This window comes from Enhydra lutris, unplaced genomic scaffold (genome assembly GCF_002288905.1).
Source record: "Enhydra lutris kenyoni isolate GAN:26980312 unplaced genomic scaffold, ASM228890v2 scaffoldscaffold4, whole genome shotgun sequence".
Classification (NCBI taxonomy): Eukaryota; Metazoa; Chordata; class Mammalia; order Carnivora; family Mustelidae; genus Enhydra; species Enhydra lutris.
The window spans coordinates 13,580,579-13,648,524 of record NW_019154088.1 but is presented as its reverse complement, the minus strand read 5'-3'; the positions used below and the strand labels follow the sequence as shown (position 1 = coordinate 13,648,524).

At 43.1% G+C, this 67,946-nt stretch overlaps 2 protein-coding genes and 1 pseudogene across 4 annotated transcripts; 1 reads left to right on the top strand and 2 right to left on the bottom strand.

The window, feature by feature from the left end:
• Positions 1-15,906: 15,906 nt before the first annotated feature.
• On the top strand, positions 15,907-18,601 carry LOC111159746 (annotated as a pseudogene).
• A 6,437-nt stretch (positions 18,602-25,038) lies between these two features.
• Positions 25,039-31,034, bottom strand: LOC111161584 (chromosome unknown C15orf48 homolog). 2 transcript variants are annotated; one of them, XM_022525337.1, is made up of 5 exons: positions 30,913-31,034; positions 28,687-28,748; positions 28,441-28,526; positions 27,237-27,297; positions 25,039-25,492 (listed from the first exon to the last, which is right to left on the bottom strand). In XM_022525337.1, exons 1-5 carry the CDS (start codon positions 30,980-30,982, stop codon positions 25,424-25,426), a joined length of 348 nt encoding a protein of 115 aa, XP_022381045.1. In that variant the 5' UTR covers positions 30,983-31,034; the 3' UTR covers positions 25,039-25,423. The 2 variants fall into 2 exon arrangements, with proteins under 2 accessions (XP_022381045.1, XP_022381052.1); XM_022525344.1 differs by lacking the exon at positions 30,913-31,034 and adding an exon at positions 28,878-29,329.
• Positions 31,035-31,590: 556 nt separating this feature from the next.
• LOC111161207 (spermatogenesis associated 5 like 1) lies at positions 31,591-57,511 on the bottom strand. 2 transcript variants are annotated; one of them, XM_022524790.1, is made up of 9 exons: positions 56,318-57,443; positions 54,205-54,390; positions 45,823-45,981; positions 42,614-42,823; positions 41,449-41,673; positions 38,942-38,945; positions 36,183-36,313; positions 34,338-34,463; positions 31,591-31,901 (listed from the first exon to the last, which is right to left on the bottom strand). In XM_022524790.1, the coding sequence occupies exons 1-9, from the start codon at positions 57,410-57,412 to the stop codon at positions 31,734-31,736; spliced, it is 2,304 nt and encodes a 767-aa protein (XP_022380498.1). In that variant the 5' UTR covers positions 57,413-57,443; the 3' UTR covers positions 31,591-31,733. The 2 variants fall into 2 exon arrangements, with proteins under 2 accessions (XP_022380498.1, XP_022380506.1); XM_022524798.1 differs by lacking the exon at positions 38,942-38,945 and having other exon boundaries at positions 41,481-41,673; positions 56,318-57,511.
• Positions 57,512-67,946: the final 10,435 nt, after the last annotated feature.

The window sequence follows — 67,946 nt, the reverse complement described above, 5'->3', positions numbered from 1 at the left end:
ACTAACATTTTTTACAAATAGAGACCCCAAGGGGGCTATGCTCTGCCTCTTCTCTGCTGTGCTTTGTTGGTGAGAAGTTGAGAGGTGGCATAGCGTGATGGCAAGGAGGAGGTGTGGATCCAGCCTGTGGGGATTCAAATTCAGCCCTGTGAACTTAATCACTGTGAACGGTTATGGTGTCCATAAAATGTCTAGCACTGTGCTTGCTGGTCAATAAATTGTCATCTCCTTCCCTGGCTCCCTACTCCGTGAGAAATCACGAATGTTCCTACTGGACATATCTACTTAGTATAACTCAGGTAGACTCTCACACTAGGGATTCATTGAAGGATGGAAAGCAACTAACTGTTATCTGAGATTTTATGTCAGGTCATTTCATACCCATCAGCTTTTTCTCAATGGGGCAGAAGTGACCCCAAGTTTACATTCAGGTTCCATCAGTATGAACTGAGGTTGATTACTTGACCTCTTTGGGATCTTTTTTTTTTTTTTTTTTTAATTAAAGGGGGGTCTTAATGTTAGCTGGTCTCAGGCACATGCTGGGGGCGCACTGAATGGTGGCTGCAGCTGCCATTCCTACATTGGTGTCCTGAGCTTCTCTGGCCTCACTAGAAGCTTTCCTGACACCCTAAAAACAACTCCAAATTCATAACTTCATGACACAATGGAGACGCAGGATCTACTTCCCAAGTGAGTCAGTCACAACCACCCCAGCACAGATCATGCCATCAGTTCAAGGAGGACATCTTACTGCGCCCCACTGCCTTCCACCGAAATCCTGGGCTCATGACTGCTTCTGGGCAAAGCCTCCACAGGCAGAAACTGTGAGTCATGAGCAGAATGACCTAAAAATTCTTAGGAAGATTCTTGGTGCAATACACCCACACCCACTAACTCAGGACCTAAAAATTGTTTTCCTCTAGCGGGAAACATCAGTAGAGATGTGTCTATATCGCGTCAAAGTGACAGTGAAGGCTCAGATTCTAGGGAGTTCCCATGAGCTGATCACTCTCTGTAGGGCCCCCAGCCTGTCCCTAGGACAGGCACAATTAGTCCTAGCACAGCGTGTGTCTCCCTCTCCCTCCCTGAAGCAGCTAATGCCCCCCATTAGCCAAAACACCAAATTCACCAACTACCTCCCTATTCTCCAAAAACATGATGATCCCTGTACTTGCTTCTGATTTCAGGCTCCATCCGTAGGAGAGGAGAGGCTTCATCCTTCACCTTAATCCCACACCCCTCCTGGGGTCATCCCAACAGCCTAAACAGACTTGAACTACTCTACTTTACAATCACACTGGATTCTTCCTCTTCCTCCTCAGTGGACTTCACACACCCAGAGCCCAATGAAACAGAATCCACTAGACTGTAAGCACCTCAATGATAGGGTCCACATCCACCTTGCCCCAGCCCATCCTTAGTGTCTAGCACAATGAGAGGCACAAAGTGGGTCTCAGTAGATCTTCACTGAGTGAATGGTGAATGACTAAATTCTGATACTAGAGAAGGAGTGAAAGTCTCTCCCTGGTACAGAAACACTGGAGTAATAAATACTTTCTAGAACTGGGCTGCCTAATGTGGGAGCTACTAGCTACCTTTGGTCATTTAAATTTCAATTATTCTTAATTAAATAACATGGTTAAGTTATACCTACCATATGCTCTAGCCATTCCACTCCTAGATATGTATGTAAGAAAAATGAAAGCATGTGTCCACACACAGACTTGTATAAAGATGTACATAGTAAATTGATTTGCATTGCCTTAAAACTGGAGAAAAGAAGCAAATGTTCATTGACAGATGAATGGATGAAAAAAATTGTAGTGTATCCATACAAAGGAATACTACTGAGTGATAAAAAGGAATGAACTATTGATATAACACAGATGAATCGCTGAATAATTATGCTGAACAAGTAGACAAAAAATAAATATTGTATAATTCCACTTATATAAAGTTCAAACTAATCTATACTGACTAAAAGCAGGTCAGCAGTTGCCTGGGGATGGATAAAACAGCACGGGTGGTGGGGCGGCGGGGGGCGGTTGAAGGAGCTGGCATGTCTGGGTGGCTCAGTGGGTTAAGTGTCTGCCTTCTGCCCAGGTCATGATCCCAGGGTCCTGGGGTCGAATCCCACATTGGGTTCCCTGCTCAGTGAGGAGCCTGCTTCTCCCTCTCCCTCTGCCGCTCCACCTCCTTATGCTCTCTCTCTCTCTGGCAAATAAATAAATGAAATATTTTTTTAAAAAAGAACTGCAAAGGGCGAGAGGAAAAGATTACAAAGGCACATAAGGAGACCCTGAGCTGAGAGAGATGCTCACTATCTCGACTGTGGTGATTGTCTCACAGGTATGGGTGTCATACACATACCAAATATTATTAAACTGTACCTTTTAAATATGTGCAGGATATTGTTTGTCAACTATATCTCAATTAAAATTGGATGTTAAAAAAATTCAATAAAACTAAAAATTCAGTTCCTAAGTCCCTTTAGCCACATTTCGAGCACTCACTAGCTTTATGTGGCTTGCACCTACCACACCAAACAGCAAAGATATAGAACATTCCCATCATTGCAGAAAGTAGCAGATTCACAATGGCCTTGGAAGCCATCAGCACAACCCGTGACCAGAGCATTAATCTGCTGTGAAATTCCTGGGCAGCCCCTGTGGCCTACCCTGTCCCCAGGGCTCACCACACCCCAGCGAGATTTAGGCCCTGGGCAGAGCTCCCCAGCTCTGGGTTCCCAGCCTCCTGGCCTTTCATCCTCCCTCCCCTGTGATTCCTTCCCTTTCACCCCTGTACCCTCAGTAGATCTCTCAAATCTCTCACCAGAGTAAACCTCCCTTGATCCTGGCCCTCTAGCTACTGCCTACTTCCCTCCCTCCATCGCAGGCAAAGTCAGACAAACAAGCCTGCAGTCTGTCTCTGCTTCTCCTCCTTCTCTCCCGACTTTATTGGAATGGGTTTCACGGCCTTCTCTTGACCAAATATCTCCCCCAAGGTCACCAGTGCTCTTTCAAGTGATACCGCCGGAGGTATTTCAGCCTTTGAAGTTACTAGGTTTCAAACTTTCTCTGATTTCAATACATAAACCATCATAAGGTTCCAAAATTAAAGCCATACAGAAGTGACATGGCAAACAGCTCACTCTTCTGGCTCTCACTGTTCTCACTGTCCATCCCCCACTAAGTAACCACCTATCTTAGCTGCTTAGGTGTCTTCTTCCAGAACTTACTCCCCACCTACCTCCACAAACGCCCCATCATCCCTCCTCTCCCCATCCCTCCACACTCAGTGCTCTGTTCAACCAGGAACTGCTCTCTCTGAGCTTTCCCGCCCATGAGAGTGCTTCCTCAGGCTTTTGTTTAGGTGACTTAACACTGGATCTGCAACTGTTTTTCTCAAGGCTTTATTCCCCCATGCCCCCAAGCAGTTTTAGGTTCACAGCAAAACTTAGTGGAAGGTACAGATTTCCCATGGACACCACCCCCCCAACACACACAACCAGTATCAACATCTCTAGTCACAGTGGTTATAATCTGTTGTAATTGATGAGCCCATATGGACGGACCATCATCATCCAAAGTCCACAGTTTACATGGGGCTTCACTCTTGGTGTTGTATCTTCTGTGTATTTGGACTAATTAATACTGACATGTATCATACAGAGAGGTGTCATCCCCACAAAAATCCTCAGTGCTCCACCTCTTCTTCCAGCCCTCCTCCTTCACCCTCCTCCAACACGGATCCTTTTACTGTCCCCCTAGTTTAGCCTTTTCCAGAATGTCACACAATTGGAGTCATATAGTATGTAGACTTTTCAGACCAGTATCTTTCATTGAGTAGCATGTACTTAAGGTTCCTCTATGTCTTTTCATAGCTTAAGACCTCATTTCTTTTGGGCACCGAAGACTTTCCATTGCCTTGTGGTACCAGTGGTTCTTTATCCATTCACCTACTGAAGGACCCTGTTTTAAAAATCTACTGTTGGAAGGCCTGAGGAAATATGTCCTTTGGGGTCATGCTGAGTTGCTCTAAGTTGTTTTGGAGGACAGTCTGGCAAAGTTCATGAAACAAGACATTAAAATAAAATAAAATAAAATAAAAATGTACCCTTTGACCAAATTATTACACTTGTGGACATTCTTCCTACAGAAAGAATTCAAAAGAAAAAAAAAAAGGTCAAAACAGAATCTTTGCCTACAGCCAGAATTCTCAGGGAGAAAGGACTGGAAGAGGGAGCAGACTTGCCCGCACAGAGGTTAGAACCCGAATTACCTGGGGATTGTTTTATGGCCAACAGCTACATCTGCCCTGTGCTGAGTTTCTTCTGGTGTCTCCTTTCTACACACTCTTGCCTCCACCGACAACTACTGGCTAAGCAACCCCCTACGCTTTCTTTTTTCTTTTTTTTTTTTACTTTCTAACTTTGTAACTGAAGTGTTAAATATATTTTTAAGTGCTCAAATCAAAGATACATTATCATAAAGTCAATACACTCCTATAAGCATGCAGGTAAAGAAACCTAACATTATGGGGCGCCTGGGTGGCTCAGTGGGTTAAGCCTCTGCCTTCTGCTCAGGTCATGATCCCAGGGTCCTGGGATCAAGCCCCGCATGGGGCTCTCTGCTTGGTGGGGAGCCTGCTTTCCCCTCTCTCTCTCTGCCTGCCTCTCTGCCTGCTTGTGATCTCTCCATCAAATAAATAAATAAAATCTTAAAAAATAAAAAAATAAAAAAAAAAGAAAGAAACCTAACATTACCAACCCCAGAAGGCCTTCTCAAGCTGGGTCCCAATCCTGGCTTCCACCCTCCACGCCAGAGGTCACCATTATCCTGACATCTACAGTATAAGCTGTTTTGTGCCTTTATACACTTATTATCATATAGTATGCATTATTTTATGCCTCGCTTCCTTTGAAGCCCAGTTTTTTGCTTGTTTTTGTTGTTTTGTTGTTAATTTTTTTTAAGATAATGTTGAACAATTTTTCAAAATTGTGTCAACTTGCATTTCCTCCAGCAGTAAGAGTACCTGTTGCCCCACATTTTTTGCCAAATTGGCATTGTTAGCCTTTCAGTTTTAACCATTCTGAAGGGTATACAGTGACAGTTCATTGTGCTTTTAATTTGCAGCTCCCTGATGCAAAGTGAGGTAAAATTTCTCCCCCTAGTGGGTAAAATCTGAATTATCTGGGAGGTTGTTTTTTTTTTCAAGTATTCAGTCTTCCACTATACCTTTCTTCTTCCCCCAAGAGTCTAAGAAGCTGACCATCTTTCATAAATTCATTGTCCATTGCATATCTTCTTTCATGAAACGTCTCCTTAAAAGTCTCTTGCTCAATTTTCTTTTTAAAATTTATTTATTTACTTGAGAGACAGAGTGAGATGGTGGGGGAGGAGCGGAGGGAGAGGAACAAGCAGACTCCGCGCTGAGCACAGAGCCTGATGACGCTGATCCCTGGACCCCGAGATCACTATCCAAGACAAACCAAGAGTTGCTTAAACAACTGAACCACCCAGGCGCCCCTCTTGCTCATTTTTCTACTGTATTTTTTATATTAATTTCTAAGAGTTCTTCATGGAATCTGACACAAATCCCTTGTTAGTTACACCTGTTGTCGCACACAGCTTTTCCGCCTTTTAACTTTCAAGTCAACTCAAAATTTTCAAATGTATGAACAGGAGGCTCAATGCAAGCTCAATTTGTCATACTCAGAAATGACCAGTAGATGGCAACATAGTCCCACATCTGAGCCTTCTGACAGCTATGCCTGAATTTTCGCCTAAATCTCCCAAGATATTATTTAAGTAAGCAGCATTAAAGGGTGAGAAATTAAACTTTAAACCATTATGCAGCTACATAGAATACAGACAGGACTGGGTTTCTTTTTCTTTTCTTTTTTTTTAAACTATTTTATTTATTTATTTATTTGACAGACAGAGATCACAAGTAGTCAGAAAGGTAGGCAGAGAGAGAGGGGGAAGCAGGCTCCCTGCTGAGCAGAGAGCCTGATGCGGGGCTCGATCCCAGGACCCTGAGACCATGACCTGAGCCGAAGGCAGAGGCTCTAACCCACTGAGCCACCCAGGCACCCCAGGACTGGGTTTCTTAAAGGGAACAACACATTAATCTTTTTTGCTCAGAATAAAGGAATAAAATGTACTTTACCAGAAGGCAGAAAAGCAGGGCTGAGGCAGTCCTCAGGCAGGGGTGCATGGAGCAGAATCCATGGAAATACCCTCTGAGAGTAACCTGTAGGCAGATTGAAAAAAAAGAGAATAAGTACCATGCATGGCATTGGGATACTGTTTCACTCTTTACAGAAGTCAGGTACCCTACTAGTGCAGGGTCTGAGAGGACAGCAGAACTAGGATTGTTGAAAGGGTAGAAAGATTTTCCCACCTCCTCTCCCTTATTACTTTTTTCATTAGATATATCTTAATGCTGCAGAAAACTGCTGTGGTGGGTCTCAGAAATTTAGTGGGAAACCAGCCCACTCACTGTGATGGTAATGGCGTTTGTAGAGTGAACATGTTTGAACCATGAGGCCTTGAAAGTGATGGGTGGTCTGCCCGCTCTGCCTCCACTCAGAGTGGATGCTTCCCTCTAGCTGCCTCATGCTCAGTCTTCGAGAAAACTTCCATCTTCCTTCTCCTCCAACCCCCTCCCCACTGAATAAGGAAATGAATGAATGAATGAATGAATGAGTGAGTGAATGACAAGGTCCTAGTCTTCCAGAGCTTAGAAAGCAGAGCATATAAACCCCACACTCAAAGGAAGACCCCAGGGACAATGCAGAAGCCCTACAAGTAAGAAAGGCAGCTCCTCTGAGAAGGAGCTAGGAGGGAGCCTGGTGTGATAGTTTGCCTTGTGATGGGCTGTGATTAGGGACAAGGGGAAGGCACATTTAGCTGAGTGAAAGACATCAACCAGCGACTGAGACATATTTGGGATGTGGTAGAAGGTGACCTCTTTCTTTCAGCTTCCACAATGGTCAGAGACAGGAACAAGGAACATCAAACCAGAGATCCAACTCATTTCCTGGGGTAGCCAAGACAAAGTTTTCATTGCTGTGTGTCATCACCTCTGATGTCACCAAAGACCTAGTGCAAAGAGTGACACATTTAGAATGTGTCCACTGAATTCCTCAGTGCTTTCCATTCTCCCTGTTGCAAAGTGAGCCCAGGTTGAGTTAGCAGCCCTGAAGCTCTCTTGGGTCCCACATCCAGTCAGACCTAGCAAGGACCTGCCTCACCCTGCAGCTCTTAATAAACAAACAAAAGGAAGTTCTATTCTCTTTTGTTTTCTTCATTGCCCAGAAAGCAGGCTTGCCCCATCATCCCCAGTGTGGAAGTTCCAACCCTCACCCTCAAAGACAAAGGGCACTGTGTCTCTCAAGCTTCCTGGCTCTGGGTTGCCAAGGGTAGTGATCCAGAGACTGGGGTCTGGGTAAGCACAGGGCTCAGGGGTCCAGTATCAGGAAAGCCCATGTCTGCAGGAGGGAGGGGTGCCCAGGCTCTGCTCCCCCTGGGTCTTACTATAAACAGGGATGCTGAGGCCTGCTGCCCATCACCTGCCGCCCAGACTGACGGTTCCCACAGACGGATAGGGAGAGGATACCAGCAGAGATCCATATCGGTGGAAATGTCACCCCTTAAAATTTGGGGTTTGGAGAGTCCCCCTTTTCTCCTGGCCCACGGACCACTCAGTGGTTTCCTGGGGCCATTCTGTGCTGCTTGTAAGACCTGTTAAATTTACAGGAATTTGGTAAACCAGTTGTTAAACAGCCATTGTTTTAAAAAATTAAATTATAAAAACTTCTGAGAAAATAAGTTATGCTTTTAAAAAGCAATAAATACTCAAAACTTATTTCCTGCTTAATTACAGGTCATAATTACACACGTTCTCGAGGCTGTCTCCACCTCTCGGGTCTGCATGGCAGGGCTATGACAGGAAAGCGTAATATTACGTACTGTACGCTGCCAGCCTCGTCCCGGTTCCACGTTCAGCGGCATCGCGTCGGTAGCCGAAATTGGTCACGGCAGGAAGTTACCCACAGAAATCAATAAATGGCATCCATCGGGGCTTTTTGCCCCCAGTGCCCGTTAGACACTTGCTGGCGCCGTGCCGCACCCCGCCTGCAGCTTGTGGAAGCTGGGTGTGTCATGGCGGGCAGCCGGGCCGGGCCACTGCCCCCCTGCTGCTAGCCTGGGACCCGGATGTCCTCCCAGCCGGACCAGAGCAGGCAGAGGAAAGGGGCAGAAGTGGAAGGGACCCTGCAAACGTCCTTGACTCTCCCCAGGGCACCGTACCCTGGGGGACGGCCAGGACTACCTCAGGAACTCAGGAGTGTGAAGACCGTCGCGGGTGGGTGGGGGTTATGAAGCAGAAATGATACGTGACTGAGCTGAGGAGAAAGAGTTGGGCATGCCGGAGTGAATCCTGGGGAGCTAGGGTTTCAGTGAAGGCTCTACAGAGCTGGTGGCTCTCCCTGCAGTAATGGTGAGGTGATAATAAAGAGGAGGATGGGAGAGGAAGTCACAAGATACCCCTCCCCCAACCCCAGTGCAGAGGTAGGAGCTGCTGGTGCCTTTCCAGCTCCCACTCATCCCTCAGCGTCCTCCTTTGGAGTTGTTTGTTTTAAATTGACAGAGAGAGAGGGAGAAAGCACAAGCAGGGGGAGCAGGAGGCAGAGAGAGAAGCTCCCAGCTGAGCAGAGAGCCGGATGCGGGGCTCAGTCCCGGGACCCTGGGATCATGAAGCTGACCTGAGCTGAAGGCAAATGCTCAACCCACTGAGCCACCCAGGTGCTCCCAGCCTCTTCTTTAAAAGTCCTTTTCTCTGGGGCATCTCAGCCCTCCTCTCGACATCTTGTCACACTTTTTCTTTCCAGAACCTGCAGTTGTTGGAGACACCCTAATTTCTAGCCTTTTTTTTTTTTTTTTTTTTTTTTAAGTAGGCTCCATGCCCAGCTTGGAGCTCAATGTGGGGCTTTGAGGACCCTGAGATCAAGAGGCGGATGCTTAACCTACTGAGTCACCCAGGCACTCTACCCCATGACCCCCGCCAGCCTGCACCAATTTCTGTCACAAACCAGAAGTCCCACAGACACCAAACTCATCATCTAGTCTTCCAAACCTGCTGCTCTGAACAGGCTCCCATCTCAGGGAGAGGCAGCACTGAGTACCCGCTGCCAAACCTAGAAGGCCTCCTTTGCTCAGCACTTCTCACTGACCAGGGAAGCCCCACTCCATTCTGCTCCCCCAAGTCCCTCTTCCTTCCCCAGCGTGCCTCCCAGGCCTCTGACCACTGCTCCCCAAATTTTAAATGTCTTTTTCTTGCATGTGCCCCATGTTTTAAAAGATGCCTATCACGTTGTATTTATTAAATAGTAATACCACCCACCCTTAAAGTTGTACATACAATTTTCAATCAGAATTTCATCCATTAAACACCCACTGAGGAGGACCACGTGCTGGGGGCACCATGCCAAGCATGTGGGATATGATGGTGAAGACAGCCTGGCCCCCCAGGACTCATGGCCTACTTAGGGGAGGGTCACATAAAGAGATCATAAATCGTAGCAATGCCTCGAGGTTAAGGACAGTGATGGTATGTGCACACAGTCCAATGGGATGTTAGTGGTAAACCTGTCTAAACTGGCAACCTGGGCACCCCCTGCTGGCCACCTCCATCTCCCACCCACCCACTCCTGATGTCCAGGTGCCCCTGGCCCCCAGAGCACATCTCCCTGAACTCTCAAGTCTGTGCAGTCGCCCTACCTCCACAGCCATGGCTGGATTTAGGTCACCAGCCTCTGCCGCTTGGGCTCTGTCTCCAGCCCTTCTCCAGGCAAAGCCAGAAAGGGATTCCTAGAACACAAAGCTGACGGAGTTGTTCCCCTATTTAAAACCTTCAGTGGCTCCTTATTGCCTCTAAGATAACATCCCAACTCATTAGCACAGCTTTCTGACTTGATCTCACATTAACATGAGAATTATTTCCCATTTACTTGTTCACTCAATACCAGCTTCGGTGAACACTTGTTCTATATGCTAGTCATTGTGCGGGGCACGGGAATTCTGTAGAGAATATAACGCATACCATCCCCTCTCCTGGAGCTTGTGGTCTAGAGGGGTGGGGGTGGGGGAGAAATGGTAAACAGAGGCAAATATGGATAACTGAATGCAGTTGTGAGGGCAGGAAAAGGAACATCTCCGTGTCAGCTGTCTGCTCCCACCACAATCAGCATCTCTGGTGCCTGCCTTCTGCCTAGGCTGTTCCTTTTTCTGAACTGCCACTCTCCCTCAGTTGGCCAAATCTCTCTAGCTGTTCAGGTCTCAGCTCAGGGTCTTCCCCTCGTGAGTCTTTCTTGAACCTTCCAGGTGGTTCCATGGGATCCCGCTCTCACTCCCGTGAGAAGGCAGAGCCCAGAGTGAGCACGGGACCCAGCCCTGTCAACTCTCAGGCTGTGTTTGCTTTGTGAACGCCTACCAGGTCTTTTCATCCACTCACATCTAAAAAGGTGTCTGCATTTTTAAAAAATAATTATAAAATTTATCTTAGTATCTATCATATATTCAGAAAAATGGTAGCATTTTGTGCCAATGAAGTTATAAGGAAATATTTCTCAAAACAAGGATAGGTGAGAACCTGAGGACTCCACGATGACTATGACTAAGCAGGAGGCAGGGCTGGTCTCAGGGAGGCCCAGTGAGGTGTCCCGCGGCCCAGCCTTGCTTTCCTCAGGCTCTCTAGCCCAGGGGCCCCGGCTGATGTTCTACCTCTCCGCCCCCTTGGAGCCTGGTATCTGCCCCTGGGCTTAACCCCCTGAGCTACACTTTGCTGGGGGACCAAGGGGCAGCTGGGAAAGGAGGGGAGCCCCCCATGGGGGCTGGAGCAGCTGGACCCCAGCTGCATTCTTGCACTTTACCCTAGGCAGTCTCACCAAGGCGTCTGGACTTCTGTCTGCTGGGCCTAGCCGTGAACTCCACTCCCTCACGTCCAGTCCAGGCCTTGGGGCCAAGCCCAGGTCTCCCAGCCACTCTCAAAAGCCTCCTGCCCCTCCAGGAGGCCTCGTTCTGTCTGAAAGCCCCCACCTACAGCTGCTTATCCTTCCAATCCCAAGCAGCTCTCCTGTGCTTCCTCTTTCCCTGGAATCAGAGTTGGGAGATCAACTGGTCCATGGCCTGTGTTTTACAGCTGATGAAACTGAAGGGCATCGAGGGTTCAAGGTCCCAGAGCTGGCAAGGGCAGAGTCATGCTTTAAAACAAACAGTAAAGGCAGCGTCCTGACAACCCAGCCACCCCAGGGCCCCTTCCACAAGGCCGCCCCAGCTTTTTCAGCAGGTCTGAACTCAAAAGTTTGCCTCCACCAAATAGAAACTCTCAGGAATCATCGCTGCCCCCCACCCTATACTGTCTTGCACACCCACTCTCCTTCATCTGACCTTCTGACCCAGAAGTGGGTGAAAGCTTGCCTCCACCTGGCAGGCCTCTCCCAGGCTGGGACCAGGAGGAGGGGCAGCGGGGACACCCAGCCTCAGGACTTACCGGAGGAAGGAGTGGCTGCTGAACGGGTTTATGGAAGGAAACAAGCACAGGTGTGCTCTGTTTAACTCCCTGGCTCACAAACATGACTGGGTCCTCTCTTCCTGATGGGGTAAAGCTCCGTGTCCTCTGAGCCCAGCCCTTAAGCCCTTGCCATTCGGGCCACAACCTGCTTGTCCAGCCTCATCTCCCACCACTCTCAACCCCAAGCTCTCTCCTCTCACAGCAAACCATCCTTAGACTGCACCACACCCTCCGGGCCTCTGGCTTTGTTGATGCTGTTCCCTCTGCCTGTAATGCTCTTCCCTGCATCTCCATAGAGCAAGCTCCTCCTTAGACCCAGCTCAAAGGTCCCCTCCCTGCCTCTATATGCTGGGAGTGCTTCTGTGTCACCTTCATAGCATAATAAAGAAAATACAAGGTCATGAATCTGTGTCCTCACTAGACTCTCAACTGCTCAGTGACAGCACTTGTGTCTTTATCTTCAAATTCTTAGAGGCTGGCATATAGTACACATGCAAAAAAAGGTGGAATAAGTGGCTAAACAAAATCTGTGTATGGACCCTGGATCTATTCCAGAGCTATATGAGGAAGCACGTCTCAATGCAAAACAAGAATCCCCTTCCAGCTCACTGATTCATATTTATTGAGGACCGTTATGTGCAAAGCACTGAACAAAGTACTAGAAACTCAAAAGCTGGAGTAGACTCAGGAATTTACAGTTTAGGGGTACAGAAAGGCAGAGCAGAGGACTAGTTGGAAGGAAATGACTGACCCGCTGGTGTAAGCTGGCGCGTGCATTTATTCCTATGCCAGCCTACGACGTAGGCACTTTTATTATTATGCCCACTTTACAGATGAGGAGATTGAGGCTTTCATGAGCAGGGAGACTTGCAACGGCATAACTGATAAGCCATGGGGGAAGGATCTGAACCCAAACACCACATGCCCAAGCAGAAAGCTCTGGTACAAGTGTTTTATTTCCTTAATTCATGACCCTCAACACCGTCTGCATCCCACAAAGCCTGGAGAGCTTTAAAGAGCACGGGTGCCCACCCTGGCTCCACCCAGAGATTGCGATGTAATTGCTGTGGGGTGCAGCCTGGGCACCGGGGGTTCTGGTGTGCAGCCAGGGCTGGGAATCCCTGCTGAGATGAGGGAGTGCAGTGTCCAACGTGTAAGGGGAGACCCACCTGCAGCAGAGATGCTCCCGGCTGGGGTCAGGGTCCTGTGCGTCCAAACACGGAGCTTTCTTGTCCCCTTGGGAGGGGCCCCAGATGGTGCAGGCAGAGCTAGCACTTCCTGCCTGGCATTCTCTGACCTTCCTGTAGCATCGGAGTTGCCAAAGACAATTTGCTGGGGAAATTCCATGGTTTCCATGCAAAGGCGGCGGGGCGGGGGGGCGGTGCGTGGGTTCTCCAGGCCACCGGTCACCTGGCTTTCAGGATGGAGGAGCCAAGATCTGGCTCAAAGCTAGCGAAGACAGCTGATGGGAGCACGCTGGATGAATGGTATGTGGGCTGCAGGCCAGAGGGATGGAAACATACCCCGACATGTCCCAGGAGAGTGAGGAGAGGGCTCCTGGGCCCACTGTCTAACGACTGTCAGACTCAGCAGCCGCTGGACGCCCTGCACTTGTAGGCTCCGAGGGGCCTTGAGGATCCCCATGGCCAGTGTTGCCAGGCCACATGGCTGCAAGCAGCAAGCCTGGGTTTTCCCTTCTCAAGCCCAGGCAGTGACTCAGGGAATAAATACAAAAAGCAGACAGTGACCTCGGCATCCTTGCCCAATGGGAGCGTGACCTTGCCCCAGAACCCTCTTAGGAGCCCAGGGCCCAGTGGGATGGAAATTGGCAGCATGGTGTAGGCGTATGGAGTCCCCAGGACACTGTCCTCATTTGCTGGGTGCCCTGAGCCCCTTGTTCATCACAGAGGTCCTGGGAGCACAATTTCATCGATCTGCCCCATAGCAATTGGGGCGTGGCTTTCAATGCAATGAGTTTGGGACTTCCTGGAACCACACAGTGCCTTGGCCATCAGTGCTGGGCTCCTACCTGGAGGCTCCTGGGAGAATAGACTTAGACCATCTCTCCCGATGCCGAACTTTCGGCCTCTCTGGTTCTAAGTCATGATTCACGACGGCCTGACCATGAAAAGCCATCTCTTAGTGTCTGTTCTTCCAATCTTGGGGGATAGAATGGGCCTCGTGGCTTCACCCCACTGTGACCACATGAGAAATAGCTTTCTGGACAGGAGAACAACAGAGGGAAGGCCCAGAGCCGCCACAGGATAAGGTAGGTCTCCCCACCCAGGCTGCAATTATTCTTAAGGGTAGAGATCCTGTTTTCTTCACCCTTGTGTAAGCGCCCTCCTCCTATTACCTAGCACAGGACACGGCACGTGGCAGATAAATACAAAAACCTCCTCAAAGGTTTTCCTAATGACGAAACCCAGTGATGAATCTTTTTGCAAAGACTCATGCCACAGTTGACCTCTGGCATACTTAACCTCAGGCATTTTAAAGTATTCATTTATTCAACGAGAATGTATTCAATGAGTTGCCTGCTGTGAGCCAGGCACACACCAGCTGCTAGCGATCCAATGGTAAGCCAAAAAAAAAAAAAAAAAAAAGCTCCTCATGGAGCTTTGTGTTTGTGGGGGAGGAAATTCGTTTCCCAAATCCACATAAAATGACACTGTGATAATGTCATTTAATGACACTACTTAAAGGAAAGGATCACAGGACTGTGGAAGTACAGGGAAGAGGGCCTGCAGAGGACTCAGAGAAGGTCTGAGGAAGAGGTCTGCACAATGATCCACCAACCATGATGGACCACGTTCCAGAGTTTGCTTAGCGAGATGCCCAGGCGTCCGGTGGCTGCTTGAGTGATTTCCCAGCCACGGTCCTGAAGAACAAGAGGAGAACCTGAGTCTTCTGACCACCCTGTCCTTACTCAATGCCACCTCAAGCTTTGCCGTTTTCTGGTCAAGAGGAAAGAGGATTTTTGTCTTTTTATGCAAAGCAGCTTAAACTGAAACTGACCTCACCTCGGGCGGGCGTCTGAGGTAGTTTTCGGTGACCGAGGAGGAAATGAGCCAACTTTCCAGGAACCTCAGGGCACACCCCGATTGCCCAATAGTGCAGGGCTGTGCAGCCCAGACACCTCCTAGGCCTCTTCTCCAGCCACAGGGCCCTGAGGGGACCCCTGCCTCAGTGCCAGCTCCTCTAGAGCCAAACGTTCACAGGGGGCGACCCCAGACCAAAACTTCCCCAGGAGCAGCACAGGGTGAGGGCAAGGGCAGGTCTGGAGAAGTGACCCTCTCGGACCAGCTAGCGGAAGCTCAGAGGCCAGACTGTCAACCATCAGGAGATGGCTGATGACTCTATTCCCTCTGATGCTTTGCCTCTGAGGCGCTCTCATGCCTAGTCAGGGCTCTTAGCTCATGCTTCTGATCCTACTGGCCCTGAAGGTGCTATCCCGTCAGCAGAGCTTCTTTCTGGCTTTCTGCTCTGCTCGCTTTCTCTCTCCTGACTGGCTTCTCTCCATGTCTACTCCCTCAGTAACATGGGGTGCCAGTGGCCCTACGATGGCAGCTCAGTCTCGACTTTTCTCCTCAGGTGTATGCCTCCTGTCTCTTTCTTTTAACCTCTGGAGAGGGTCTGACTGACCTCGTAAGCCTTTGCAATTCAGGCCCCCTGGGGTCTTTGAGAAGGGGGCTGGGAATACTTTGAGAACTGGGCCCTCGAAGATATAATCTCACCCCTTCTCATGCTCTCTCCTTTCCACTGATTGAATTGGTTTTCCTTTTGGATGTATAGATAGCTATTACATCTTCACAAATTCTTCCTGACTCCATGGCTTAGAGCACAAGCTCCAGGTTGTTTCTCAAGCTTTGTCCCTCCAAAGAAACCCCCTTTTGTCTCCCAGCATGCTGTGTACATTCGCACCCTGGCTTTCAGGCTGCCTTTCAGGCTGCCTTCTGAGCTATGGATTTTTTTTAAAAAAGTTTCATCCATTCATTCGTTTATTTATGGGGGGAGAAGGGGCAGAGAGAGAAGAAGAGAGAATCTCAAGCAGACTCCTCACTGAGCACAGATCCCAACACAGGGCTCGATCTCATGCCGCAGAATATCACGACCTGAGCCAAAACCAAGAGGTGGAGGCTTAGTCAGCCTCGCCATCCAGGCGCCCCTCAGCTATGGATTTCGAAGCCTCTTCCTTGAAACTTCTTTCTTCTAGACCAGAAATTCTCTAGCTTTAGCCATGTGTACTAACCTGAAGAGGTTATGTGTTAAAACACAGAATCCTGGGCCTCCCCGACCCCAGAGATTTAGAATGACTCGGCCTGGGGCATGGTCCCAAATGATGCCGTTCCTACCAGTGGAACCGACTGCACGGACAGCGGGAGGGGGGTGTCGCACCTGCAGCCCCCACCCCGAGGTGAGGAATGCTCCCTACTTACTACTGGAGGAAAGTAGGGCAATGAGGAAATAATGCAGGCATGTAATATCACAGCAAATACATTTCTAAATATTAACCCACCCCACAGGCTGCCTCCTGAGATGAATCCTCCTTTGCAAGACAAGGTTCTGAGAAGTTAGGAAACTTGCCCCAGTCATGCAGCTCTTGGCTGGCAGAGCCTGGAGTCAGGTGCTGACCAGTCTCCTTGCTCCTAGCCCACTGTGTCCGCTGGGAAGCTGCATTAACGTGTGGCCCGATGGTCCCTCACAGAACCACTATCATCTGTCCTGATAAAGGGTGGTCAGTTGTGTCACCTCTGCAGAGAGAGGAAGACGTTCTCAAGTGCACAAACATCTACCCACATGCCTGATAAATCCACTGCTTCCAGGTTAAGGGGCCCGACCAGGGTGACCGAGCAGGTGGCCCGACTGGGAGAGGCGTTCCTACCCAGGTCCTCAAGGCCTTGTCCAACCTGCTCTCCTGAGAACAAACGTTCCACGGATGGCTCAGCACCATGTGGAATTCCCCTCTAGTTACCGAATGTCACAAGGAGCAAAGAGCTTCAACACTATGCTCAGAGTGTGGCGCCCAGACCAGCATCATCAGCCTTGCCTGGGAACAGGTATGACACCCAGATACTTGGGTCCCACCCCGGATATACCAAAGCAGAAATGTTGGGTTTGGGGCCCGGCAATCCACATTTTAACATGCCTTCCAGAAGGTTCTGAGGTATAGCTGAGAACTACTGTTCTACTGAATTAAGCAGACTGCTAGTGGAGGACTTGACCTGGTGACATGGCGGGTTCTGGGCTCCCTGGGTGAGTTCTCGCATACACCAGTGGCAGAGCAGCTGGTAAAGCATATGTTAACCCAGCTGTGAATTCAACTGTAACTTCTCCTGCTTCACTTGGTGACAGCCTTGCCCTGGAGAGGATTTACTGCAGGCAGCGCCTCGTTGCTATGGTAACTCTTGAACCCGGCCTGGGCCTTACCTCTGTGGGGGGTAATATTTGTGTCGATTAGACACTAGGTAAACCCAGTGTCCAGACTCTGCTCCCAGGTCTCTGCACACAGGGAAGCCTCTTTGTTGTCACTGCAGCGACAGACTGAACTAGAAGCCCTGGTCCAAGGGACCTCGTTAGCGGGTTTCTTACAATCTTCAGCAACTTCCAATTTCCCGTTTCCAGAAAAAAAGCAAATCAAGTGTAATATATAAGGTAGGGGATTACTTCATAGAGTGGTTAAAAAAAAAAAGTCAACCTGTCTTATTTCTTGAGGAAAGATCACAGGTAAATGTGGAGCAGATATTTTTTTTTGAAGGGGGCAATAATTCACATATCAAATTCACCCCTTTTAAGTGTACAGTTTGGTGGAGGGTTTCAAAATATTTAAATTTTATATATATATATAATATTATATATATATATAAAATATTATATATATATATATATATATATAGCGATAGAGAGCGAGAGAGAGCGCAAGTGAGTGGAGGGGCAGAGGGAGAGGGAGAGAGAGAATCTCAAGCGAACTCCCTGCTGAACACGGAGCCTGATCCCATAACCTTGAGATCATGACCTAAGCCAAAATCAAGAGTCAGATGCTTTACTGACTGAACCACCCAGATGCCTCAGTTAGGTGGTTTTTAATTTAAAAAGTGCCACAAGGGCTCCTGGGTGGCTCAGTTGTTAAGCATCTGCCTTCGTCTCAGGTCATGATCCCAGGGTCCCTGGACTGAGCTCCACATTGGGCTCCCTGCTCGGCAGAGAGCCTGTTTCTCCCTTCCCCCCTGCTTGTGTTCCCTCTCTCACTGTATCTCTCTCTGTCAAATAAATAAATAAAATCTTTTAAAAAATAAAAATAAAAAAATAAAAAGTGCCACAAAAAAAAAATAAAAGTGCCACAAGAGAGTGGACTGGAAGGGTAACAAGATGGTGTGGAGATGGTGGAGCTCTGTCAGCTGAAGCTTATTGAACTTAAAGCAGGAATGTCGTGCTCATGGTTTGGAAACCAAGGGAATAAAACAAGATCTCATCAACAGGCTCCAGGCATATCTTGAAGAGGAGGCAAATGAAGATGTACTGGAGAGGAAAACAGAGGAAGAAGAACCTATCAAGGAGGAAGAACCCCCTGAGGAAACTGCGGATGAGGCAGCAGAGAAGAAAGTGGTAAAAATTACTTCTGAGATACCACAGGCAGAGAGAATGTAGAAGAGAGCTGAATGAGTCCATGTATCCATGAGTTTGGAGAGTAAGAAAGCTGCTCAGGCAGCGAGATTTGGCATTTCTTCAGTTCCATCCAAAGGCCTGTCATCTGATGCCAAGACTATGGTTAACCTGGATAAACTAAAGAAAAGAGCTCAAAGATTTGGTTTGAATAATCTCCAGAAAGTCTTGAAGATGATGAGAAGCTGTAGAGAGGAAGGAGTGATTTGGGATTGTCACAAGCTCAGCTGCAACGGGAGCCACAGAGGATACAGAGGCCAAGGGCAGAGCACTTTGCGATTGCCTGATGAAAAACTCTTCCTGCTTTCTGTTCTCCAGTGGTTTCCATCTCTCAGACTGTCTTGGTGATATATACACCTAAATGCACAGTCACGTGCCTGGGTCCTTGCCTTGCAATGAGAGAGCATGGACCCTGGTACATCCAGAAACTTCAGTAGCAATTTGACTCATTGCTGTTCTAACAACTTTAAGGTGGTTGTTCTTATGTTGGTTTAATTTTTATTTTGCTTGTTAATAAAAAAAAAAGAAAAGAAAATGATAAATAATACATACATGCATATATACATACAAATAAACAAAAAGTGCCACAAGAGAACTTTCTGGGGTGATAGAAATGTTCAATAGCTTGTTTTGCATGAAGACTTCATGGATATATATATATATACTTAACAAAACTCTTCTAACTGAACCATTAAGACCTATTCATTTTATTATATCTAAACTATACCTTAGTTTAAAAAATAATTCTAAAAGTATATGGTGCCAGGACACCTGGGTGGCTCAGTGGTTAAGCCTCTCCCATTAGCTCAGGTCCTGATCCCGGGGTCCTGGGATCGAGCCCTGCTTCCCTGCTTAGTGGGGAGCCTGCTTCTCCCTCTGCCTGCTGCTCCCCCTGGCTTGTGCTCTCTTTCTGACAAATAAAATCTTAAAAAAAAAAAAAAAAAAAAGTAAATGGTGCCACTTCAAAAAAATCTGAAACACTTAAAATCTGAGAAATGTTCAGCGGTGACTCAATGAACTTGTCTACAAACAAGAGGCAAACAACAGGTCACATTTCCCTTGTGGTACAGATCCATTTCTCATTTGTTGATAAGGAAAATTCAGATAAGCTAAGGCATTATAAAATAAGGCTAACTTGCCAGAGGAAATAATAGCCTTAACAGACACCAAGGACTAGTATCAACCTCACAATTACATGCAACTATGTAAAGGAAAAATCACATACATTTACTTAATGTAAATACAAAAAATCCAAGTTTAATTTTTTAAACAGCATGCCCACTCCCCAAATAAGCAGCACTTCATTATATATGTATTATAAGTCATGCCAAGGGAATGAGAAAGTAGGTTTTAGCATGTCTGCAAGAGTTTTAAAATTCGGAGTTTTCCTTAATTTTATTCTAATTTTTACTTTAAAGTGTAGTAGTATGCACATGGGCAAATGATGGAATAAAACATCCACAAAACGAAACACAAAAGCTTTAGTTTCTAGAGAAAAATGGCATAATCACCCAAGGCAACTTTCTAAGCATGGGGAAAAGACAATACAAGAGCCGATGACCAGAAAATCGAATTTGATTTTCATAGCTCTCCTGGGTACATGCACTCAGCTTCACCTGCCTTGTTATTCAAACCACATATCGTCACTTCTGAGTGGGAAAATATATGTAATGTACTTGTGTGAATATAGTGATTACTAAAATACACACATTTGTCTCTAAGGATGTGTCTTTATATAAATATTTTTGTTCTTGTGTTTTCTGGATGTGAGGTCATCTATGTGGGCATATATGTAGGGGTTTTTATCTCTAGCTAGGTGTTTGTGTAGGAGAGAGCCGGGGTGAGATGTATTTATCTATGGGTGTGTTTGTGCTCTCACAAAGGTTTAGAATTGGGGCGTTGTACACTCAAAGTGGACCAGTAACTAGAGGTAGGGATGTGTGAATTTCAAACAGGCAACGTTCCCACTAATGGAAGAATATAATTTTATTATTTATTTTTTTTTTAAAGATTTTTATTTATCTGACAGAGAGAGAGCACAAGCAGGGGGAGTGACAGAGGGAAAAGCAGGCTCCCTGCTTAGCAGGGAGCCCAATGTGGGGCTCTACCTGAGGACCCTGGGATCATGACCTGAGCTAAAGGCAGATGCTTAACCAACTGAGCCACCCAGGTGCCCCAAGGATATAATTTTAAATACATTAAGACCCTTCTACTTTACAGGGAAAATAATTTTTTTAAAAAAAGGAACACTTTGAACAACTAGTGCTGTCCACACCCAGCTGGGTACCTTACTGTCTCTTGTAATTTTCACAATCAACCTAAGCAGGTACAAATTGACCCAGCTTTATAGTTGAGGAATCTGAGCTTGTCCAAAGCAACAATAAGTGGCCAAGCAGTCTGATCTCAGAGCCTGTAATTTCTCTTTCTGCCAGAAAGTCTCAGCTAAACTACGAGACAATCTTCTCAAGGAGGAGAAAATGATGAATGAGTATTTCATTAGACCTCGCACCGGGTTTTAGTGATATGGAATGTGATTTCAACTTTATTCAGAAAAATTTCTTCACTTCTTATTTTCACATGAGAGAGAATTATAGATGTTTGCTTAAGGCGGAAGGTCATAAAGCTGAAAGGACTCTGGGCTTTAGTTTAATTGCAAACTATAAAGATCTGACCCAGAAGAGCACTCCTACCTCTCTCGACTCCAGGATGCATCTCCCGGGTCTCCTCCCCTAACTGTTTCTCTCAGTCCCCATCAGGGACCAGATCCTCCCCTTCTGCACCCCACAGCCCCCGCTTCCTGAGGATGTTCCTTTTTGCACGGTCTTCATCTCACCTCAATGCCCTCTACCCTCTGCCCTCTGCAGGCTGCCTCATCCATGCCCTTGGTCTCACCCGCCCCTGGGCTCACTCCAGCTCACACCCCCTTGCAGTTCTGCCGAAGTCATCTACCTAGATAGCTCACAGGATTTTCAAACCCAACAATTCCAAAGTCTATCTCATTTTCTTCCTTATCTACCCCTCCCTGGAACATTCCCCCCGCCTTTTTTTTTTTTAAAGATTTTATTTAATTATTTGTCAGAGAGAGAGAGAGAGAGAGAGCAAGCACAGGCAGACAGAATGGCAGGCAGAGGCAGAGGGAGAAGCAGGCTCCCTGATGAGCAAGGAGCCTGATGTGGGACTCGATTCCAGGACGCTGGGATCATGACCTGAGCCGAAGGCAGCTGCTTAACCAACTGAGCCACCCAGGCGTCCCACATTCCCCTTTTTTATCCTATATTTACCGTGGCACCACCACCCACCCACCTATCCAGGTGAGAAAGCGGAGAGTCATTTGGGACATCCTCCATCTACATTCAATAAGCCTTGAGGTCTTCCCATCGATGGCTCTCAAATACATCCTCCTTTTCTCTATTCCCTCTGCCGTTGCTTTGGTTAGTTATGACCCTCACTACCTGTTCCCTGGACCACCCCCACAGCAGCTGGGCTCTGGCCTCCAAAAAGTTCCTGCCAGTGTGCATGTCCTACCCTATTTGCTGTAGCCAACAGGAAACCAGATTCCCTTCTGCCATAACTTAAACCCTTTTTTGGTTCCTTTGTTCCTGCAAGCTAACAGCATAAGAGGCCCTACTGAATACTTGACATACGTGGTCAGATCTACATTTCAATATTCCAATCTACACTCCAACATTAAACTCCATGGTTTTTTTTTTTTTTTTTTAAGATTTTGAGGGAGGGAGGGAGGGAGCACATGCAGGGGGAGAGGGAGAAGTAGGCTCCCCGTCGAGCAGGGAGCCTGATGCAGACTCCAACCCAGGACCCCGGGATCATGACCTGAGTCAAAGGCAGGCGCCCAACTGAGCCACCCAGGTGCCCCTAAGTTCCATGTACTAAATGACTTAAAGTTTCCAGAAGATACGCTATTTTAGCCCTCTATGCCCTGGCAAGTATGTACTTCTACCTCAATTGAATTGATTTCCCATTATTGGTTTTTCAAGAATCCACCTTCTTTGGGAAGTTTTTATACCTTGTGCTTATCTCTCTTCTAGCTCTATCATCTCTGTATTGCTCTGATTTGTTCATCGGTGCATCTGCCTTTCCTACGTCAGATTCTTGAAGCCAGCACATTGCCTACCACACGGTGAGCGCTCTGTAATGGTACAATTTCTTAAATACTAATTTATGAGATCTCAAATTTTAAAAATTCAAAGGCCACACCCAAGAGACTCTTATCCAGCTCGAACTCCATTGGGATAGCAGTTCTACACAAGCTCCTTCCGAGTCATGCTGATGACCACATATTTGTCAAGTATTCAGTACAGCAACCTAGCAACCAAATACAAGGGAATCTTGGATTGGATTCTGGACATAGAAGTACAGCTATAAAGGACATTAATATTAGAGAGAATGGAAATGGGTTGTATGGCAGGTGATATTATTGAATTAATGTTAATCTTTTTAGGAATGATATTACAATAGGCTACAATGTCCTTTCCCTAGGCATAAAAAACTTTATGAGGTCTGTACTTATTTTTAAGGAGTTTATTTGTATTTATTTTTGAGAGAGAACAAACGAGTGAGCATGTGCACATTAGGGCTGATACAGGGGGCAGAGAGGGAGAGGGAGCCAAGAGAATCTCAACCAAGCTCCATGCCCAGCATGGAGACTGACTGACACAGGGCTCGATCTCATGATCCATGCCAGAGTTGTACACTTGAACCAACTGAGTCACCCAGGTGCCCCTCAAAGAGTTCATTTTAAAAGGAGCAAAATAATATATAGAGCAAATGCAGCAAAATTTTCAATAAAAAGTAGGAGTATTCTTTGTACTAATTTGCCAACTTCTCTGCGTATCTGAAAGTTCTCAAAACACATCTGGGGCAAATGCTAAGAACATAACCAAAAATAAAATCTGTCTTTTGAAATTTAAGTACTAATACTGCTCTTGGGGTTTCTCCTGCCCAAACCCACTGCCTGGTACCTTCCATTGCCATGTTCACCCCTTAAAACCACTGCATTTCCATAATTAAGTTTTGTGTTTTTAAGGTTGCAAGGTACAGCTACCCCTCACAAACACTCAAGTTCGTTCTCCTAGTTGGCCAACCTTCACAAGACTGTTTATTTCCCTAAACAGCAGCATATTGCACTTTATAAACCTAAGCAAATGAAACTGTGCTTTCTCACTGGTCCATGTACTATCTTGACATCAACTACTGGAGCTTTTCATACGGGAAGACTTGAGGTGATTAAGGAAATCACTAAGGTTGGAGTAGTCTGAGGGATTAAAGTCTGGCAAAAGCTAGTTATTTCCAGGAGGGGAGAGGATAGCCCTTCTCTTAAATTTCTACTACATTCAGACCAGTTTTTAAAAGGCATTTATCACCTTTCTCTAAGAGTTGAATTTAGATATATGCCCCAAAGAAATGAAAATGTAGGGTTCCACAAAACTTGGGACATGGCAGTCACAGTGCTATTATTCATGTAATAGCCGAAGTGGAAACAGTCCAAATGTCCATCAAATGATGGGTAAGCAAAATGTGGTATAACCATACAGTGGAAAACTAATCATAAAAAGGAATAAAATATGCTTACGTGGCACATGGATGAATCTTGAAATCCTTAATCGAAGGAGTTCACACAAAGGTTATGTAACATTTCATTTATATGGAATATCCAGAATGGAAAATTCGTAAGACTAAGTTTATTAGTGTCTGACTGGGGCAGAGCGCAGAGGGGTCAGGATGGGAGAATGACTGCCAAAGGGTACGGGGGTGGGGGGGGTGGATGGAAATATTCTGGAGTCAGATGGAGGAGATGGTTGTAAAACTGTTGTGTGAATATACTAAAAACCAATGAAATGTGCACTGCACATCAATGAATACTATGGTATCTATGTTGTATTTCAATTTTTTTTTTAAAGGTAATGGAGGGGCACCTGGGTGGCTCAGTGGGTTGAGCCATTGCTTTCGGCTCAGGTCATAATCTCAGGGTCCTGGGATCAAGTCTCACATCGGGCTCTCTGCTCTGCAGGGAGCCTGCTTCCCTCTCTGCCTACTTGTGATCTTTGTTAAATAAAAAAAATCTTAAAAAAATGTAATGGAAAGCAGTACCTACTCAGTCCCATTTTTAAGAACAGTCAAGGGGGGATCCCAAGGGCATGCTGGGTTTGGTTGCCCTTTCAGTCTTCAAGTCACCATTGGCCAGAGTAAAGTGTCCCCATCCTGCAAAGTGTGGCCAAAGTTCCCCATTACCACCCCCCCAACCCTTGCAGGGTACCTATGTTAGCTTTGGTACCTGAAGGGCCCATCTGGGCATGCCCCACATTCCTACTCACCATTGTAATCCCAGCGCTTCCTTCAAGACCAATTGTCATGGTGGTCTCATTCCCGTATCGTCTTCCTTTTCCTCATTGTGCTCACCATTTTTTATTCATCTTCTTCCTAAATTTGGTTTTGTTCATTGCTTTATCTCACCTGCACAAGAATGGTGTACAGCGAACAGCAGTGGCTCAATAGTATTTCTGGTGAATGAGTACACTTGTCAAAAGCATTTACACAAAAATTTGCACCGTGTATTTTTTAAATTTTATTTATTTGACAGAGAAATCACAAATAGGCAGAGAGGCAGGCAGACAGAGGGGGAAGCAGGCTCCCTACTGAGCAGAGTGCCCAATGCGGGCCTTGATCCCAAGATCTTGCGATCATGACCTGAGCTATGGCAGAGCCAAGGCAGAGGCTTAACCCACTGAGCTACCCAGGTGCCCTGCACGATGTTTTAATTTAAAAATGAAGCTCTATGCTGCAAAATGTTGTTTTTCTCCCATAAAAGGACATTCTCCTTCAATTGAATATGTATCTTTAAAAAATCTCGCACAAGTAGTATTTTATTATAGACAATTCAGGTTATAAATCTTTACACGCTTTTAGGAAAACATTCAGGCATCATAAACATAAAAATCTCAATATGCAAATTAAATTTACAACGAGAAAATAAACACAAACTTATTTTTGAACTATGTGGCTATTGCTACACTACCTTTATAAATCCTATCCAGAGTCCAAAAATGTAGTCAAGCCCTAAAAACGTAGAAGCATTTCCGCACACTGGTATCCATAATCTAGTTTGTGCAGCAATGTTTCCACTAGATTCATAGAGTATTTTTTGGAAGAAAGAAGCAAAAGCTGGTCATTTGGTGGCTTTTCTGACTTTCTGCAATTCTTCAACGGGTTTCCACTCTTGGTTGATGGTTAGAAGCTTGAAAAAAAAAAAAAAAAAAGAAAGAAAAAAGGAAATTTTTTTTTTTTTTAGGATCTGTCCTTCATCCTCATGTCCCTTTTTTGGGATTCTCCACACTCCCTTTGGAAAACCCATCACCATAATAGGTATAAAAAAGAACCATCTCTAAAGACATGCACAAAACAGTAATGTGGGCCCTAAAGAACTTGTGGGTTCCCAAGTATCATAGGATCAGAAAGAAACGTCGTATGTATTTTCCACTTTCACGTAACAGGTTCTAGGTTTTTAAGTTCCCCATGGCTTTATGTGAACTCTTTTAAGTTCAAAAAGTTTGTCTACCCCGGTGAGTGGCTGTAGAATGCTCCAGCACAGGGGCGTGGCACATAGCAGGCTCTTAACCAAACTTCCTCACTGTAACTACGCAACAAAGGTACAAATGATCTAAGTTAAGCAATAAGGGAAAAGCGGCAGAGCTGTGGACAGTCCTTGACTTCCAAAAAGCTCGAATTCAGAGGTTCTCATTTATCCTCACATGTTTTCTAATGCTACAGGATCCAGGAGATATAGGTACGGTTTTTTTTTGGTTGTTTTGTCTTTTTTTTTTTTTTTTAAATTGAATTCCAGTTATCATTAACATACAATGCTTGATTCAGGCATACAACAATTCTCTACATTACTCAAAGCTCATGATTCAATAACTCTATGCATTACTCAGCACTCATGGCAAGTTCTCTTCTTAATCCCCATCACCTACTTCCCCCATCCCCCACCCAGCTCCCTCTGGTAACCCCTAGTTTGTTCTCTACAGTTAAGGTCCGTTTCTTGGTTTGCCTCTTTTTTCCCCCTTTGCTCATTTGTTTCTTAAATTCCACATATGAGTGAAATCATACGGTATTTGTCTTGCTCTGACTTATTTTGCTTAGAGATGCTGGTAGTTTTGAAGATTCTAAATGTCCTTCATTAGGTCAAACTCTGCTATTTGTGGTTTAAAAAAAAAAAAAAAAAAAGATTTCCTGACTGACATTAAGTAGTGTTAGTTCCAACAGACTCAGTATTTCTTCCAAAATATTTAAAATGTTACAAAATTTTTGCTAGTCTTCAAAGAATGAGTGCCTGTTAGTTGATTTTGCTTGAAGAAAAGGCCACTCCTGTTTCCCAGAGCTCATTATTTTTCTCAACAGACCTTACACTAACTTTAGATAAATGATACCATGAGATAAAATATTACAATAATGATTAAAGTTAACATTTGAGTAGGTACTCTGGGCCAGCCACTATGCTAAAGGTTTTTATGTATTTTACATTCTTTAATCCTCTTAACTCTGAGGTACAGCCCTATTATTGAGCCCACTTTAGAGATTCTCAGAGCCTCAAAAAAGCCATGTTGTCCAAAATCACCGGTGAATAATGGAACAAGGGCTTGAACTAGATCTCTACAACTCCATAGCACTCCCCTTACCACTACACTAAACGGCACTCTAAATGTGAAAAGGTATTAAATCCATTTTGCAGACAAGGGTGTTAAAGCTCAGGCTAAATGTAAATCACCTTAAAAAAAAAAATTTATCTCAGAGCACAAGCTGGAGGAGGGGCAGAGGGACAGAACCTCCGTTTCTGTCGGAGCGGACTCCGTTTTGAGTGCAGAGCCCAACATGGGGGCTTGATCCCATGACCCTGAGATCATACCTGAGTGAAATCAAAAGTCAGACAGTTAACCGAGCCACCTAGGCATCCTGTAAACCACTTTATAATACAGCAATACCTTTCTAGGTACATTAGGGTCCACGGTTTCCCAAGGTTCTGGATTTCTTTTCCGATCAATGCTAAAAATAAAAGGAAGCTGATTAAACACTAAAGTGAATTTATACATTTTTATTTATTTTTTGTTTTTTAAAAGATTTTATTTGGCAGAGAAAAGAGGAGAGGAGAGGGAGAGCGAGCGAGCACACAAGCAGGGGCAGCAGGAGGCCGAGCAGGCAGAGGGAGAAGCAGGCTCCCTGCTGAGCAAGGAGCCAGATGCACTACTCGATCCCAAGACCTAAACTGAAGGCAGGCCCTTAACCAGCTGAGCCACCCAGGCATCCCTAAATGTAAGTGAATTTAAATCAACTCTGACACTGGGTCTGCAAACATGCTGGGACATCATAGAACAGATCCAGACTGATAAACAGGCATTGATCAGTTAGTTCACTGAAACTGATGGAAGGTTGAGTAAGGGAGCCTCAGGATTTGGCTCAAATGTTAAGGGCCAGTTCCTCTGAGGGTAGAAGCTCTGTGTTCCCTTTGTTGGGCGGGATGGGAGAATATTCCCATAAGCTGAAGAGCAGCAGTCAGGGTTTGGAAGTGTCAGGCTAAGAGCAATAAAAAAAAAAAACCATATTCTTGCTCTGGTTTCTGAGACAGGCAGAAGGGCTGGGGCTGAACTCCATAAGTGGTGAACTACACGGTGCAAGTCCCCTCTGCCAGGACCTGGCTTTATTTATCCCCCTTTCAGTCCTGCTCTAGGTCAAGATCAGTTTCAAATTTTTCTCTTCCTCATATTCCAGGTTCCGTGGTATCTGATCTTCTTACAGAGAGCTGAGATTAGATTCACTGTAGACAACTCAATCTATATACTCTACCACATTAGGAAAGATCTAATAAACTGATTTTAAAATTTCATTAAAATAACGATTTAAGTTTGATAAATAACCCAAAAGACCATTTAATAACTTTAAATTTCACAACTTAAAAAAAATCACACTTCACTGCACAAGTGGAAGAGGGCCAATGGATGAAAGGGTATACAAGGAACAAACTAATTTTATCAGCATCATAATTTAACAGTCTCCTGGTTATCAGAAAGCTTTCTAGTCCCATGTTTGGCATTCTTATCCTAGAGGTAAAGCTAGGAAACTGATAGCATGCATTTTATTACTAACGTCAACTTAACACTGCTAAAAACGTTTTTATAAATGCCTACTTACATCACATCAGTTTTTTGAAGGGAATATACAGCAAAAGACAAAGCTCCACCCGCTGCTGTGGTCATGATCAGCACCAAAGGAATAAGCTAACAGAGAACAGGTGGAGGATAAATATTCCGATGTTTCAATGTGAAACACGTGAAATTCAACACAACTAAATATCATTTAATACTTTCTTCAAAATCTGCACCTTTATCTTTAAAAAGTTGTTTTAGGTCAAGAATTTCAATGGTTTTAAAAACTTACTTCCTTCTTTTTCCTCAGGAGTTGGAAGAAGTTCATGATGACTTCAGTGTACAACGCCAAATCTAGAATTTAAAAAATAAGAAAAAATTCAAGATACTGATCAAAACTTCAGCCACTCCGACCCAACCTGGGGAAGGCCAACTGGCCAACGCCCTCCCCACAACGTCCTCCAGAAGTCACCGGAGGCTCACCTGGGAGGCCGGGCCACCACACCCGCGCGGACGACGCAACCGCCCCAGACAGAATTGGGTCCCAGCGTCCGCACTTATATACTGATCACCAAGGATGGGCCGGGCCAAGGCACTCTAATCACGCGGACCGGGCTGGGGGTGTGCGGGGCTGACTCTTTCCCCGCTGTGCGTCCGACTGCCGGGCGCCCCCTGTAGGACATCCTCCCCGCGGACGCGACGCAGCCGAAAGCGGGCACTGGCGCCCTCTGCTGCCAGGCGTGGTCCTTCCCCGTCGCCCGGCTAGCGCAGAGGCTCCGCGTTTTCGGCGCCTGGGACCCGGCCCAGCGCCTGCAAGGAAATGGACCCTGGGAACAAGCGGAGCTCGGATGGCCAAGGCCTGGGTGAAAACCGGGACCTCTAAAAGGCAACCCGGAAAAGGAACCGCGGAGCGGGGAGCGGGGGTACGGTGGGGCTCCCAGGTGCAGGCAGGTAAATTAAAATCAATCCAATCACATTAAAAGCTCCAGCATGTTGGGGTGCCTGGGTGGCTCAGTTGGTTAAGCAACTGCCTTCGGCTCAGGTCATGATCCTGGAGTCCTGGGATCGAGTCCCACATCGGACTCCCTGCTCGGCGGGGAGTCTGCTTCTCCCGGGGATCTCTCTCTCCTCTCATGCTCTCTCTCTCTCTCTCAAATAAATAAATAAAATCATTAAAAAAAAAAAAAAAAAAGCTCCAGCATGTGATGCAGCGCACATATGGAGATAATTAAATTGTAATATCCATTTCAGAAGAACTCCCATGGTGTTGATTTGTTCCATTAAAATTTTTAAATTTCCGGGGCACCTGGGTGGCTCAGTGGATTAAAGCCTCTGCCTTCGGCTCAGGTCATGATCCCAGGATTCTGGGATCGAGCCCCGCATCAGGCTCTCTGCTCGGCAGGGAGCCTGCTTCCTCCTCTCTCTCTCTCTGCCTGCCTCTCTTGCCTACTTGTGATCTCTATCTGTCAAATAAAATAAAAATCTAAAAAAAAAAATTTTTTTTTTAAAATTTCCACTTCCCTCCTTCCCCCATTTCTTTAAATGGAAAAAATCAGGAGGTGAGGGAGAAGAAACAGAACCAGCTTTGGAAACATTTCCATCTCGGAAACGACAGTCTTTGCTTTCGTCTTGAGGTCTCCTTTTAACTCGCCCCTAAACTACCAGCCTTGCCTTGCACAGAGCATGCAGGCGGTTGCAAAACACGGAAATGCTAACCCTTCCGTTAAACCAAGGCCTAGTGCCAGACTCTGGATCTGAATCTTTCTGGCGTTTTTGCAAGGCGATTATGTTATTTAGACTCAGAGAGACTCGAGTCACGTAGCCAGTTAGTGGCGGGCATGTAATCAGAACCCAGGTGAGTCTGGCACCCAACACTGGCTGTTCTTTCGGCACCACGCTCTCAGCTCCTGCAGTTAAGCCAAGAGCACTAGCTCAGTTATTTTAAAATAGTTATTTTAAAACAATTATTTTAAAGCTCTTTGAAGTTCAAGCTATGGGTTAACCTTAAAATGGAAACATCTGGGATGCCACTCAGGTTGTGGATCAAATCCTCCATCAGCCCCTTGCTCAGTGGGGAGGCTGCTTCTCTGTCTGCCTGCAGATTCCCCTGCCTTGTGCTGTTTCTCTGACAAATACATAGATTAAAAAATCTTAAAAAAGAACAAACCTCTTTATGTCCTCTGGAAAGGGCCAGGGCCAGATCTGTTTCATCCCATTTTAGTTCTAGGCATAGGCTTTGCAGTGAAACAGACATGAACTTGGAGCCCACCCTGCCACACTTTATCAGCTGAATGACTTCGAGGAAACTACTTAACCTTATGAGTCTCGACTTATAAATCTGTAAAATGGGGACAAACCTAGCATAAAAGAAGGTTGGAAAAACTGTTAGAATGTATGTTAAGTGCATGGCATTCTGCCTTGCTTGTAGTAGGCATTTAATAACTAGTAATTATTATTCGCAAGGATTTGTTTTGTTTTATACAGGGCAGGTGATAAACATAGCTTCACACCAACTTATTCTGATAAGGGTTTTTACTGTGTGACCTCAGCACTGTAACTGGAGACATTTTCTGGTCGGTTAGGTTCATAATTCAGTTCAAAGAAAACTCAACACTAATTCTCTGTGGTTTGTATTATATACAATCAAAGGAGCCTTTTAATACTCCTTCTGCAGGATTTCTAAAATTACTTTTGTCAGAAGTTTCTTAAAAAGCCCCATTTTTTAATAATTAAAGATAAGTGCTTCCAGGAAGGAAAGGAAGAAAAAATGAAGGGGGAAAGAAGGGGAAGGAGAAAGGGAGAAAGAAATTTTACAGGAAATCTATCATGTCCCCAGATTAAAATTATAGTGTGTAGCCCTTGACCACTGACAACTTTAAACTCAGAGCCCTGTTTTGCCAATGTCCTTTCTTTTAACAATGCAGTATAGTTTTGTGACAGTCTAGGCATTAACCTGGAGACAGGGGCACAGTAAACTTAGATTAATAAGATATGAGGGGTGCCTGGGTAATTCAGTCCTTAAGTGTCTGTCTTTGGCTCAGGTTGTGATCCCAGTGTCCTGGGATAGAGCCCCACATGGGGCTCCCTGCTCAGTGGAGAGAGCCTACTTCTCTCTCTGCCTGCCACTCCCCATGGTTGTGCTCTCTCTGACAAATAAAATCTTTTCTAAAAAAGGTCAACATACATATACTTTCTTCCCAAGTTATGGTATTTTAATATACTTTTTAGCTTATTAGGTATAAAGTCTTTTATTTACAGGAAGTTACACAAACTCTAAAAGTGCGAAGTTGCAAACTATAGGGCAAGTTTACAGTTAATCCTTGGTCAGGGATATAATGGTTATACACCCTCTAAGTTAGAAAATCCTTGTTTCTGAAATAAGTTTTCATATAAAGTCAAGTCCTCATGACTTAAGGATGGCTTTACAGTCCTCAGTGATTTTAGAAAGTGCTCTTGCTTCACTGTGGTTGCTTCTAATCCATTTTCTTGCAGAGCCAGCAAGGCAGCCTGTAAGAGACAAACAACAGGAAATAATTAATGTGCTTCTTTAAAAAAAATTTTTTTAAAGATTTTCAAAAATTTATTTTAGAGAGAGAACACAAAGGAGGGGCAGAGGGAGAGGGAAAAGCAGCCCACCCCCCACAACCTGCTGAGCAGGGAGCCCGAGGTGGGTCTCGATCCAGGACCCTGGGATCATGACCTGAGCCAAAGGCAGCTGCTTAACTGATGGAGCCACCCAGGTGCCCCACAATTTATGGTAATAATTCAAAATCTGAGGGTAAAAACCTCAGTCCCACTTCTTAGAATTCCCATATTCATGACACTATAAAATTAAAAAGTTAAATAAGGTAATTTTAATAAAATTAAAAGTTTTATTAAAAATAAAATTAAAAGTTGTCTTAACAGACCATAATTTCTTCTACATTAAATTCTACCCTTAAATGGGAAAAAAGAAATAGCAAGTTGCAGCAAAATATACACAGTATGAGCCCATTTATATATTTAAGGATGAGAGACTATACTCCTGGCCTTACAGTAGGAGTTTTTGAACAGGACACAGCACTGATCACAAAGCACAAGACCAAACACATGCTCTATAACTCTGCAATTCTCTTTGTAGGTTTATACATATATATATATATAACAGAGATAAGTACACATATGTACTAACAGACATGTACAAGATTGTTCATAGCTGAATTTGTAACAAAAAAAGTAGTTTGGGTTACTTTTTTGCTATAAATTCTGCTATGAACAATGTTCCAAAAAGATGGATGAATGCTGCAGTATATTCCTAAACTAGAATATTACAAAGTGATGGAAATGCGCGAACTACCCCATATGCAAAACCACAGATGAATTTCACAAACATGATCTTTTTTTTTTTTTTTTTAAGATTTTATGTATTTATTTGACACACAGAGAGATAGTGAAGGAATAAAAGCAGGGGGAATGGGAGAGGAAGAAGCAGGCTTCCTGCTGATTAGGGAGCCCGATGGGAGGCTCCATCCCAGGATCCCGGGATCATGACCTGAGCAGAAGGCAGACACTTAACCGAGTTACCTAGGCGCCCCTTCACAAACATAATCTTGAGTTAAAAAAGCAAATATAGAAGTATATATAGTCCTATTTATATAAAGTTCAAAAAGCAGACAAAACTAATCTCCAGTGCTGTAAGTCAGGAGTGTGGTTCCCTTTTGGAAGGAAGATTGGGAAAGCCCCAAGAGGAGCCTCCAGGGCACTGATAACGTTCTCTCTCTCTAGTTAAACAAGTGTGTTCATTTTATGTTAATTCAATTAACTATGCCCTGATGATCTGTGCTTTTTCTGAATAGCACATTTAATAAAAGTTTATGGAAAGGGAAACACCTATGATGGCTTCTTTTGGTTTCAAAACAAAGTGTAAATCTCTTAAAATGGCTTACAAGGACCTGTGTGATCTGGCCACTGTCCAGCTCCGAAGTGTCATGTTATCTCTCACTCGAGTCACCTGCACATTTTGTTCCCTCTGCCTCAATGCCACCCCCAGTTCCCTCCCTTAGCCTACCTCTCTCATCATCCTTCCAATTTCCCCTTACACATGCCTTCTCTCAGAAAGCCTTCTCTGATGCCCCCAAGTCTGGTTCCATGTCCTTCCCAGGTGCTCCCGCAACACCCTAAACTTCCTGATTCACTACATATTTTCAACTGCCAATGCAGTAAGACAATTTGCCTCTCTGCAACCTGCCACAAACCTGTAAGCTTGGGAAGGGAAAGAAAGGGTCCCTATCTGTCTGTTTCACCTTACACAGTGCTTGCCACATAGGAGGTCTTTGAGTAAATGCTGCCAAGTGAATGAATGCAATCGTCCCTCAGAATAATATGCTGCTCAAAATATAACTTTAATAACTAATGAGGAATTGTACTGGTCACGTAAGCTTAAGGATGACCTTGAGAAAAACATGTACTAGCAGCAGGCCTCTGGTGGAGGGGATGATACTCGCCCTTGAAGCCAAGCAGCTGGGGCGGGACACCCCTGCTTCCCTTTTTCCTTGTCTCCTGTACCTCAGAGAAAGCCTGCTGTTAAGGTAATCCCTTTAAGTGTGCTAGCACAACTACAAATCCAAGCTGCTGGATCAGACACGCCTTACTCTTCTTCTTGTTTACCTCGTTTACCTCTAAAACTTGTGACCAACATCTGACTCACATTCCTTCTTGTTTACGTATTAGACCTATGGCTATTGTATAACCTTTTCTTCTCCTTTGTTGCTACCTTGTATCTAATAAATACTGGACTGAGGAGTTGTCTGGGTGACAGTCCTTCCAGCTGTTGTCCCCTGCTCCCTCTCACAGCTGACTTGTTTGTGCCTCATTCTTCCGTGCGCAGTTAGGAAAGTGGCAAATGAAGATCTGAATAAATGAAGAAATGCTGTCAACCATACATTCCCTCACTAATTAACTTACTTCTTTGCAAAGATTTCCAAGATCAGCACCAGAGAAAAAACAGGTTTCTGCTGCTAGGTTTTCTAAGGAAACATCAGGCCCCACTGGCATGTTTTTTGTATAGACTTTCAAAATAGAAAGCCTACCCTGGAAAAAAAAAATTAAGAACAATATGTTTATAATCTTACAACATTTATGTTAGACACAAATCTATATTAAAACATTTTAAGTTAGTGTTTCCTGTCATACTGCACCGGAAGTATATATATTTATTTAATAAAATCACTTCTGAAGAGGTAAGAAAGAGTAACTTATCAATGGCTCATATGATAATGGCAAAAATTACATGATAAATTTTAATATTTTTAAAAAAATTTTTTTAAAGATTTTTATTTATTTATTTATTTGTCAGAGAGAGAGAGAGAGAGAGCGAGCGAGCGAGCGAGCACGAGCATAAGCAGGCAGAGTGGCAGGCAGAGGCAGAGAGAGAAGCAGGCTCCTCACTGAGCAAGGAGCCTGCTGTGGGACTCGATCCCACATGACCTGAGTCTAAGGCAGCGGCTTAACCAACTGAGCCACCCAGCCGTCCCAATATTTTAAAAAAAATTTTAGCGGCGCCTTGGTGGCTCAGTGGGTTAAAGTTTCTGCCTTTGGCTCGGGTCATGATACCGGGGTCTTGGGATCGAGCCCCTGTTGGGCTCTCTGCTCAGCAGGGAGCCTGCTTCCTCCTCTCTCTGCCTGCCTCTCTGCCTACCTGTGATCTCTGCCAAATAAATAAAATCTTTAAAAAAATTTTTTCTTTTAAATAGACAATTGTAGGTAAATTTCTTTTAGAAACATAAGTCCCTATTTTGGGTACAAATAGTGTTATCAGACATGACTTAAGAAGCAAAAACATGGGGCGCCTGGGTGGCTCAGTGGGTTAAGCCGCTGCCTTCGGCTCGGGTCATGATCTCAGGGTCCTGGGATCAAGCCCCGAATCGGGCTCCTTGCTCAGTGGGGAGCCTGCTTCTCTCTCTGCCTCTGCCTTCCTCTCTGCCTGCTTGTGCTCTCTCTCTGTCAAATAAATAAATAAAATCTTTAAAAAAAAAAAAAAGAAGCAAAAACATGAATTATCTAGACACGATTTAAAAATAAATAACATTGGGAGTCTGGGTGGCTCAGTGGGTTAAAGCCTCTGCCTTCGGCTCAGGTCATGATCTCAGGGTCCTGGAATCGAGCCTTGGATCAGGCTCTCTGCTCAGCAGGGAGCCTGCTTCCCTTCCTGTCTCTCCGCCTGCCTCTCTGCCTACTTGTGATCTCTGTCTGTCTGTCGGATAAATAGATAAAATCTTAAAAATAAATAGTATTTAATTTTTAAATTTTATTTATTTTTTTTTTTAAGGAAGGAAGGAAAAAGTTCATCTTTGTTTTTAACCATTCCCTGCCAGTGGCTGTGGATGTTAAGGGCAAAGATTTACTGATTTTTAGACTATGGATACATTGTATAATCTCTCTAATCTCAGACTTTCCCACTGTAAAATAAGGATACTGATGCAAATCATCTCCAAAATGCTTTTAACACTTTGGGATTCCTCCATTCTAGTTGTAACAAGCTTGGTATTTTGAGTCTGCCACACAATGAAATAAGGTAATACTTTACTTATAGGCATATGTTTCTCTGAAAATACGCCTAGAGTATCCAGCAAAAGCAGATCAAAATTATGATTTTATGAAGGACCACCAGGCAAGGGAAGACTGCAGAACCCAGTGTAAGATACATACATATATATTTAGCTTGGAATTCAATTCTGTTAGGCTCCTTAAAGCTCAGATATTGATCTGTTCAGAATCCACACACAAAGATTAAACATACACAGTGATTACCTTTTCATCTGGAGGTGGAATATAAATAATCTTATCTAATCTTCCAGGTCGTAACAAGGCATCATCTAACACATCAGGTCTATTTGTTGCAGCAACAATCATGACACTTCTGTTAAAAAATTCTTGAAACTCTGAGGAAAAACACCAACCCAAAGTAATGTCAGTAAGCTGGCCAAATTATAAATCAAATGGTCCATTTATTTTTAAATAAGCATATTCTTTTCTTGGGACTGAAGTGCTTTTACCTCCTATCCAGACCACCTTCTTGATATCAATATATGCTAAAACAAATTATTAATCAAAGAACTACTGTGTGTGTGGTGAAGGGACTGGCCATTCCTTAGGGACATCTGTCCACAGGAGAACCAATGGAAAATCTTATACCACCACAGCAGAGAACACCTACTGAATGCACCTGAGCCCCAAAGAATGATTACAACCTAAGTGGATGATTTGAAAAGACAAAGCATATGACTAACAGGTGGAGATGTATGGCTATGAATCACTCTGGCTCTTATGTCCTGCAAGAGAGAGATTTACTTTGCTTTTTATTTATTTTTCTCTTGAAAGGCAGAAATATGACAACATATGCTGCAGATGTATAAATCCTAGATAAAGGTAAGAAATATAGAAAAGCAGCCAGAGCAAAGCCATACACCCACTGAGCATTCAAAATTACTGAACTCCCAACAAATAAAAGTTCAGAACCAGATGGCGTCTAGGTGAATTCTACCAAACATTTAGAGAAGAGTTAAGACCTATTCTCAAACTATTGCAAAAAACAGAAGAGGAAGGAAAACTTCCAAAATCATTCTACGAGGCCAGCATTACCCTGATACCAAAAACAGATAAAGATACCACAAAAAAAGAGAACTAAAGGTCAGTATCTCTAATGAACATTAGATGCAAATATCCTCAACAAAATACTAGCAAACCAAATTCAACAATACATTAAAAAAAAAATGACTCATCATGATCAAATGGATTTATTCCTAGAATGAAAGGGGGGTTCAATATTTACAGATCAATCAACATGTTACATCAGTAAGAAAAAGGTTGACAACCATATGATCACTTCAAAAGATGCAGGAAAAGCACTTGACAAAGCACAACATCCATTCATGATAAAAACCCTTAACAAAGTGTAGGTTTAGAGGGAACAGACCTCAACATAATAGAGGCCATATAAAAAAACCCCACAGCTAACATCATAGTCAATGGTTAAAAACTGAGAGCTTTTTCCTAAGGTCAAGAATAAGACAAGGATGTCCACTCCACCACTTTTATTCAACACAGTGCTTGAGTCCTAGCCACAGCACTCAGACAACAAAAAGAAATAAAGACATCCAGAATGGCAAGAAGAAATCAAACTTCCACTATTTGCAGATGAGATGATACTATATACAGAAAACCCTAAAGACTCCACCAAAAAACCACCAGAACTAACAAATGAATTCTGTAATGTCACAGGATACAAAATCAATGTACAGAAATCTGTTGCATTTCTATACATTAGTAATGAGGCAGCAGAAAGAGAAATTAAGAAAAGAATCCCATTTACAATTATATCGAAAATAATAAAATACCTAGGACTGGGGCGCCTGGGTGGCTCAGTGGGTTAAAGCCTCTGCCTTCGGCTCAGGTCATGATCCCAGGGTCCTGGGATCGAGCCCCGCATTGGGCTCTCTGCTCAGCGGGGAGCCTGCTTCCTCCTCTCTCTCTGCCTGTCTCTCTGCCTACTTGTGATCTCTATCTGTCAAATGAATAAATAAAAAAATCTTAAAAAAAAAAAAAACCAAACCTAGGACTAAACTCAGAGGTAAAGGATCTGTATTGTGAAAACTATAAACAGCAATGAGAGAAATCAAAGATGACATAAACAAATGGAAAGACCGTCCATGCTCATGGATTTGAAGAACAAATATTGTTAACATGCCCATACTACCCAAAGCAATCTACAGATTTAACGCAATCCATATAAAAATATCAACAGCCTTTTCCACAGAACTAGAAAAAACAATCCTAAAATTTGTATGGAACCACAAAAGACCCTGAATAGCCAAAGCACCTTGAAAAAGAAAAAAAAAGTTGGAGGCATTACAATTCCAGATTTCAAATTGTATTACAAAGCTGTCATCATCAAAACAGTGTGGTACTAACACAAAAATAGACACATAGATCTATAGAACAGAACAGAAAACCAAAAATCAGCTCAGAAATGAGCCTACAATTATACAGCCAACAAATCTTTGACAAAGGAGTTAAGAATATGCAATGAGAAAAAGACAGGCACTTCAACAAATGGTGTTGGGAAATCCAGACAGCAACAACGCCAAAGAATGAAACTTTCTTGCCTTTAAAAAAAAAAAAGGGGGGGGGGGGAACCCCGGGGGGGCCCGTTGGTTAAAAAGCTGCCTTTGGCCCAGGTGGTGATCCCAGCGTCCTGGGATCGAGTCCCACATCGGGCTCCTTGCTCATCAGGGAGCCTGCTTCTCCCTCTGCCTCTGCCTGCCATTCTGTCTGCCTGTGCTCGCTCGCTCTCCCTCTCGCTCTCTGACAGATAAATAAAATCTAAAAAAAAAAAAAAAAAAAGATTAATGTATTTATTTGAGAGAGCGAGCATGTGAATGGGTAGAGAGGCAGAGGGAAAGGGAGAAGAAAGAATCTTTTCAGATTCCCCACAGAGCTCAGAGCCCCACGCAGGGCTCAATCTCATGACCTGAACATCATAACCTGAGCTAAAATCAAGAGCTGGATGCCTAACTAACTGAGCCACCCAGGAACCCTGAAACTGGACCACTTTCCTTTTTTTTTTTTTTTTAATTTTAATTTTTTTGTTTATTTATTTGCTAGAGAGAGAGAGAGAGTGAGTGAGCACATACAAGCAGGCAGAGTGGCAGGCAGAGGCGGAGAAAGAAGCAGGCTTTCCTGCTGAGCAAGGAACCCGATGTGGGACTCAATCCCAGGACTCTGGGAGCATGACCTGAGCCGAAGGCAGCGGCTTAACCCACTGAGCCACCGAGGCATCCCCTGCATCACTTTCCTAAACCACACACAAAAAACCCCAAAATGGGTTAAGGATCTAAATGTGAGACCTGAAACCATAAAAATCCCTTAAGAGAGCACAGGTAGTAATTTCTCTGACATGAGCCATAGCAACATCTTTTTTGTCTCCTGATGCAAGGGAAACAAAAGCAAAAATAAACTACTGGGAGACTACATCAAAATAAAAACCTTCTACACAGCAAAGAAAATAATCAACAAACTAAAAGACAACCTACTGAATAGGCAGAGATATTTACAAATGACATATCCAAAAAAGGATTAGTACCCAAAATATATAAATAACTCATATAACTCCACACACAATAATCCAATTTAAATATGGGCAAAAGACATGAACAGACATCTCTCCAAAGACATACAGATGGCTAACAGATACACGAAAAGAAGCTCAGTATCACTCATCATCAGTGAACTGCAAATCAAAACCGCAATGACCTATCACCTCACACCTGTCAGAATATCTAAAATAAAAAACACAAGGAACAACAAGTGTTGGTGAGGTTGTAGAGAAAAAGGAACTCTTTTGCACTGCTAGTGGAAATGCAAACTGGTACAGCCACTTTGAATAACAGTATGGAAGCTCCTAAAAAAATTAAAAACAGAAGTACCCTATGATCCAGTAAATTGCACTACTGGGTATTTACCCAAAGATTATGAAAATACTAATTCTAAGGGATATATGCACCCCGATGTTTACTGCAGCATTATTCACAAGAGTCAAATTATGGATGCAGCCCAAGTGTCCATCAATAGATGAATGGATAAAAAAAAATATGGTGCGCGCACACACACACACACACACACACACACACACACACTGATATTACTCAGCCATAAAAAAGAATGAACTCCTGCCATTTGCATCATGGATGGACTAAGTGAAATAAGCTATTCAGAGAAAGACAAATACCATATGATCTCACTCATATGTGGAATTTAAGAAACAAAACAAAGGAAAAAAAAGAGTGAGAGATAAACCAAAAAACACACTCTTAACTATAGAGGACAAACAGAGAGGAGGGGAGGAGGTGGGGGTGGGGGAAGTAGGTGATGGGGATTAAAGAGTACTCTGATCTCTAGAAGCACTGAATAATATATGAATTGTGGAATCACTACACCGTACACTTGAAACTAATATAATACTGTATGTTAACTACACTGGAATTTTAAAAAAATTTCTTTTAAATTGAACTGAATAATCAGAGTGGTTCCCCAGTAATGTGATCTCTCGAAGTAGTGAATTCCCTGTATCTGCAAGTATTTTAGCAGAGGCTGACTAATCACTGGTCAGATACTGTAGAAGGAATTCCTGAATTATGACAAAATTTGATTAGAAAAGCTTAGGGACTCTTCAAATTCTAGTGTGCTATGTTCTTAAGAAGCTGTAAGATTCTTCTTCCATGGAATGATTTTTCAAATGGCAAACAAGATTAAAAATGAGGAAAGAATAAAAGAAAAATTATCCACTGGAAAACTTAAGGATATCAAATTCTATCTAGAAAGAGACTCAGAAGGGAGGCAGGGACTTCCAAAAGTTTAATTTCATTATAGTTTAATTTCATTATAACTAAGGAAACCCATTCCTCAAGAAAATTAGAAGTTTTAAATTACTAAGATCAGGGACGCCTGGGTGGCTCAGTTGGTTAAGCGGCTGCCTTCGGGTCGGGTCGTGATCCCAGCGTCCTGGGATCGAGTCCCACATCGGGCTCCTTGCTCAGCAGGGAGCCTGCTTCTCCCTCTGTCTCTGCCTGCCTCTCTGCCTACTTGTGATCTCTCTCTCCCTCTCTCTCTCTGACAAATAAATGAATAAAATCTTTAAAAAAAAATAATAAATTACTAAGATCATTGGTAATAACAATGTTTTGTTTCATATAAAAATTTTTAGAAAGGGATGAACACTGGTTCTACAGGAAATAAAATTAAGAATCAACTCCCTTTTCTATTAGCAATATGTATAAAATTATTTTTCTAAATCTTAGCAAAAAGGAAATTCATTCATATATATTTAAGATAACTTACTATAAAATTTACCTCCTTCCTAGTCAAATCACAGTTTTTAGGTCTATAGATATCCAAATACAGTCAAACTGAAATTATGTTAATTTCTTCTATGAGATGAATCCAGCATAGGAAAAGCTAGTGTATATGCACTGTATTTAATGCTGGCCTGGGTTTTGGGCATTTTCTGGCTAATAAATACCTCTTCTTTTTTTTTCAGCTCCTTGTATTTACCCTGTTGATCTGATTTACTTCCTCTTCTCTCGGTAGTCTTTAGTCCCACACCATCTATTTCATTCAGAAGAACAGAAAGAACACGTTCTTGAACATTACATTCTGTTTTGCTGATGGATCGAGAGCCCAAGATTGAATCAATCTCATCCAAAAACACAACTGCTGGAGTATTTGCTCTTGCTTGTTGGAATACCTTTGGTTAGGAAAATAAAAATTATTGAAAAGCCACACATTATTTAATATTCCAATGAATATATGCTTTCTGCATTACTACTTATAATTTTTAAAATATAAAGAGAGAAAGCTGCTAAATGTCCAAGAAGTAGGGATGAATAAATAGAACAAGAAACAATGCAGTATTACATACAGGTTAAAAATCATATTTTCAAACAATATTTAATACTATGGGGTTTTAAAAGTAATAATGATTGGGGCGCCTGGGTGGCTCAGTGGGTTAAAGCCTCTGCCTTCAGCTCAGGTCCATGACCAGGACCCATGGTCCTGGGATGGAGCCCCGCATCGAGCTCTCTGCTCAGCGGGGAGCCTGCTTCCTCCTCTCTGCCTGCTTCTCTGCCTACTTGTGATCTCCGTCTGTCAAATACATAAATAAATAAAATCTTTAAAAAAAAATAAATAAAAGTGAGGATTAAAAAACCACGATAAAGATATAACCTAACCTCAATTTTATTTTATTTTTTAATAAAGATTTTATTTACTTATTTGACAGAGACAGACATAGCAAGGGGAAATACAAGCAGGGGGAGTGGGAGAGAGAAGCAGGCTTCTCAATGAGCAGAGAGCCCGATATGGGGCTCGATCCCAGGACCCTGGGATCATGACCTGAGCTGAAGGCAGACACTTAACTGACTGAGCCACCCAGGCGCCCCATAATCCACCCTCAATTTTAAAAGAAAAACAAAAAAATGAAGCAAACTCACCAAAATGTTAACACTAAGTAGAGAGATTACAAAGGATTTCTTATCTAACACTTTCCTATATTTTCTATAAAAATGTGTGTAACTTTTCTAATTATTAAAAAGGCCAGTAATATTTTTAATAACTAAGGTTTATCCTTAAGGCATGCCAAGAAAATTCAAAAGGACACTTAACTACATGGAGGAAAATAAACAAACCTGAGACAAGACTTTTTCTGAGTCTCCAACGAAAGGAGAAAAGAGATCAGCACCACTCACTGAAACAAAAGAGCAATGGCAGCTTGTGGCCAGCGCCCTCACCAGGGTGGTTTTAGCACATCCAGGGGGACCATACAGGAGAACTCCCTTTGGTTGTGTCAGGCCCATCCGGATAAATTCCCGAGGGAATTTTAGAGGCCACTCGATACTCTGCAGGTACACAAAAAGAGATGGTATACAAAAAGAGACAGTTATTTTAGAATAAAGATATAACATCACAAATAATTCAGTAAATTCAATTGTTCACTCAATAATTCTTTGGTATCTGTTTTGAGCTGGAAATACAGTACATTCTTCTTGCAGTAACCAGTGCTCTTATAACCTAAGTCAGGTCATATCATATCCTACTTAAAATCCTTCAATGACCTCCCATCAGAATTAGAATAAAATCCAAATCATTCCTACAGTGATTACAAGGCCTTACATAGCCTATCTCCCAAACACCTCAGTCTATTCCTATCTCAGCACCTCTGCTATTCTGTCTAAACACTCCTTCAAGTTCTGTGTGGCCACCCCTCATCATTCAGTCTCAGCTCAAATGTCATTCCCTTGGAGAGGTTTTCCCTAACCACTCTAAAGCAGAACACACTCTTCCTGCCCCCCACGCCACATTCTTCCAGCCACTCTACACTACTGCCCATCTTTTACTTTGGGAGCACTTAATCATTCACTAACTGTAATTATTTTTCCATGCTGAGTTTGTCATTCTGCTTCTGGTAGAACATAAATAAAGTTCACCTCTAAATAGCCACATACAGGGGCGCCTGGGTGGCTCAGTGGGTTAAAGCCTCTGCCTTCAGCTCAGGTCATGATCCCAGGGTCCTGGGATCGAGCCCCGCATCAGGGTCTCTGCTCAGCGGGGAGCCTGCTTCCCTCTCTCTCTCTGCCTGCTTGTGATCTCTGTCAAATAAATAAATAAAATCTTAAAAAAAAAAAAATAGCCACATACAGAATGTCACCTTCATGAAGCTGGCACTCCACAAATGTTAATTGAATAGTAAACAGGTCTCCTTTATCTCTGAGGTAGGTGATTTTATTATCATCATAATTTTATAGATGCAGAAGCTCAGACTTACAAAAGTTAAGGAACTTGCCCAGGTCTTATTTCTGGTGAGGCAGCAGAACTGAGACTGACCTTAGGCAGTGTAGATCAAGAAGTACAAACTCTTAACTACTGCCTTTCTACAAAAAAGGCTAACATCCCTGGACCATGGGAATCCAGATTTTAGTTGGAGAGACAGAGTAAACTCACCATGAGACCAGCAAAGGGCATTCCACAGAGAAGGAACAGTACGCAGAGACACGTGAAACTCTAATTCATATCATCAGTAAGCAGGAACAGAGGGGAGAATAGGGGAAGCAAGGAACAAAAGAGTTGAAGTAGAAGGAGTCTGAGTGTGTTGCACCTTGAAAGTTTTAGTTAACATTGAGGAAGCAGTATGGAGAATGGACTGGAAAGAAATAAAACCAGAGGAGAAAGACCAGTTAGAAATCTCTTGCAATGACTCAGACTACAAAAATAATAAAGCCGGATGTGTCACAGGCAGTGGCAATGGTGTCAAGGGGATGGACTTGAAACATAAAATGTAACTTTTTTATGTAGGGACTATGTTCTAAATCCAGAGGGGAAGTTACACATACATTAGACATGACCCATGAATTTAGAGGATAGGTTTCTTTTCTTTTCTTTTAAAGATTTTATTTATTTATTTATTCGAGAAAGAGAGCATGCATGGGGAGGGGAAGGAGCAGAGAGAGAGGGAAAGGGAGGAAAAAAATCTTAAGCAGACTCTGCACTGAGCACACAGCCCAATATGGGGCTTGATCCCATGAATGTGCTAAAAATAAAGAGTCAGACACTCAACCAACTGAGCCACCCAACTGCTTCTAGAAGACAGGTTTCTGACTTAGGACACAGGTGGCTGTCTGTATTCAGAGGTAGGGAATCCAGATATGGAGGTGGGACTCACTAGCTGAGTTTTGGACATGCTGAGTTTCAGATCCCTGTAAGTTACCTGGTAGACAAGCAGCTAAGCAATTCTGATGATCAAAAGAACTATGTGCACTGGATATGAAGATTTTCGAGTTAACAGTTTTCAGGGGACAGTCGAAGCCCTGGATATTAAGATCATGGGCTCACAGAACGCAACAAGAGGCCTCCCAGGAGCTTGGAGCACTAACATTTAAGGTATGGAAAAGAATGTTCAGAAAGGCAGGAAAGCTTAACATCTCGAAGCTGAAGAAAGAGCGTTTACAACAGGAAGGTGTGGCTAATCTCTCCTGTACTTCCTAAAGATTAAGTGAGACAATGTACGTAAAAAATTAGGGAATATCACAAATGCACTGATCCATGGACACAAGGATTCTATGATTCAGTGCAGAAACAGCTTCTAGTTAAGATGAATAAATTATAATGATACTTCAGTCTTTTGTACATACGGTCAGAGAAACCTAATTCCTTATGGCAGGATCACTTGAAGGTAAATTAACAAGATTAACTTCTGAAACTGAAATGCCAAGTAACAGCATCTGGAGAGTTGTGTCCTTAAGCATCCACAGTGAGAACAGTAGCCAGCCAGGTCATACTGTGTATTGTAATTTTGTGCTTTTACCAGTCCCAGGGCAAACTCAGGCCTACAAACTAAAAATCTGTATTTTACTACACACAAACTAAGAACCATTTTTATATTTTTAAATGCTCAAAAAAAAAAAAAATCAAAAGAATACTTTGTGACATGTGAAAATAATGTGATTTCAGTGTTCATAAATAAAGTTCCACCAGAACACAAATACTGATTTTGCATTATCTATCACTGGTTCTGTGGCCTTAAGACAGAGCTAGTGGTTGTAATCGGCACTGGATGGCCCACAAAGCCTAAAATATTTACTCTCCAGCCCTCTACAGAGAAGTCTACTGACCCCTTTCTACATGATAAAGCCTTTAAAGCAAAAACAAGCAAAACAAGTGTGAGGTAGGAAAGTATGCAAAATGGTATTTGATGCCTAGAGAAGGCCAGTTAAACCAGGACTGAAAAGGGCTCCTTGGATTGTGATGATAGGATGTATGACCAATGGCAGCAAGATAGTCTCATAGAAGTGGTACATTAAACCCAACCATTCTACTGGCATAAGGGAACTCTCTAGATCACCTGTTTTAACTTCAGTTTGACATCTTCAAGGCCACCAATCTGCTCCCAGCCAACAGGCTTGATGTCCATCAGCCCAATGATACTTCGAAATGATGAGGGTTGAATCTTTTTAAAAGCTTCAAGGAAGTCTGCTTCATCAACAGCTGGGCTGTCCTTGTTCTGAAGAAATATGCCCCAAAAGCAAAATCAGACCAAAAATTACATGGGCATTTTTTGTGCTACAGAAGCAAAATTATTTTTTATTTTTATTATTATTATTGTTTAAAGATTTTATTTATTGGGCCCCTGGGTGGCTCAGTTGGTTAAGCAATTGCCTTCAGGTCAGGTCATGATCCTGAAGTTCCAGGATCGAGTCCCACGTCAGGCATCCTGTTCAGCAGGGAGTGTGCTCTCCCTCTGACCTCCCCTCTCATGTTCTCTTTCTGTCTCATTCTCTCTCACTCTCACATAAATAAAATCTTAAAAACAGACATAGTGACGGTAACACAAGCAGGGGAGTGGGAGAAGAAGTAGGTTTCCCGCTAAGCAGGGAGCCTAATGTGGGGCTTGATCCCAGGACTCTGGGATCATAACCTGAGCTGAAGGTAGACACTCAATGACTGAGCCACCAAGGTGCCCCCACTTATTTCTTAAAAAACAAACAAACAAACCCCCCCTTCTTTTGAATTTATAAATCTATAAAGATAAATCCTTACAAATATAAATGATCTTATAGAAGATTATCTTAAAAAAAGATAAATCTTTTATCATTATAAAAAAATTTTACATATATAAGACAAAAAAATTAAATATGTCCTCCCCCTGCTTTTCCCACTATTCATCTCTAGAGGATGTCAACCGTTTCCTATGTACTCCAGCAGTACATAGGACATCCTTTCAAACAGATACATAAACGGGACGCTACTATACAAATAACCTGCACTCTTTTTTTTTTTTTTTTAAAGATTTTATTTATTTATTTGACAGAGAGAGATCACAAGTAGACGGAGAGGCAGGCAGAGAAAGAGAGAGAGGGAAGCAGGCTCCCTGCTGAGCAGAGAGCCCGATGCGGGACTTGATCCCAGGACCCTGAAATCACGACCTGAGCCGAAGGCAGCGGCTTAACCCACTGAGCCACCCAGGCGCCCCATAACCTGCACTCTTTTTCACTTATATTAGAAATCTTCTCCTATCAATTTAGTTCAACCTCACTTTTTTTTGACAACTGCAAAAGACACTGGTGTATGAACGTACCGTAATTTAACTGCATCCTTCTGTTGAACACTGGATTGCTTCCAGTCTTTTGTTATTAAAAACAAAGCTTCAGGTGAAAATGTTTGTGCATATGTTCAAGTATTTTTATATTTCCTCCAAGTAGAACGCACATTGACGATTGTGACAGGTATTATCACACTGCCTTCAAAGCTGCACCGCTAATATAAAGCTCTTCTTCCCATACCCTCTCCAGCACGGGGCATTACCAAACTTTTAAATGTTTGCCAGTGTGACAGAGGAAATGGTAGTATTATACTAATTTCTTTAATCAAGAGTGAGGTAGCAGCACTGGGTGGCTCAGTCGGTTAAGTGTCTGCCTTCGGCTCGGGTCATGATCCCAGGGTTCTGAAATCGAGCCCTGTGTCAGGCTCCCTGCTCTGCAGGAGGCCTGCTTCTCTCTCTCCCTCTGCCCCTGCTTGTGTTCCCTCTCTCGCTGTGTCTCTGTCAAATAAATAAATAAAATCTTAAAAAAAAAAAAAAAAAAGAGTGAGGCAGAGGGAATATGGAATCAGAAAATCATCTTTACAATCACATATAGTAAAGGCTGCTCAGGGCAAGAATCATCCACAGATGTAAAACAAGGGTAGGGGAAGTTTTATAAGAACCATGATCTCAAAGGGCCTCCTCATAGGTTTCTTTTAGTTGCAAAGGGAAAAATAGCAGCTATACAGTGGAAAAATGGGACAAAACCCTGACTGGTTGATCTTATCAATCACCAATTACGGACAGCACCAAGGAGAGGCAGACAGACATCTTGGGCTTTCACATGTGATACCTTAAGAAGGACACCAACATTTATGGAGTATCCCAAACCAGAATGCGTAACCTAAATCTATGAAAAAATATTAGACAAACCCATATTGAGAGACATTTTATAAAATCACGGACCTACATCCTTAAAAACTGTCAATGTAAAATATCTCTTAAAAAAAAATGGGGGGACGCCTGGGTGGCTCAGTCGTTAGGCATCTGCGTTTGGCTCAGGTCATGGTCTCGGGGTCCTGAGATCGAGCCCCACATCAGGCTCTCTTCTCGTGGGGAGCCTGCTTCCTCCTCTCTCTCTACCTGCTGCTCTGCCTACTTGTGATCTCTGTCAAATAAATAAATAAAATCTTTAAAAATAAAAAATGGGGACACCTGGGTGGCTCAGTTGGTTAAGCATCTGCCTTTGGCTCAGGTCATGATCCCAGGGTCCTGGGATCAAGCCCCACATCAGGAGCCTGCTTATCCCTCTGCCCTGTCTCTCTCTCCCTCTCTGATGAATAAAAAAAATCTTAAAAAAAAAAAAAGGGGGAAAAAAAAAAGCTGGGGCAACTGGGTGGCACAGTCGGTTAAGCTTCCAACTCTTGGTTTCGGCTCAGGTCATGATCTCCATCGTGAGATCAAGCCCTGTGTCAAGTTCTATGCTGGGCATGGAGCCTGCTTAAGATGATCTCTCTCCTGCTCTGCACCTGGCCCTGCATATTTTCTCTCCTTCTTTAAAAAAAAAAAAAAAAAAAAAAAAAGCTAAGGGAGAACTATAAATTAAAAGAAACTAAAAACTAAACATAATGTTATCCTGAACTAGATCTTCTACTAGAGGGAAAAAAAACCCAAAAAATCAGAGTATGGGCAGTAGAGCTGATGATGTTTTGTATCCGTGTTAAATTTCCTGAATATAATGATGATCCACAGCCATACTGTGGTCTCGTATGGGGACATACTTTTTCTTAGGAAATGGATAATAGGTTATGATGTATGCAACCCATCCTCAACTGATTCAGAAAAAGCAAGTAATGTGTGTATACACATACATTTAAAGATTTTATTTATTTATTTGACAGAGATCACAGGTAGGCAGAGAGGCAGGCAGAGAGAGAGGAGGAAGCAGGCCCCCCGCCGAGCAGAGAGCCCAATTCGGGGCTGGATCCCAGGACCATGGGATCATGACCTGAGCTGAAGGCAGAGGCTTTAACCCACTGAGCCACCCAGGCGTCCCTACACATACATTTAGAGAAGAGAGAGAGAGTGATAAAATTGATTTGGCAAAATGTTAAAAACTGATGAATTTGAATGGAGGGTTTAGCAGGATTTCTCTATTTTGCAACTTTCCCTAAACTTTTTAATTATTTCAAAATAAAGAGTTAAAACTTAAAGAGATTAATTTTTTAAAGATTTATTCATTTAGTGTTCACTTTGGCAGCACATATTTCTAAGATTTATTTATTTTAGAGAGAGAGAGAGCAAGCGAGCATGTGGGAGAGGGAAGGAGAGAGAATCTCAGGCAGACTCTGCACGGAGCACACCTGAGGAGGGGCTCGATCTTATATCCTGAGATTAGGACCTGAGCCAATACCAAGAGTCGGACAGTCAGGGTAGCCCCTGAAAGAAACTAATTTTTTTTTAAAGATTTTATTTATTTATTTAAGAGAAAGAGCACAAGCAGGGGGAGGGGCAGAGAAAGGAGGAGAAGCAGGCTCCCTACCGAGCAGGGAGCCCCATGCAGGGCTTGATCTCAGGACCCTAGGATCGTGACCTGAGCTGAAGGCAGCTGCTTAACCAACTGAGCCACCCAAGCACCCCAAGACCAATTTTTAAAGAAAGTAAAGTTGAGAATTTTTCATTTTTTTTTTTTTAAGATTTTATTTATTTATTTGACAGAGATCACAAGTAGGTAGAGAGGCAGGCAGAGAGAGAGGAGGAAGCAGGCTCCCTGCTGAGCAGAGAGCCGATTCGGGCTCAGTCCCAGAACCCTAGGATCATGACCTGAGCCGAAGGCAGAGGCTTTAACCCACTGAGCCACCCAGGCGCCCCAAGAATTTTTCATGTTTACTAGCTATTTGTAATCCTTCTACGGTCTACTACCTATTCTTATTTTATTACCCATTTTCTCTTGGATTGTTAGTCTTTTCTTACTGATTTGTGAGAATTCTTTATCAAGGTTACTGGTCCTTTTGTCATGGCCAAAAGTATTTTTTCCAGTCTCTCTTTTATCCTGTCTTTGTTTATTGTTTGGCCATCCCCAAATAACCAAATTAAATCATTTCCTTTTTGACCATTAGGTTTTATGTTATGTTTAGAAAGGCCCGGGACACCTGGGTGGCTCAGTTGGTTAAGCGGCTGCCTTCAGCTCAGGTCATGATCCCAGAGTCCTGGGAATGAGTCCCACATTGGGCTCTTTACTCACTAGAGAGCCTGCCTCTCCCCATGCTTGTGCTGCTCTCTGACAATAAATAATCTTAAAAACAAAACAAAACAGAAAGGCCATGTTTGGGGTGCCCGGATGGTGCAGTTGTTTAAGCATAGGGCTCCTGGTTTTGGCTCAGGTATTAAAATCAGGTTAGTAAGATTCAGCCCTGCCTTAGGCTCCAAGATCAGCACGGAGTCTGCTTAAGACTCTTTCCCTCTGAAACCCGCACCTCGCACATTCTCTGTGTCTCTAAAATAAATGTTTAAAAAGTCATCTTCACTTGGGGCGCCTGGGTGGCTCAGTGGATTGGGCCGCTGCCTTCGGCTCGGGTCATCATCTCAGTGTCCTGGGATCGAGCCCCGCGTCGGGCTCTTCGCTCGGCGGGGAGCCTGCTTCTCTCTCTCTCTCTCTCTCTGTCTGACTCTCTGCCTACTTGTGATCTCTCTCTCTGTCAAATAAATAAATAAATAAAATCTTAAAAAAAAAAAAGTCATCTTCACTTTAAGATTCTATTTTAGAGGATCTTTCTTGCAATTTCTTTGATCATTCTAGTGAAGCAGATTTTTTTCTTAAAAACTGCTTATATTTATAGTATTTGTATTATATTTAAGATTTACCCTCATATCAAATTGTGAACATTTAGTTGTCAAAAAATTCCTTTTTTTTTTTTTTCTTAAAGATTTCTCTTATTTGAGAGAGAGCGAGAGAGAACATGGTGAAGGGCAGAGGGAGAAGCAGACGCCCCACCGAGCAGTGAGCCCAGTGTGGGACTCAATCCCGTGACGTGAGCTGAAAGCAGACGCTTAACTGAATGAGCCACCCAGGCGCCCTCCAAAATTCCCATTTCCAACAACAAACTATATTATCCCATTTACCTAAGATTATGTAAGTGCATATATACATATAGAGCTATTGTGAACAACGTTCCTAAAAATTGTAATCTCTGAGAGGTAGATTTCAGGCAATTTTTATTTTCTTTATGTTTTTATCTAGTTTAACTTCTCATAAAGAGCACTATTAAATAATTTTTTTAAATAGTGCTTCCCCCCGCCTCAACTACTAGCAGTATTAGATGTCGGGTACCTAAATACTAATTAATTTTTAAGTAACACTAAGATCACTTACATGTACATTAATTCACTTGACTGTCATAACCCTTCCAGGCAGATAAAATTCCTTCCCCTCTGTGTGTGTATGTGTATGTACTAAACAATATTTCTAATCCTTTAATGGGAATTCACAAAAAGCTGAACAAACTTTAACATACCCCTTGTCTGCCCTGGTAGCAGCAGCAGCCCCTCAGGTATCTGAGGGGCAAAGAAGAAAAAGATGAAGCCAGTACCTTCCCAGGTGCCTGTCCCTTCTTCCTTTTGGCCTTTCTTCCTTCCACTTCCCTTGGTTGTTTATGAACTCAGTCATCACTTGTGGTACCTATGCCTGGGCAGACCCCTCCTGAAGTACCAGCTGGCTGGTCCACCTAAGCCAGAGTACTTAAGGTTAACCCTGGAACCTCAAAGCACAGGGAATCCTAAATGTAATCTTCCTTCCAGCCCCTGGTACTCTCCTCCTCCCTTCATAAAACAGAGTCTCACACCTCTACACATGAGAAGTATCATTCAGTGTTCAAGCAGCTTAGGTTCTAAACCCACAAGAGAACCTACAAGTTCATGTAACTCCTTCTCCACCTTCTGTATAGGTGTAAAAATAAATGGAAGTGAGAAAGGATGTCAATTATGTAGGTAAAAAAGTTTCAAAACTTTAGATGATAAATCATCCTTTTATAATTTAAACAAACTCAAATTGGTTTTTAAAAATTCTAAGATCAAAGGACAAGTTTAATGTTATAATAGTTACAACAGAGATTGAAAACTTCGTCTCAAAATCCTCAAGATACTAAAATTATTTTTTTCTGAAGGGGTTTAGGGATTAAGGATTACTCATTACATATAAGGTGAAGAGATTTTCCAATGCATAGTGTTGAAAATTATTATATTTAAGCTAATATTCTAAGTATTTTTTAAAAAGGTAGTCATGAATTAAAGATTTCAATATCAAAGACAAATTTAAAGATTGTATTTATTTATTTGAGAGAGAGACAGCAACAGAGATAGCAAGAGCACGAACAAGGAGGAAAGGGAGAAGCATGGGGAGCCCGACACGGGTCTTGATTCCAGGATCCGGAAATCATGACTTGAGCTGAAGGCAGACACTTAACTGACTGAGCCACCCAGGTGCCTCTTAAAGACAAATTTTTTTTTTTTTTTAAAGATTTTATTTATTTATTTGACAGACAGAGATCACAGGTAGGTGGAGAGGCAGCCAGAGAGAGAGGAAGGGAAGCAGGCTCCCTGCTGAGCAGAGAGCCCGATGCGGGGCTCGATCCCAGAACCCTGGGATCATGACCTGAGCTGAAGGCAGAGGCTTTAACCCACTGAGCCACCCAGGCGCCCCTTAAAGACAAATTTAAATAAAAATTCCAGGTGCTCAATCTTCTTCTGGGTTAGAAAAGGTTATCTTCCCCACAAAATATTTAGTTTTTAACAAGAAAGGAAAAACAGATGCAATTAGAACACAGTATTTCTGTGATCCTCTCACCCAAATGCAAAAGCCAAATCAAACTATGAGGAAGTATCAGTCAAACCCACACTAAGGAGGAGTCTACAGAATAAATGATCTGTAGTCTTGAAGTCAGCCATACACCTGGGTGGCTGAGACAGTTAAGCAACCAACTCTTGGTTTTAGCTCCGGTCATGAGCTCAGGACTGTGGGATCCAGCCCCACACAGGGCTCTGCACTTAGCAAAGAGTCTGCTCTGTGCTCATCCCTCTCTTTCTGTTCTTCTCCCAGCTCCCACTCTCTCTCTCTCTCTTTCTCAAATAAATAATAATACATAAAATCCTTAAAAAAATTAAAAATTAGAATTAAAATGTAGCAATAAAAGAAAGATTAAAGAATGCTTCTAGATTAAAGAATACAGGGCAGACTGGGTGGTGCATTTGGTTAAGCATCTGACTCTGTGTTTCAGCTCAGGTCATGATTTTAGAGTCCTGGAGTTGAGCTCCATGTCGGACTCAGGGATCTGCTTGAGATTCTCTCTCCTCCTTCTCTCTCTGCCCCTCCTGCTTATGCTGTCTCTCTCTCTAAAATAAATAAAATCTTAAAAAGAACAAGAAGTCATGGTAATTAAAGGCAATGTGTAATCTTGGGTTACTATTTTCTATTTTCCTTTTAAAATTTCTGCTATAAAGGAAATTAATGGGACACAGTGAAACTTGGATAAGGTCTATAGATATTAGGTAAAAGTACTGTGTTAGTGTTAATTTCCTCATCTTGATAATTGTACTGTGGGTAAAGTCTTTGTTTTTAGAAGATATACACATAAGATTTTAAGGCTAAAGAGCCATCATGGTGGCAGTGTATTCTGAAATGTTTCACACAAAAAAATATACATACATAAGAGAGATTTATCTATATGTAAAGTTATATAAAAACACAGATAAAGAGAAAAAGATGAAGTAAAACTGGTCAAGTGCTACATTTGTGGAATCTGGGTAAAGTATATACAGAAATTCTTTGTACTATTTTTGCAACTTTTCTCTTGGTCTGAAATTGCTTCAAAATAAAGAAAAATTAAAAAGAAAAATGTTTGACTGTTCTAGGGCCACACTGTCTTTTTCCTGGCTGCTCTGGGCTTTGGCACTAGGGAGTTACTGTGGGAATGAGGGAGCATGCCCTGATAGACCTGGGAGACTCAGTCCTCTATCCCCACCTTCAGTCAAATGCTAGTCCCAGGGAGGTGGGATATAAAAATATATGTAAGGAAAAAAAATAAAAGGAAGAAACAGCTGTGGAAGTTATCAAAAGTTGCAAGAAAATGTACTTACCACTTGTTTTAATCCCTAAATTCATTATAGTAATGAAAAGATCAACATACAGGCTCATACATCATTTCTTCCTACCTTCTCACTATGAAGGAGAGCATGCAGGGCAGCCTCCCTACAGAGTGCAGTCAGGTCTGCACCAACATAGCCAACTGTCATTTCCGCAAGGAGGCTCAAATCGACTTGACTGGAGATGGGCATCTTTGAGGTAATCACTTGGAGTATTGCCTTTCTTTGTTTAAGTGTGGGAGTCCCAATGACAACCTATGTGCAAAGGAAAAAAAGAAAAATTAAAGTTTCCACAGTTTAGAATATTATGCAGTATTTTTATCCCCTCAAATGTGTTTAACTTGGTAAACAAATTTGAAAGCAGAACTATGTACTCTTAAGAATACCACAGACTCTTGGGCGCCTGGGTGGCTCAGTGGGTTGAGCTGCTGCCTTCGGCTCGGGTCATGATCTCAAGGTCCTGGAATCGAGCCCCGCATTGAGCTGTCTGCTCAGCGGGGAGCCTGCTTCCCCTCCTCTCTGTCTACTTGTGATCTCTGTCTGTCAAATAAATAAATAAATAAATAAAAATCTTGAAAAAAAAAAAAAAAAGAATACCACAGACTCTCAATATATTAAAATCCTAATTTTCCAGAGGAGTAACATGGCTAAATAGTTGCATAATGAAAACTACATACAGATCTTCCTGAGCTTAAGATAGGGTTGCATCCCAATAAATCCATTGTTTGTTTGTTTTTTTAAAGATTTTTAAAATTTATTTATTTGACAGACAGAGATCACACACAGGCAGAGAGGCAGGCGAAGAGAAAGAGAGGAGGAGGCAGGCTCCCCACTGAGCAAAGACCCTGATGCGGGGCTCGATCCCAGGACCCTGAGATCATGAGCTGAAGGCAGAGGCTTTAAGCCACTGAGCCACCCAGGCACCCCCCAATAAATCCATTGTAAGTTGGAATTACAGTAAGTGGATAATGCATTTAATATACCTACCCTACTAAATATCACAACTGAGCCTAGGCAACTTAAATGTGCTCAGAGCATTTACATTAGCCTATGGTTGGGCAAAACCATCTAACACAAGGTCCATTTCATAAAAAAAGTTTTGACCATTCATAGAATTTATTTAATACTGTACTGAAAGTGAAAAACAGAATGTTTGCATGGGTATAAAATGGTGGTCAGTATGTTCACTGTTTACCCTCATGACCTCGTGGCTATCCAGCACCATGAGCGCATTTACTGCGTATCGCTAGCCTGGCAAAAGATCAAAATTCAAAATTCAAAATATGTTTTCTACTGAACCCATATGACTTTCAGACCATCGTAAAGCTGAAAAACCACCAAGCTGAACCACTGTAAGTTGGGGGCCCTCTGTAATTCATTTAACAACATTCTGTTATTTTTAAAAACCTACCAAGTTCTGCGAGCCAGGGATGCAATATTATAGCAGATAGTCTAGGTCCCTGCCCTTAAGGATTTTATTCAGGAGACAAGTACCAGATGGTACAAAAGAGAAATCTGATCAAGTTCTGCACAGATTAAGATAAAAGTGTGCAATTATCATCTCCTCAGAATCTTAACACAAAGTTTAAACATCACTTAATCAATAGTCAACCTATTTACTAAAGGATTAATTTGGGACTAAAGCTTGTAAAATAAAGGACACCTTTGAATACTCAATCCTCCTGGCAACTCAGGGAGCAATTGTGGGTAACTTTTCACCTGTGGGACAGGATGCTAGCGTCCTGACAAGGAATGAATAAATCCGGAAGAGTTATTGCCTGCTTTGTTTTAGTTCTTTCGTGCCTTCTCCCTTTTTATTTCGAAAACTTATTTCTTGAGGCTATCCTAATTTAAATAAATTCTTATTCCAAATCCACAGGAGTTCAATATGCTTACAGCTGACCTAGTTGCCTTAAAAACTAACATTACTGATTGTACTCAACTTCAGGTCCTGCACAAAATTAATCTCTAAAGGCTACCTTGCTTCTCCCAACAATCTGACTCTTAGGTAAAACAGGTCCTGGCTCACAGATCGCACAAGGGCAGAGAAGGTGTTCTCTGCATTACAAAAAACCCCACTCCAGTCGGACAGCCAAACCTAAGTGGCCCTCGGGGCACCCAACCCAAGCCAGAAGAGGCCTTGGTTCCAAAGACAAGAGGCTGACAGCCCGGGCCTATTTACCTCTCGGTCAAACCTTCCTGGTCGGCGCAGCGCTGGGTCTAGAGCGTCCGGCCGGTTGGTGGACGCCACCACCACCACCTCGCGGTCCCCACTGATGCCGTCCAGCAGCGTCAACACCTGGGCCACCACGCGGCTCTCGGGCGCTCGGTGTGGGCCGCCCCGCCGGGGACACAGGGCGTCCACCTCGTCCAGGAAGAGGAGGGTGGGTCTGCGGCTGGCCAGCTCCCGCGCGCGCTGGAAGACCTGCCTCACGTTCTCCTCGGTCTCCCCGGGCCGCGCGCCCTGGAGCGCGGGGGCGCTCACTGCCAGCAGCTCCGCGCCCGCTTCCCGGACCACGTCCCGCACTAGCTGAGTTTTGCCCACTCCGGGGGGGCCCGCCAGGAGCACCCCGCGAGGCACCGCTAGCCCCAAGGCCGCCAAGGTGCTGGGGTAGCGGAGTGGGAGGAGGAGGAGCTCCCGCAGCGAGTCGGCAGCCTCCGAAAGACCCCCGAGGGCCACCTCGGGCTGCTGTTCGGCTTCCGACGGAGGCACCGAGCTGAGACTGATGCGGGTACGAGGGGTGACCCGCCCGGCCGGATTCGGGCTGGGCGCCCCGCTGACGATGTGAAGCGCGGCCACGGGGCCGGGGGCCCCCGGTGGAGCGGCCACCACGTGGCCCCGGGAGACTGGTCGGTTCCTCAGAAGCTCCTGCGCCGCCTCCAGCACCGCAGCTGGGTTCAAGGTACCGGGTGCACCCGCCCGCTCCCGTAACACCGGCCACACGGTGAGGAGCCGCAGGGACGGGCAGGTCACTAGGCGGAGGCTGCTTAAGCTGAGACTCCCCCTGAACCTCGAAGCCCCCACAGCCGTCCCGGGGCTCGCACACTGCGGATCCAGTTGCACAAAGCCGTCTGCTCCGTCCCGCCGCAGCCAGGCGGTACAGAGACAGGAGCCGCCGTCAGGCAGAGAGATGTTCACCACCGAGCCCAAGTGTGCGCCCAAGGCGCGGAAGGCGGCCGGGCCCAGGCGACAGCGCTGGGTGCCCCGGTCCCTAGCGTCTAAGGGTAGCACGTTTAAGAGCGGCTCTTCGAGAAAGGAACCTGAGTCCGGACCCATTGCATACACAAAGAGCCAGGCGGAGGAAAGCGAGGCAAGAATTCCACCCGGGCGGGAAAGGCCGGTGCACCGCTCTCCGCGGCCGGAAGCTAGTAACGCGCATGCGCCAGGAATGACTCTCAGTTGATAGCCCAGAAGTGGAGGCTGAAAGGGCCAATCGGAAAGTTAGATGACGCTCAGGTAGTGGGTGTTGTGGTGTCGGATTTGACGAGAGCTAGTGGCCCATTGCAGGGCTGTATGGAAAAGGCCTTAGGTACAGGTGTCTGGGAGGCCTCATAAACTAGCTTCAGGAGGTCATTAAGCATATACGTAGGTGATTTAGAGAGTGCCCGCATAGCATACTCTCCCTGGCTCTCAAACTCGAGCATCACCACCAGCGCTTTGTGAACGAACCTCAGCTGTCTGTGGGCACAATTTTTTGGAGTGCTGTGGTGCTAATACCTAAGATGACCTGGAGTAGCTGACAAATACAGCATTAGCGCCCTCGATGGATCTGGGTTCTAACGTGTTTCAGAAGGTCCAGGCATGCCTTTCCTATAGCAAAGCGTCATTGCCAAGAGAAAAGCACAGGGTGGCATTTTCAATCCCTGGGGGAGGGAGAGAGAGAGAGAGAGAGAAGGAAAACCAGGCCATCTGACATTTGGTGGCATGCCAATATATTCTGCTCAGAGTCTTTTCTCCTGTAGGGGCCAAGGGCAGGTGGGCCAAACTGTACCACAATGGCATACTGATAATTTTGAATTGAAGCTACCTGGAGAACAGCTAGTTAAAGGGCACTCAGGCTCTACCCTGTCCCCCCAAAGCAAGCAAGAAACCTCCCGTGTGTAAGGTACCCTCTCTGTACTAAGAAGTAAGAAGACATCCTTATCACCAGAGATAGGAATGTTAAAGCTGAGAGTTGTAGAAACCAACCTGTAACTTTACTAATTACCACCTCAGCCCAGATTCCACTTTGAATTTCTAATTAAAGCTCCCATTTATTTTATCCAGTCAGTTCCTCACAAATTTATTTTTTTGTCTAAAAAGCATAAGAACTGCCTGCCTTGGTCATTTCTTTAGTCTCAATTTCATTATCGGGCCCTCTGAGCGCATAATAATAAAATTCTGGGGTTTTCCTCCTATTAATCTGTCTTGTGTAAATTTAATTCTACTCCAGTTGAGAGAACTGAAGGGCAGAGATGGACTTTTTCCTTCCCTACATTTCTCTGAATGTTCTATGACAAAACTTAATCATAATCTCTTCTAGTCATTTGATAAGTGCCTATTGCCTATTTGGTGCACAGCAGTGCTAAGACCTGTATTAGAGGTGATGCCTGTCTACATTATTAAGACTATTGCCTGCTATTCTCTTTCCTCCTTTCTTCTCCCTTCCCCACAGGAGATTACTCTTTTTGACTTAAAATTTCTTTTTGTAAATTAATTTTAATTCCAATATAGTTAACATACAGTGTTATATTAGTTTCAGGTGTACAATACAGTGATTCAACAATTCTATATATTACTCAGTGCTCATCAAGATAAATGTACTCTTGGGACGCCTGGGTGGCTCAGTTGGTTAAGCAGCTGCCTTCGGCTCAGGTCATGATCCCAGCGTCCTGGGATCGAGTCCCACATCGGGCTCCTTGCTCAGCAGGGAGCCTGCTTCTCCCTCTGCCTCTGCCTGCCATTCTGTCTGCCTGTGCTTGCTCTCTCTCCCTCTCTCTCTCTCTGACAAATAAATAAATAAAATCTTTAAAAAAAAAAAAAAAGATAAATGTACTCTTAATCCCCCTTCACCTATTTCACCCATCCCCCCACCCACCCCCGCTCTGGTAACCATCTATTCTCTAGGTTAAGAGTTTATATTTTAGGCTTGCCTCTTTTTTTCCCCTTTCTTCATTTGTTTCTTAAATCCCACATATGAATGAAACCATATGGTATCTTTCTTTCTCTGACTGGCTTATGTTGGTTAGCATTATACTCTCTAGCTCCATCCATGTTGTTGCAAATGGCAGGATTTTATTCTCTTTTATGGCTGAATAATATTCCATTGTATATACACCATATCTTCTTTATCCATCTATCGATAAACACTTGGACACTTGGGTTGGTTCTATAATTTGACTATTGAAAATAATGCTGCATTATTTATAATAATGCATATATCCTTTCAAATTAGTGTTTTCATACTCTTTGGGTAAATACCCAGTAGTGTTCTTACTGGATCATAGGGTAGTTTTATTTTAATTTTTTGAGGAACCTCCATGCTGCTTCCCATAGTTGCTGCATCAGTTTGCATTCCCACCAGGAGTGCATGAGGGTTCCTTTTTCTTCACATCCTTGCTAACACTTGTTGTTTCCTGTGTTTTTTATTTTAGCCATTCTGACAGGTATGAGGTGATATCCCACTGTGGTTTTGATTTGCATTTTCCTGATGATGAATGATATTGAACATCTCTTCATGTGTCCATCTGTATGTCTTCTTTGGAGAAATGTCTGTTCATGTCTTCTGCCCATTTTTAAATTGGATTATTTGGGTTTTCTGCTGTTCAGTTGTGTAAGTTCTTTATATATTTTCAATACTAACCTTTTATTGGATATGTTACTTGCAAATATTTTCTCCCATTCAGCAGGTTATCCTTTAGGTTTGTTTGTTTGTTTTTGTTTTGTTTTTAGGAGCCTGAGATCATGACCTGAGCCGAAGGCAGAGGCTTTAACCCACTGAGCCACCCAGGCGCCCCTTTTAGTTTTGTTAACTGTTTCCTTTGCTGTGCAGAAGCCTTTTTTTTTTTTTTTTTTTTTTTTTTAGATTTTATTTATTTGACAGAGAGAGACACAGTGAGAGAGGGAACACAAGCAGGGGGGTGGGAGAGGGAGAAGCAGGCTTCCTGCTGAGCAGGGAGCCCGAGGCAGGGCTCAGGCTCCATCCCAGGACCCTGGGATCATGACCTGAGCCCAAGGTGGACGCTTAACAACTGGGCCACCCAGGCACCCCATGTGCAGAAGCTTTTTATTTGATGTAGTTCCAGTAGTTTTCATTTTTATTTCCTGTGCCTCAGGAGACATATTTAGAAAGATGTTGTTATGGTGGATGTCAGAGAAATTACTACCTGTGCTCTCTTCAAGGATTTTTATGGTTTTGGGTCTCACATTTAGGTCCCTAATCCATTTTGAGTTTATTTTTGTGTATGGTTTAAGAAAGTGGTTCAGTTTTCCCTACACTATTTGTTGAAGAGACTTCTTCCCATTACATATTCTTGCCTCCTTTGTTGAAGATTAATTGACCAAATAATTGTGAATTTGTTTCTGGGCTTTCTATTCTGTTGATCTATGTGTTTATTTTTGTGCCAGTACTACACTATTTTGATGAGGACAGCTTTGTAATATAACTTGAAATCTGGAATTGTGATACCTCCGGCTTTTTCTTTTTTAAGGTTGCTTTGGCTACTCAGGGTCTTTCGTAGTTCCATGCAAATTTTAGGATTGCTTTTTCTAGTTCTGTGAAAAAATTGCTGTTGGTATTTTGATAGAAATTGCATTAAATCTCTAGATTGCTTTTGAGTAGTATAGACATTTTAACAATATTTGTGCTAGAGGATTACTCTTCCTCTGTATCAGCTGGAATACATTTCCTATCCTTTTTAATTCTGCTCAGCAAAAAGAGTTCCAGATCTTCAAAGTCAAGAAAATATGCTCTGTTTTTATCTTACTTACATCTCTCTACCTCTATTTTCCCCACTTCACTGCAACCTAAATTTGTGTGATTACAAAGTTATGATTGCAGACAGTGTGCTTAAGTCACTGGGGGCTGGTGGATTTCCTTCTGCTTATGCAAAAAATGTGTTGTGGACTCTATTGGGACCTTAAAACCAGTGCTAGTTCCTCTTACTCTACTCAAACCTCAGGGTAGACACTATGCCTGACCTCTGGATTCCACATTCACTTAATCCAGCACTGGAGCTGGAAAATCTTAAAAGGAATTAGGAAATAGCACAGTAAGGGGAGGTTCTGACCTGCCTAAGTCACCCATTACATACCATTTTCTTCTTTCTCCTAATATCATTGCCTTCTGTTCTCTTTGGAGAACAAAGACCCCAAATTCAGACTTTCCAAGAAAAGTTTTGTATTTTCTGAAATAAAGAGTCACTATTTTTACTAACCCCTGTAGATGTGAAGAAAATGCCCATCAAGTTATTCTATCATACTGCCTATACCTCATAGATGTTCTTTTATTCTGGTCCAAAGAAGATTTAAGGATTGAAAAAAAAAAATAGGGGTTGGGTGGCAGAAAGACGACTTAATGAGGACATGATAACTGTCTTAAATATGTGAAGGGTTGTCATATAAAAGAGTTGGTAGAATATGAAAAAATATATATATGTATATATGTATATATGTACATATATATACATATATACTATATACTACATATATATGTATATATACATATATAAACATATATATACATGCATATGTGTATGTATATATATACACATATATACATGTATATATGTACCTATGTACATATATATATATATTTTAACAGTGCAGAACTAGCCAGGAAGTGAAAGGTTAATGGAATAAACCTAAGAGTGTCTCCTCATATTCTGACTATTGTTATATGGAAGAGTTAGGAGACTTTTTATAAGGTATAGCTGAGGGGCATAACCAAAGCCAACATAAATCAAATTAAATCAATCTGAATTTTCTACATTTAATGTGAAAGAAACTACAGGTTGCTTTGGGCTCCCTAACCTTGTAGGACCCATAGACCCAGAAATATTTACTTCACCCTCTTTTTAAAAGTCTGGTTCTCACCTTAGCTTGCAAACAAAAGCAACCAGGAATCCTGTTTATGGGCCTTTGGCCCTTATCCACACACTCTTAGCAGAACTATAACTAGCTTTTCCAGTCAGCGCATGGAATCCACTGAGTCCCTTTAGGTCAAACCATTTGCAACACTATTATCTCAACTATTTTAATGCCTACATTTATTCTACCATTGATAAATGACAATAGTCTTTTAAAGACTAGTGACATAGTCTTCTCCTTGTGGAAAACCATTCTAATAGTTGTGTGGTTCTTTTGCATATTTGTTTTTAAGGATTTATTTTATTTTATTGGGCGGAGGGGACAAAGGCAAAGGGAGAGGATCTCAAGCAGACTCCATATTGAGCATGAAGCCAGACACAGGGCTTGATCCCACGACCCCAAGATCATGACCTGAGTTGAAACCAAGAGTCAGCTGCTCAACTGACTGACCCACCCAGGTCCCCTGCTTATTTGTTTTTTTTGTTTTGTTTTGTTTTGTTTTTTAAGTATTTTATTTATTTATTCGACAGAGAGAGAAATCACAAGTAGGCAGAGAGGCAGGCAGAGAGAGAGAGAGAGAGAGAGGAGGGGAAGCAGGCTTCCTGCTGAGCAGAGAGCCCGATGGAGGGCTCAATCCCAGGACCCTGGGATCATGACCTGAGCCGAAGGCAGAGGCTTAACCCACTGAGCCACCCAAGCACCCCTGCTTATTTGTTTTTAATATGTCCCCAAATTTGGTGATTCTATGAACCAGAGTACCAATTAAAGTGCCAAAAGGTTGGACCACTAGAGGGAGTCCAAAACCAAATAAGCCAAAGGCTACAGGATTGTTGATACTGAAGTATTCTAACCTGTGGCTTCTGTTAGATTTCCCAAGAGTGACACCCAGGTGTGTGAAACGGTCTGTTGTCAGTTCCTTATTTTAACATAATTTCTACATGACGCAGGCTATGGAGAATTCATTTCTGAGTTATAACTTAGTTGCCGTATTAAATATCAAAATGATACTCTCCCCAGTTCAAATTTACCAGTGGATCAAAATCCAAACAAAATGAATTTATCTTGCAAGAGCCCAGAAATAATTCTAGCTCTGGGTTGTTTCAAATAGGCTTGCTAAACAAAATCTTTTGTGAGATTTTCCTGAAGAAACGCATTTAACAAATTGTTCCTCTTCATTTTAGTTACTACATTCAAGGTTACAATCGCTCTAATATTAAATTAGCTATAAGCATTCTTCATTAGCCGTAAGTCTAAAATTAAAAAGAAACAGTTGTAACCTGTTTATTTTTAGAATAAGGTTTGCACATTATTTTTGTGTCTTCAGCATCAATATTACATATTAAATAATATTTCAGGATGTGAAACATACTGTAATTGTAAAAAATTTAAAGAAAATGGTTAAGTTAGTAGTAAGTCATGAATGCTAATCTTTCTTTTTTTTTTAAGGATTTTATTTATTTATTTGACAGAAAGAGAGATCACAAGTAGGCAGAGAGGCAGGCAGAGAGAGAAGCAAGCTCTCTGCTGAGCAGAGAGTCCAATGCGGGGCTCAATCCCAGAACCCTGAGATCATGACCGGAGCCAAAGGCAAAGGTTTAACCCACTGAGCCACCCAGGCACACCTAATCTTTCTTTTGTTTCTGTTTTCATGTTATGAACATGTTATGTTCAACCCTAATATATTTGAACAGTAGTAATGATTATGAGTTCTAATAGGTAAGCGTAGACAACCATTTAACCACACTTAAAAGGCATGGTTTGCAAATGCTTTCATCTCAACACACTCATCAAGTGACTTATTTCCACAGATACTTAATATGCCAAACAATTTAAAGCAAATGAAAATGAAAATCCTTTAAAATAGGATATCGTTAAAATTGTTCTTTAAAACTAGATGTCTTTAGTTTTTCTCATAGATCAAGGCTAGAATTATTCTTTGCAAGATACAGAGTCACAATGTGATCAGAGCCGTCAGAAATCTTGGCTGGACTACAAATGACCTGCAGACAGTGGTTCACAGAACACCATTCGTAAAGTTGGCTCTTGCAAATTTTCCAGAAGCTACTTGTTTCATCATTTTTGAGAAGTCTTTAAAATAATTATCCTCTATGATATTGGTTGAAACTGTTCAACTAGTCAAAGTAATGCTATTCATGCATTTATTAGACAAATATTTATTGAACATCTAGTTCATGCTACATACTGTCCCAGAGGCTTAGTATATGGTGGTTTAAAAAAAAGGTAATTCTTGCCTTCATGAAATGTATAGTTTAGTAGGGAAGTCAGACATGAAAGAAATCAGTAACTGAATAAATCAGATAAGTAACGAGTGATGAAAACTGCTGTTAAAAAAAACAGAGGGATGCCTAGGTGTCTCAGTCAGTTAAGCATCGGCCTTTGGCTTGGGTCATGATCCTAGGGTCCTGGGGTGGAGTCCCATGTCAAACTCTCTGCTCAGTGGGGAGCCTGCTTTTCCCTCTGCCTGCTGTTCCCCCTGCTTGTGTTCTCTTGCTCTTTCTCTCTCTCTCTGAGAAATAAATCTTTTTTTTTTTAAAGAAAAATCTATTTTAAAAACCTTTAAAGTTGATAACTTGGGGTGCCCGGGCTCAGTCAGTTGGGCATTTGCCTTCAGTTCAGGTCATGGTCTCAGGGTCCTGGGATCCAGCCTCACTCCCGGCTCCCAGGGAGCTGGCTTCTCCCTCTCTTCCCTCTGCTGCTCCTCTTGCTTGTGCTCTCTCACTCTCTTTCTGTCAAATAATAAAATCCTAAAAAAAAAAAAAAAACAATAAGGGGCGCCTGGGTGGCTCAGTGGGTTAAGCCTCTGCCTTCGGCTCAGGTCATGATCCCAGGGTCCTGGGATCGAGCCCCACATCGGGCTCTCTGCTCAGCAGGGAGCCTGCTTCCTCCTCTCTCTCTGCCTGCCTCTCTGCCTGCTTGTGATCTCTGTCTGTCAAATAAATAAATAAAATCTTAATAATAAATAAATAAATAAATAAAAATTAAAAAAATAATAAAGTTGATGACTTTCTTTGATCCATTCCCTTCTCCAAGATAAGTGTTTCTGCTGTGGGCTTCCTCAATAGCCTGTGCATGTCTCTTAGAGTGGTCATCATACAGTATCATAGCTCTGGTTTCCTTGTCTGTCTAAACTCTACTGACAGACAATGGGTCTTGTTCTTCTCTGGATGCTCTGTGCCTACTACTGAGCTTGAAGCATTCACCTGTAAAATAAAGACCTGCTGAATGAGTGAATAAATGAGTAGTAGCAAGGCTAGATTGGTAATATAGGACTCAGTTGGGGAAAGCTTGGAATACCATTTCATTAGTTCATTTTGTACCAGGAAATGTCCTAAGAAATGGGAAGCAATAATACCCAAAGCACTACAAGGCAGGAGATGACAGAGCTAATGGTATGCCCTTCTGCAAATAAATTCTTTACTCCAGTCCATTAATCTATAAATCCTCAATACAAATCTAACTTCTTCCTCCATACTGTGGTTCAAACTCTTCTTGCCTTAGTCTGAGATTCAAGAGCATGACCCATACATTCATGGATCTAGCTGCATTCTGTGTGTCGTTAGGCAATTGTTTATGCAACTTTGTATTCTCTCCTCAGTGAGATCTTCAGGTGATTTGAGATTTGTCCCACTCTTTAATAATATTTTATAGTTTTTGCTCCCCATCCCCAACACTGAGCAAAATGCTAGTTGCTTAATAATTAAATATGTCCTTTTTTTTTTTAAAGATGTTCCCATGACTTTTTTTTTTTTAATATTTTATTTATTTATTTGAGAGAGAGACAGTGAGAGAGAGCATGAGCGAGGAGAAGGTCAGAGGGAGAAGCAGACTCCCCATGGAGCTGGGAGCCCGATGCGGGACTCGATCCCGGGACTCCGGGATCATGACCCGAGCCGAAGGCAGTCGTCCAACCAACTGAGCCACCCAAGCGTCCCTTAAATATGTCTGTTCTTATAATCACTAGAGATTTGGTTTGAATTTAGCAGAATGAGCTTGAAGAATCTCAGAAAATCTGGTTTGAGTATTACACTTGAGATCTATTAGATTGGAGAACTCTAGTCTATCATAATGAATCCTAGAGCTTTCACACTCTCAAACTTGTCTAGGAATTGATCTAGGATCTGGTCTTGGGGACTGAGCCATAAACAAGGCCAGGCTACAGAAAGAGGGAAGACCCTATCTGAAAATGGTTTATTCATAGTGATTCACAGATACATACGTCATTTAAGTTTCCTCCAGTGCTTTGCTATACCCTATCCAAAAATAGAATAAAATATTTCATTTCTATTTTCCAAGCCACCAATATCTGGCAGAGGAGAAGGAATCATCCTCGCTGCACCATGATATCTCCTTGATTGGCAAGACCTTGCTGGAAGAGTATAAGCCCTGAGAGAGGAGAGAGAGACACACACAGAGAATATCTCATAACCCCTGGGCCTCAAAATGGGAGGACTGACTCCAGAAGAAATTGATCCACTGGGTTCCAAAGTAGCAAAACTACAGATAAAAGGAAGAAGATACACATTCTCAATCCTCTCAAGCAGATAGGGAAATTTCTTTAGAATAATCACATTGTACACATTATCCTTGGTACTGAATACTTCATTTGTCCTTAAAATCAAGGTCACTGTTTCCCTCCTACGTCCCAAAACACGTAGGAGTGGCCATGAATGCCTAGACATTTTTCAAAGTTTTCTTTGGGCAACTTCTTTCCCTGTTGTTCTGCTACTCCCAGACCTTCAAGCTTTCTGACTTCAAGTAAACAATATGCTTCTCTACCATGAAATAGTGTCTGACCTGCCTTGCTGCCACTGGGCTGACTTCTAGGCAAACATACTATCTCCAGACAGAATTCATTGAGTCTTCCTCTGGCTTTCTTCAGCATGTATCTTGCACCCTTTTTAGCACATGGCTTCATTCTATCCTGAATGAACTAATTATTTTCTTAGCTATCTTCCCTCTATTTCCTTCTGAATTTGAGAGTTAACATTGTGTGTTAGTCATTCTTAATCTTTCATTGTACCTTCCCCAACAGGGGCTACTGGCTTGCTGCTGCAAGATCTTGAGCAATACATTGAGCCTTTCTGAGCCTGAATCATAAATTAATCTATAAAATGGATTAATGTGAAGATCAAGTGATATGCAATTACAATAACTGTAATTATTATTGTCTATCTTTTCAAGTCATCATGAGACAATTTGTGGAAATTTCTTTTTTTTTTTTTTTAATTTTATTTACTTATTTGACGGACAGAGATCACAAGTAGGCAGAGAGGCAGGCAGAGAGAGAAGAGGAAGCAGGCTCCCTGCTGAGAAGAGAGCAGTATGCGGGGCTGGATGCTGGGCTTGATGCAAGGACCCTAGGATCATGACCCCAGCGGAAGGCAGAGGCCTCAACCCACTGAGCCACCCAGGCGCCCCTGGAAATTTCTTTTGAAGAGTAGCTGTATTGCTGTATAATATAAGGTTCTACTGAACAGTAATAGCTATACTTACAGAGTACCAGGCATAGTTCTGAGTGCTCATTTAATCCTCCCACTAACATTGGCAGGTTAGAATTTTTTTTTTTTTAAAGCAGGTTAGAATTTTTATTTTAATTTACAGATGAAGGAACTGAGGCACATAAAGGTTAAGTAACTTCTCCAAGGTCACAGAGCTAGTGTGTGGCTGAGTTGGATTCAAAACTAGGTCATCGGGCTGGCTCCAAAGTCCTCACTCTGACACT

Excerpts from the sequence above, each read along its gene's own strand:
- LOC111161584 (XM_022525337.1), bottom strand. The coding sequence starts at position 30,982 with ATGAACCTAACCGACCAGAAAATGTCTCCAGTTACAGTGCTGAGGTCA. Across the intron at positions 27,298-28,440 it reads CTTCAAAAAACTGATGTGAT|CATTGATCGGAAAAGAAATC; the intron begins GTAAGTAGGCAT and ends TTTTATTTTTAG. Across the intron at positions 25,493-27,236 it reads ACCCTAATGTACCTAGAAAG|CTTCTAACCATCAACCAAGA; the intron begins GTATTGCTGTAT and ends TTTTTTTTCAAG.
- LOC111161207 (XM_022524790.1), bottom strand. The coding sequence starts at position 57,412 with ATGGGTCCGGACTCAGGTTCCTTTCTCGAAGAGCCGCTCTTAAACGTG. Across the intron at positions 41,674-42,613 it reads CAGAAAAAGTCTTGTCTCAG|GTATTCCAACAAGCAAGAGC; the intron begins GTTTGTTTATTT and ends TCCTAACCAAAG. Across the intron at positions 34,464-36,182 it reads TTCCACCTCCAGATGAAAAG|GGTAGGCTTTCTATTTTGAA; the intron begins GTAATCACTGTG and ends TTTTTTTTCCAG.